Source organism: Peromyscus maniculatus, chromosome 2 (assembly GCF_049852395.1).
Source record: "Peromyscus maniculatus bairdii isolate BWxNUB_F1_BW_parent chromosome 2, HU_Pman_BW_mat_3.1, whole genome shotgun sequence".
Taxonomy (NCBI): Eukaryota; Metazoa; Chordata; class Mammalia; order Rodentia; family Cricetidae; genus Peromyscus; species Peromyscus maniculatus.
Window position 1 is genome coordinate 150,993,505 of NC_134853.1, and position 70,979 is coordinate 151,064,483.

General features: G+C 46.2%; 2 protein-coding genes across 3 annotated transcripts; both read left to right on the forward strand.

Annotated features, from left to right (window-relative positions):
- The first annotated feature begins 383 nt into the window (after positions 1–383).
- Positions 384–19,638, forward strand: Dnajc8 (DnaJ heat shock protein family (Hsp40) member C8). Its single transcript, XM_006975597.4, has 9 exons — positions 384–507; positions 2,646–2,747; positions 5,954–6,010; positions 8,305–8,371; positions 8,917–9,011; positions 11,208–11,279; positions 16,323–16,414; positions 17,350–17,425; positions 18,878–19,638. The coding sequence occupies exons 1-9, from the start codon at positions 430–432 to the stop codon at positions 18,998–19,000; spliced, it is 762 nt and encodes a 253-aa protein (XP_006975659.1). The 5' UTR covers positions 384–429; the 3' UTR covers positions 19,001–19,638.
- Positions 19,639–21,664: 2,026 nt separating this feature from the next.
- Ptafr (platelet activating factor receptor) lies at positions 21,665–50,718 on the forward strand. 2 transcript variants are annotated; one of them, XM_076565320.1, is made up of 3 exons: positions 21,665–21,839; positions 22,950–23,196; positions 47,208–50,718. In XM_076565320.1, exon 3 carries the CDS (start codon positions 47,254–47,256, stop codon positions 48,277–48,279), a length of 1,026 nt encoding a protein of 341 aa, XP_076421435.1. In that variant the 5' UTR covers positions 21,665–21,839; positions 22,950–23,196; positions 47,208–47,253; the 3' UTR covers positions 48,280–50,718. The 2 variants fall into 2 exon arrangements, with proteins under 2 accessions (XP_076421435.1, XP_015849970.1); XM_015994484.3 differs by lacking the exons at positions 21,665–21,839; positions 22,950–23,196 and adding an exon at positions 26,128–26,267.
- The last annotated feature ends 20,261 nt before the right edge of the window (positions 50,719–70,979 follow it).

The window sequence follows — 70,979 nt, forward strand, 5'->3', positions numbered from 1 at the left end:
TATATATAAGAGTTCGAGGCTAGTCTGGTTTACAGAGATAGTTCCAGGGCAGCCAGGGATACAGAGAGAAACCCTGTCTTTTTTTTTTGTTTGTTTGTTTTTTTGTTTTGTTTTTCAAGACAGGGTTTCTCTTGTGTAGCTTTGCGCCTTTCCTGGAACTCACTTGGTAGCCCAGGCTGGCCTCGAACTCACAGAGATCCGTCTGGCTCTGCCTCCGGAGTGCTGGGATTAAAGGCGTGCGCCACCACTGCCCAGCCCGAGAAACCCTGTCTTTAAAAAAAAAAAAAGAAAAGAAAAAAGAAAGGCCAGGCAGGGGCTCGGGCCCTTTAAATGCGGCTTGCCGGCGGAGGCGGTCCGGGAAGGCGGTCTTGGAAGTGTCACGTGAGGCTGCGCCTGCGCAGAACGGTCACGTGCCGGCTGGCCGGGAAAATGGCGGCTTCGGGAGAGAGCGGGGCTTCGGGCGGCGGAGGCAGCACAGAGGAGGCATTTATGACCTTCTACAGTGAGGTGAGCCCGGAGTAAGGATGGTGGCCTCAGGGAGACCGCGCTCCGGCTCCGTCCGCAGCGGCCTGGTGCAGCGGGACGCCTCCCGGGACCGTTGGCCCGTGCCGTCCGGCCTGGGGACTGCGGACCGGCGGTGGGGTGCATGCGCGGCCGCCACTGTGACTCCTGGGATTCCCGGAGCGCGGCCGGGTGGCCGGGCCTGTGGACCCGGACCCGGAGAGGGGCCGGCGAGCTGCTTGTAGTGCTGCAGCAGGCAGGCCGTGGAGTCTACGACTGACCGAGGCCGGGACCTTTCCCGGCGGAGACTGAGCTGCAGCGCACCTACTTTTATTTGTAAACAGGAGGGAGGCCTTTCTCAGTCCTCTGCCGTGAATGTGTGAGTGGCAGTTTTTGCGGTTTACCAGTGATCAGCACTGTTCATCATGACACGAATGCGTTATGTGACCCCCATATTTAACATGACGAACCTTAAGAGGGTGCATACGTACTTGCTTGTGCGACTTAATAGCAGGAAACATCTTGGTGTCAGGTAGGACAGGAGTGACCTGGGTCTGAGCCTTATTTACAGTGGCACCGCCAGCGTCTAGTACACGGTGGAAGTTTAGCATATATTCAGTGAATAAAGGAACGGATAGACTTAATAAAAGCGAGCCATTTGGCGTCAGAGGCCCTCATATTGAATTCTTGCAAGGCAATTAGCCTGACGGCTATTGAAATCTTTGAAGACACCAGTTCCCACATCTGTGAAAGGAGGGAGTTAATATTACAAGTTTTCACGACGATTAAAGAATTTTAAGAAAGCAGTTGGCAAATTATAAAGTAGAAGCAAGGCAGTCGTTTGTTATTGTTTTGTTTGCTTGATTTTTTTTTTTTTTTTTTTCCTGAGACAGGGTTTCTCTGTGTAGCTTTGGAGCCTGTCCTGGAACTCATGCTGTAGCCCAGGCTGGCCTCGAACTCACAGAGATCCGCCTGACTCTGCCTCCCGAGTGCTGGGATTAAAGGCGTGCACCACCACCGCCCGACTGACTTTTTTGAGGCAGTCGTTTTTTAAGTCAGGTGTCTCCTGTTAGCCCAGTTGGGCCCTCCTGCTTCAGCCTCCGAAGTGCTGGGATTAGAGCCACCATTTATGGTGTTAATAATAGAATTGTTATGTAGTACTTTTTTTCCCCTAGTGTTGGTATTTTTGTTTTGCTCTCTGAGGGATTTCAATCCATTTTGGTGGAGAATGTGGGCAAGGCAGTGCACACCTTTTAGGCAGGAAGCAGGGAAAGAATGCCTGTGCTTTGCAGTAGTATTAAAGTTAATGTTGGGAATGAGCACATCCTCTGTAGCCCTGTCTTTTTATCTTTCTATTTGTAAGACAAGTTCTCACCGAAGTTTAGGCTGACTCACTCACTTTGCAGTGCAGACTGCCGAGAACTAGTGGTGATCCTCCTGTCTCAGCCTCTCAAATGCTAGGATTACAGGAAGGAGCCCAACACACCCAGCTTTATTCTTTTGCCAAGTATCAAACCAAGGGTTTTATGCATGCCAAGCAAGCACACTACCAACTGAGCCAATCCCAGGTCCCCCATAATGATGGTGAACGTTGCTCATAGTTCATGGTTCAGTGTACTTGAATTTTTCCTCTCAAAATGAAAAAAGATGGATTAATTGTACCCACATGCAGCTATATTGTCTTTGGTTCAAGCTCTGTGGAAGTGACTGTGTTTTACTTATTTTTCGTTTTGTTTTTTTGAGACAGGGTTTCTCTGTGTAGCCCTGGCTGTCCTGGAACACTCTCTGTAGACCAGGCTGGCCTCAAACTCACAGATCTGCCTGTCTCTGCCTCCCAAATTCTGGGATTAAAGGCGTGTGCCACCAATGCCTGGCATCTGGGAATCTTTTTGATGACTGGGATTGAAACTGTTAGGGTAAATTTCTTGGCCGGGCCGTGGTGGCGCACGCCTTTAATCCCAGCACTCGGGAGGCAGAGGCAGGCGGATCTCTGTGAGTTTGAGGCCAGCCTGGGCTACAGAGTGAGTTCCAGGACAGGCTCCAAAGCTACAGAGACACCCTGTCTCAAAACAAAAAAAAAAAAAAAAAAGAGTAGACATTCAGCTCATTTTTACTAATGGAATTGTTAATATTTTTACTTTTAGGTGAAACAAATAGAGAAGAGAGATTCTGTTCTAACATCCAAAAATCAGATTGAAAGATTGACTCGTCCTGGTTCCTCTTACTTTAATCTGAATCCATTTGAGGTGAGCGGATTGTCACTGTAGCATTCAGTGGAGAGCTTTTCATGTGTGCAAACTGTGTGTGTGTGTGTGTGTGTGTGTGTGTGTGTGTGTGTATGTGTATGTATGTATTATGTTGTCACTGCAACATCTGTGGAGAGCTTTTCATGTGTGCAGACAGTAATGTGAGTGCTTATTATGCTGTTGCTGTAGCATCTGTGGTGGATAGCTTTTCATATATGCAGGCTTATGTATGTACTTTTTTTTTTTTTTGAGACAGTCTCATGTACTCAAGGTTGGTTTGAACTCCAAGTCCTCCTGCCTCGACCTCCCAAATGCAGAGATTGTAGAAATGAACCACCACACTTGGCTATTTTTGAAACAGGATCTTACTGTAACCCACTATGGCCTGGAGCTTTCTTTATATCTCAGGTTGGCCTTAGACTCTTTTTGGTTCTCTGTGGGAGTCCGTTTTCAGGTTCCTCGCGGCTTTACCCAGCAGGTCTGCATAGAGAGGCTGATTGGACCATGGGCAGGTGTCTGAGATGTTCTGCACTTGGCTGTGCTGGGGGGGAGGTCTTTTGCTCCACCTCTTGGTGTTTCTATAAATACCTTAGGGCAGAGATAGTCAGGGCTCGTTGGAATAGGTTCCAGGCCCTCGCAAAGCTATCCTTTATTTTCTATCTGTTTATCTCCACATTCTAAATCTAAATCCTTCTATCTAATATTTCCTGCTGCTCTCACTCAGGAAAACTCTGGGGAACTGTGGGGGTGGTGAGCAAACGCCCCTCAGTTCTCCTGCCTCAGCATCTACGAGCCGGGATTATAGGTGGTGAGCCATCCGTCGTACCTGGCTTGGAGGCAGATGTATGTTACAGCATTCGCCTGAGTTCCGTTGGGAGTGAAGGAGGGGTGAAGTGGAATTTGTATGGTTGTCAGTTGTCCTTGAAGCTGGATGATTTTATTTTGAGTAGAGTTAGCAAGAGAGCTTGTTAAAGAAAAGGAGATAGACTTTGTCCTGTCAAATGTTCTCTAATACTTTTGTAGCCCGAATATACAAGGTCTCATTTTTAATACAGAGACATAGCTGAGCCTGATAAGTTTAGGGTCTGTGATTTAAAAAACCTGCATTGCCAGGTAGCCTGTACTCTTTGCACTTGGTAGACAGAGGCAGGAATATCCCTCCAAATTTGAGGCCAGCCTGGTCTGCATAGCAAGACCTGGGCCAGCCAGGGCTCCAATGAGATCCTATTTAAAATCAAAACAAAACAAAAACAAAAAACAAGCAAACAAAAAATTTGTTAAAACTGTTTTGTTATACAAAAATAAAAGATACCAAATACTCAGTAAAAACAATGAAGACCATGAGATTTTAGATAAGCTAATGCACTTTGTGTTTTTGAACATATCTCCAGTGTAGCTCAGAGTGGTTCAGCCCAGTGCTCTTCTTACCCCACCTTCCTGGGTGCCGGGAGCATAGTGTGTACCACTCACCATGCCCAGCTCTGAACATTTCTTATCATCACTAACCACTGTTCTTTCATGTGTGATAAAAAGTCAGGTCTTGCCGGGTGGTGGTGGTGCACGCCTTTAATCCCAGCACTCGGGAGGCAGAGCCAGGCGGATCTCTGTGAGTTCGAGGCCAGCCTGGTCTACCAAGTGAGTCCCAGGAAAGGCGCAAAGCTACACAGAGACATCCTGTCTCGAAAAACCAAAAAAAAAAAAAAGTCAAGTCTTCCTCAAATCACAGTAAATTGACAGCTTGTTTTCCTTTGTCTTTCTAATAAAGGGAGGCAGAGAGATTCTGGTGCTACCCTCAATGGAGCTGACAGTGTTGGATCTGTTCCTTCAACCCTCCAAATACACTGATTATTTAAAAAAAAAAAATTAAAAATATGTGTGTATGTTTTGCCTACATGTGTATGTGTGCACCATGTGCATGTCTGGTGCCCATGGACTCTAGAAGAGGGCGTCAGAACTGGAGTTCCATATGGTTGCTAGCCACTGAATGGGTGTAGACATTGAACAGTGAGCTGCTTCTCTCCCTTCTTTATTGTGCTGCATACTAGGTCGGCCCACCTCGCCTTGCTCTCCTTTCCCCTCCTTCCCTCCTTCCTTTCTTTGGTTTTTTGAAACAGAGTTTCTCTGTGCAGCCCTGGCTGTCCTGGAACTACTTTGTAGACCAGGCTGGCCTCGAACTCACAGAGATCCACCTGCCTCTACCTTCCAAGTGCTGGGACTAAAGTCATGCACCACCATGTCCAGCTAAGATTTATTTTTATTTATTTGTGTGTGTGTGTGTATATATTTATATTTTATTTTTAAATTATGTGAATGTGTATCTGTGGGTTTGTGTTCATGGGTTCAAATGCACATGGGGACGGAGGTATGAATTCCCTGGAGCTGGAGTTACAGGTGGCTTGAAACTCAACTGCCCCTCTTCTGGAACAGTGCATGCTCTTAACCTCTGAGCTGTCTCTCCAGCCCATTTTTATTTTTTCAGTCAGATCTCTCTTTATTTAGGTCAACTGGTAATTCATGACAGTTCCCCTCAACTTCCTAAATACTGAGGTTATAGATGTGAGCCGCTGTGCCAAACCCATCCCAACATCTTTACCCCACTTAGGTTCTGACATAATATGCTAGGCAGCCAACTCTGGGCTTGCCTTTGTTCTTTCTTGGCACTCCATGTCAGGCTGTTCTGTGTGGACACCCATCTCACCCCACATGGGCTCTAGCACTCTGCCTTCCTACGTGTGGTCACTCTCTTCTTTGTCCCAGGTGAGTTCTGAACTCTGACACTCTGGACTATGGAATTCAGAGTATATCACTTCATCTGGTTTTACTTAATGGATTTAGTTATATTGCTCATGACAGAAGAGGGGAACAGAAAGCTTGTGTGTGTGTGTGGATACACATGTAAATACACACACACACACACACACACACACATTCTCTCCCTCCTTTTTTTTTTTTTTTGAGACCATGTCTCAGGTAGCCCAGACGGGCATTGAATTTGTTACATAGTCAGGGATGACTTGATTCCGTTGCTCCCCTGTGGTAGGAGTCCAGGAGTGCTCCCCCACTGCCCAGTTTTATGGTTTTGTTCTGAGACTGTCGTGCCAAGGCTGACCCCGCATCACCGTCTTTCTGCCTCTGTTTTCCTAGCGTTGAGATGACGGTAAGGGTCACCGTGCCCAGCTTGACACTTTTGATCTTGGTTCTTCCAGGTTCTTCAGATAGATCCTGAAGTGACAGATGAAGAAATAAAAAAGAGGTTTCGGCAGGTACAGTGCTGTTGTTGTCGCTAGTGTGTGAGCTTTCTCTTTGTTTCTTCTAGAGGGGGCTCGTGGAGCTCGGGCTTGCCTAGAATTCCCTGTGTAACCAAGGATGATGGTCTTGAACTTGTGAGCCTCTGCTTTCTGGGGTTGTAGGCATGTGTCACACCTGGTTTATGGGGTGCTGGGCATTGAACTCAGGTTTTCATGTATAGTAAGACAAATATTCTACCAATTGAGCTACTTCTTAAACATGATGATTTTTTTTTTATAATTTATTTAACTTTATGTGCATTGGTGTGAAGGTGTTAGATCCCCTGGAACTGGACTTAGAGACAGTTGTGAGCTGCCATGTGGGTGCTGGGAATTGAACTCAGGACCTCTGGAAGAGCAGCCAGTGCTCTTAACCTCTAAGCCATCTCTCCAGCCCCTCTAGACATGATTTTTAAGGACTAGATACTTTTGGGCCAAAATTTAACCCCTTACCCCTTCCAAATTAAGGCTAGATAACTGTTCTCATGAACTTAGTAACATATATGTATAGTGATAGAAAATGTTAACTAATGTACCCAGAGTATGTTTTTCTGTGAATATAATGATTTTTATATATATCCAAATAGAGTGTCTACAGACTTATTTTTATTGAGGTAGGATCTTATGTTGTCACACTGACCCCACACTCCCTGGTTTATATGACTGTTCTACCTTAGCCTTTAAGTAGCTGGGGTTACAGGCACGTAGCCTAACCCACTCAGTTACTTCATCTCTTACAAATGGCTATAAATATTCAAGAAATACCTCGCTTAGGTTGGTATTTCTTGTGAGATGGCTAAGCAGGTAAAAGTATCTGCTGCCAAGCATGACCACCTGAGTTTGATCCCTGGGACCCACAGAGTACAAGGAGAGAGCTGAGTCCAGCAAATTGTTCTCTGATCTCCACACACATACCGTGGCATGTGTTCATGTTCCCCAACTCAGTAAATGTAAGAAGTTTTTAAAAAAGAAATACCTAACTTAAGGTAACAAGTATTTATTAAAATTTCGTCAGGAAAGTAGCTGGCTGGCCTAATTCTTGCCACTGCCTTTTTTTTTTTTTAACCTTCCTAAGTTCTTCATCTCTTCATGCTGACTGTAATCCTCCGATGCTATACAACAGTCTTATTAATATCCAGTGCTTCCTCCAGTGCAGTAGATTTCTCCACATTGCTGACTCATAGTTACCTCTGATCTCCCAGCAAGCTATATTAAGCTAACATGGTTTTTGTTTTTGCCTGCTCAGTCATTTCCCATTATATAACTTTATAGTTTTATTCTTCCTGAGCTGTGATCTGTGCTTAAACTTAGCGCTTCCCCCTATTTCCAAGGTCTTGTTTTCCAATATAGTCTATTACAGTTGTTCCCAATATAACAAGCATTTCAGTCCTTAGACTTTTCCTGTAGCCAACACACTTGTGTTACGAGTTCTGACTAACTTATTAGATGGCCTCATAGTTATGAGTACATATGACTTGAGTTTTAATTTGTTCTCTTAGGAGCAGTGTGCACTTGAACAAGTGCTTTGGACCTTTCTGTGTCTATTTTGCCTCATTTGGTAAATGTGTCCAAATATTAAAATCAGGTATTACATACAGAAGGTTTTCAGTGATGTCTTGATAATCTGTGTGTACTAACCATTGTCTATGGATGTTTGTGTGCAAATTCATTTACTTCTTTCTGTCTTTTTCTTTGGTCCCTCTCCCTCCCCCTTACCATTTTCTCTTTTCCATTTACTTTTCCCTGTCATTCCTTCCCTCCTCTCTCCTCTGTTTCCCTCTCCCTGTTTTTCTCCTCTCTTCCTAACTATCCCACAGGGTTTCCTTTATAGCCCAGGCCAGCCCTGAACTCATAATTCTCCTCAGTGTTGAGATTTCAAGAATGCTAACTACTTGCATTGTTCATTTTGTCCACACAACAGACGATTTAGATGTAGGTACTTTGTGTCTTTCCGATGATAGAGCAGGAAGCCAAAGTGAAGACGGTGCAGAGTTGCCCAAGGACTCAGCTGGCCTGTGATTAAAGTTAGAATTACAGATAGATAGGACTATGGCTCTGGTGCTTCAGGGTTGACGGGAGATTTTCTTCTCCTGACACAGTTCTTTTGGCTCCAACTAGTTTCTGTCCATCAGTGACTGCAGTCAGGAATCTTATAAATGTCTGAAAGACTCGTCTGGGGAGGTTTTCTTATAAAAAGTTCGTGTTTTGTTTCTTATTTCCCGGTGTGTTCCGTGAACTGCTGATGAGCTTGACTTTTCTCTTCCCTGCAGTTGTCTATATTGGTGCATCCTGACAAGAACCAAGATGACGCTGACCGAGCACAGAAGGCTTTTGAAGGTATTTGTAGATTGACCTGCTTTTGAGTAATTGTTAGTGCTAAGGAGGAATGGTATGGAGAAGCTGTGGCTTTCAGTAAAGCAGCCATTTAAGCAGAATGTTAAAGAAGTATCCCTTGGGGGCTGGGTGTGTATCTCAGTGCTTGCCTAGCATGCTTGAGGCCCTGGGTTCAGTCCCCAGCACTGCAAAGAAAGTGGACTTTAACTTTGTTAGTTAAAACTTACGTGTCTACCAACATACTTTCATTGCATGGAATGTCTTTTTTTCTGAGCGTAAGTAAAGTGGGAAATACTTTATCAGTGTTTTCATGTAGATGTGGTATGTTTAGCCTTGAGTGTGTATTTAATATTTTTTCCTAAGACTTTCAAGGTCATTGCTATGGTTGTATGCTTTTTAAAAAATGAGTTTAACAGTGGTAATAATGTAACAACGTAGGGAATGTTTTTAGACAGTGACAGTACAATTACACTGCCTGAGTATAGCTTTGAGACTCAGACTTTGAGAGGGTATTTGCAGAAACAGTTAACTTCAATGTTTTGCATTAGCTGTGGACAAAGCTTACAAGTTGCTACTGGATCAGGAACAAAAGAAGAGGGCCCTGGATGTAATTCAGGCAGGAAAAGAATACGTGGAACACACTGTAAGTATTTCTAGTGCTGCTGTGTTTACAGGAAGTAATAGCAAGCTATGGGCACCGTGTAGAAGGGAATATGCAACCTAGCCGAGCAGACCACATAGCTAGTGACCATGTTCATTCTCCCTACCACGTACGTGGTGCTCATGAATAGCAACAAAGCTAGCGTGCTTTCCTGAGCGAAGAGCGAGCTCAGGGTGAGGAGTGGCCAGGCCACTTCCAGAGCCACTGGCCCTGCCAGTCCTGTGTTGTACACATTGTCTCTTTGGCCTCCCAACTAAGTTGCCATGCTACCCCCAGTGAGAGTGGAGGAGCAGCGTGGCTGTGGAGGTGTCGACACCCTGGTTTTACTTTAGTGGGTATAAAAGGTTTGGAAATGAGAGAGGCTGTCAAGGAACTCTGAGTGAGTTTGAAGCAAGAGGAGGCCACGTTCCGTCAATAACAGAACTCAGAGACTCATTCGAAACATTAAATTATAGCGTTTGTTTGTTTAAAATGGGGTTGCAATTGCTGGGGGGTACAGCATAGCTTTAAACTTGCAAGATAGCCTGGACTGGCCTTAAATTCTTAATCCTCTTCCTGACCTCCTGAGCTGTGGGATTATGAGTTGTATGCCATTGCATCCAACGAAAGGACCTTTCTTCTTTTTGGTTGGATTATTTTGAAGGAGAGTCTTATGTGGTCCAGGCTGGCCTTGAATTAGCTGTCTACTTGAGGCTGATCTTAAATTCTTTTTAAATCTTTTAGATTTATTTTATGTGTATGAGTGTTTGGTCTGCATGTATGTATGTGCACCATGGGCGTGCCTGGAGCTCAAGGAGGTCAGAAGAAGGTGTCATCATCCTCTGGAACTGTAGTTTTGAATGGTTGTGAGCCTCTGTGTGGGTGCTGGGAACTGAACCTGGATCCTTGCAGGAGCAGCAAGTGCTCTTAACTGCTTAACCATGTCTCCAGCCCCTAGTCTTGTATTCCTTTATATATATATATAATGTATACAGTGTCCTTTTGACTTGAAGAGGGCACCAGATCTCATTACGGATGGTTGTGAGCCACCATGTGGTTGCTGGGCATTGAACTCAGGACCTCTGGAAGAGCAGCCAGTGCTCTTAACCTCTGAGCTATCTCTCCAGCCCCTAGTCTTGCATTCTTGATCCTTCTCCATATCCAGTTGCTAGGATTATAGGCATGCACCATGTGCCCAACTAGAAGGCCCCCCCTTCTTTTTTATTTATTTATTTATTTTTTGCCTCTTGGAGCAAGAATCTCAAGACCATTTACAAGAGTGAGTTCAACGGTGAGTGGGTTAGGAGTCTGTCTTTGTTTTGAAGAGCTTTGGAACTTGAAATGGAACTTTATAAGGCAATAGTAATAAAGACGGACCCATTTTAGATGAAGACAGTGAGGAGAAAAGTAGGAAAAGGAAAGTGTGTAACCACGTCCTGATGGTTGTGTTGCACATGGCACTTGGAGAGTCAGTCCTGTTAGAGATCAGAAAGCCCATGCCAGGGTCTTCAGTTCTGTCTTTGCTTGTAAGGAATCAGCCTTAGAATTCCTGGCCACAAGGTGGCAGTAAAGTGTTTCTGAGCCTGGTAGGCACTTGGCTGGTGATGGATGACTCATAGGTGACTTACAGAGTAGTGACAGTCTCTTGTGAATGATTATTAATTCTTCTTACTTGTAAGCTCAGTAGTGACCAGAATGACGAATGTATCCATTAGTGTGATGTGAAAATTTTGGTTTCTGGGAGTGTCACAGTGGAAATGATCAAGAATGCACTTTTAGAAATCCCTTTCATACTTACAATGCTGTACGTTTTCTAGATCCTTCTAAAGCTTGGCAAATGTGCTTTCTTTGCTATAACTATGTGACCACAAGTTAAGAAAGCTGAATGGCCATGTCTAAGGCTGTTAGCTGTGCTCAGCCTTTGTGAGTTGGGGACAGCATGTCTGGTTGCCTCTCGCTAGTGCTGGCTGGGGCACAGACCTCAGGGTAGGTTAGAGGAAGGACCCAGGTTCCCAGGCTTCTTAGTGCCTTTACAGTGTTTTCTAGTAGAAATGCTTCTTAGGTTTAAATAGAAAGGAGCAGGCTCTTTTGCCTTCATCTTGTTACCCTATGCCTATGGGAAAGTGCACAGATGTACAGCTCAGTGCTGTTCTTAAAGTATGATTGCTCATCTTTTGATGGGGAACAAATTCTTTTTAGGTTAAAGAGCGAAAGAAACAGCTAAAGAAGGAAGGAAAGCCTACAAATGTAGAGGAGGATGATCCGGAACTGGTGAGTTATTGGGAAACACTTGTCCTGTGTGATTGGGGGTGGGGTGGGGGGCTGAAGAGAAAAGCCTCACTTAAAGCATGTCATCCTGTGTGTAGGTGTGATTGGTGTTTGTCTTGTGTCTGTGTTATATGCATGGTGTGTGTATGCATGTGTGTTCATGTGTAGAAGCCGGGGAGGTATCTGTTCTAGCACTTTCCATTTATTCCCTGTAGACAGGCTCTTCACTGAACACCCTGGAGCAGGCTCCACTGCCTATGCCGTCCCTGCCCCCAAGCATTGGGTTACAGGCATGTGTAGCCAGTCAGCTTTTTACAAGATTGCTGGGGATTTGAACTCAGGCCAGCATGCTTGCACAGCAGGCACTTTTACCCACTAGCCCAGCTCCATCAGCCTTCTGCGTGGAGGGCTGCTGCTGGGATTTCTCTGTGTAACAGTCCTGGCTGTCCTGGAACTCACTCTGTAGACCAGGTTAGCCTCGAACTCCCAGAGACCCGCCTGCTTCTGCCTCCCGAATGCTGGGATTAAAGCCAAGCACCACCTGGCATCACCATTTCTTATATGTACACCTGATGGAGTTTGTGGTTGATTATTTTACAAGCCACACATGCAAAGTATTATGTATAATTATGGTTTTTAATTTTTTGAGATACATAGAAACCATAGGTACATGTTTAGGAATCTAGGGCTGCAGAGATGCTTAGCTGCCCGCAGGACTTGCTGTTCTTGCAGAGGACCTGGGTTCAGTTCCTAGCATCCCTGTGGTGTCTCACAACTTCTTGTTAAGTGTAGTTCCAGTGGATCTGATGCCAACTCTTGTCCTCTACTGGCACCTACACACATAGAAAAGCAGGCACACACACATACACGAGGTTAATTAATTAAATAAAGAACTGAGGGAAACCAGGTGTGGTGGTTCACACCTTTTAATCCCAGCACTTGGGAGATAGAGGCAGTTAGATCTCTTGGAGTTTGAGACCAGCCTGGTCTACATAATGAGTTCTAAGGACAGCCAGAGCTACATCAAAGGCAGTCAGGGCAGGAACCTGGAGTCAGGAACTGATGCAGAGGCCATGGAGCGGTGCTGTGTTTTGGCTTGCTCCTCATAGCTTGCTCAGCCTGCTTTCTTATAGAACCCAGAACCACCAGCCCAAGGATGGCCTCACCCACAATGGGTTGGCCCTCTCAAATCAAACCAAATTAAGAAAACGCTCTAAACCAGATGACGCACGCCTTTAATCCCAGCACATGGGAGGCAGAAGCAGGTGGATCTCTGTGAGTTCGAGACCAGCCTGGTCTACAGAGTGAGTCCAGGACAGGCTCCACAGGTACAGAGAAACCCTGTCTTGAAAAACCAAAAAAAAAAAAAAAAAAAGAAAGAAAGAAAGAAAATGCTCTACAGGTGGATCTTTTTTTTTTTTTTTAAAGATTTTATTTATTTATTATGTATACAGCATGTATGACAGCATGCCAGACAGACTTGAAGAGGGCACCAGATCTCATTACAGATGGTTGTGAGCCACCACGTGGTTGCTGGGAATTGAACTCAGAACCTCTGGAAGAGCAGTCAGTGCTCTTAACCGCACTTAGCCAGCATACACCTGTAGACACACACATATGCACACATAAACACATACTCATATACACACATACATATGCACACACATACACATGCATCCATATACACACATACAAAGGAACTTAGATGTTAGGGTATGGAGAGATGGCTTTTATTTATTTTTAATTTTTAAACTTTATGTGTATGGGTGTTTTGCCTGCATGCATGGATGTGTACCACGTTTGCCTGGTATCTTCAGAGGCCAGAAGAGGGCATTGGATCTCCTGGGACTGGAGTTACAGACAGTTGTGAGCTGGGTGCTAGCAATTGAACCTGGGTTCCCTGGAAGAGCAGCCAGTGTGCTATTAATCACCGAGCCATCTCTCCAGCCCACCATTTGGAGCTTTTCCCTTCCTTCCTTCCTTCCTTCCTTCCTTCCTTCCTTCCTTCCTTCCTTCCTTCCTTCCTTCCTTCCTTCCTCCCTCCCTCCCTCCCTCCCTCCCTCCCTTCTTTCTCTCTTTCTCTCTTCCTTTCTCTCTCTCTCTTTCTCTCTTTCTTTCTTCTCAAGACAGTATTTCTCTGTGTAGTCCTGGCTGTCCTGGATCTCACTCTGTAGACCAGGCTGGCCTCGAACTCACAGAGATCCACCTGCCTCTGCCTCCCGAGTGCTGGGAATAAAGGTGTGCAGCACTACCACCTGGCTCTCTTTAGAGCTTTAAAGTCACTAAAATATTTGGAGCTGGGGAATTGACTCGGTGGATCATGCACTTGCTATGCCCTTCTGAGGATCAGGGCTTGGCTCCTCAGATTCCCAACAAAACCTGGGCAAGCGTGGTGGCTGCTGTCATCTAGAGCTCTAGAGGTGTGCTATACCAGCAGGAAGTGGTGAACTTCAGGATCCCTGAAACACTGCCTCACCAAATAGAGAGCAGCTGTGGCAGACACCTGACGTCAGGCCGCCACATGCACAGTATGTGCACCTGCCTACATGTACATTCGTAGGCAAACACACCTTTATTCATGCACCTGCACCATGTACACACAAAGATACTGAAATACTTATTACATGTTCCTTTACCCAATTGACGTTGTCCTTGTTAAAGACTAGAGTTTGTCAGCATTTTTCCTGAGCAGCTCCTAGCAGCTCATAGTATTAAAGAGGTTTTGGACTCCTTCATTTCTCTTTTCCTTCTTGTAGTGTTCTTTGCTCAGTGGCTCTAATCTTAGTGCATGATCCTCTGATATACACATGATGGATTATTTTCTGTACTTGCATGTATAACAAAAGAAACTTTTTATTTGGGAAGAAAACACTCTAAACAAGAACATAACTTTGTTCTGAAAAACTCATGGTTGGTTGAGCCTACAGAGGTGGCTCACTGGTTAAGAGCATGTATTACTCAGGCAGAGGACTTGAGTTTGGTTCCTAGCACCCACACAGTGGCTCAAACTGCCTGTAACTCTAGCTCCAAGGGATGACACCCTCTTCTGGACCTGACGGACACCTGCATGCACATGTGCACCAACCTCCATGCAGCCACACACATACACACGATTATAAATCTTTAAAAAGAAAGCCAGGTGGTGGTGGTGGCACACACCTTTAGTCCCAGCACTTGGGAGGCAGAGGCAGACAGAGGCCTGGTCTATAGAGCGAGTTCCAGGACAGCCAAGGCTACACAGAGAAGCCCTGTCTCGAAAAACCAAAAAAAAAAAAAAAAGAAAAAAAAAAAAAAAGAAAAAGAAAGAAAGGGTGAGATGGCACTTGTTGCTCTTGCAGAGGATGGGGTTCAATATTCCTAATACCCATGTAGTGGCTCATGACCATCGGTAACTCCAATCAGTAATTCCAGGGGCTCCAATGCCGCCTTCTTTTTTATGGGCAGTACACACACACACACACACACACACACACACACACGATTCACACACATACTCCTACAATAAAATGGATACATTTAAAAAAAAAAAGGACATAAAGGAGGTACTTAGTCTCACTGCAACTTGATGTACCATGGCTGGCTGATAGCCATGGGAGGCCCGCCTCTGTCTGAAGAGAAACAGTGGAGAGGAATGGATGAGGGGTTGTTGGGGAGGAGCTGGGAAGAGAGGAGGGAGGGGAAACGTTGGTTGGATGTAAAGACAAAAAAAAGCATCATGAGTGTGGTGTGCTGGCACATGCCTATAATCCCAGCAGTTGGGAGCCTGAGGAAGAGCTTGAGTTTGAGCCCAGCTGGACCACATAGTTAGACTCTGTCTCCAAAAAAAATACCCCACAACTATGTAGTGGGATCCGGGTCACTTATCTTTACTTGTTTTTCTTTAATTCATATAAATTCTAATAATGACTGATGCTGTAATAACAGCTACCATAATTAAAAGGCTCTGGGTGGGTGGGGTTTAACTTGGTGGTAGAGGTCTTGCTTCCAGTGCTCAGGTTTTATTCCCCGTACTGTAAAACCAATAGAGCTTTGTATCTTTTTTCTTTTTTTAAAGATTTATTTATTTTATGTGCATTGGTATTTGGCCTGTATGTATGTTGGTGTGAGGGTGTCAGATCCCCTGAAACTGGAGTTACAGACAGTTGTGAGGGGCCATATGGGTGCTGGGACTTGAACCCAGGTCCCCTGGATGAGTAGCCATTGTTCCTACCTGCTTAGCTATCTCTCTAGCCCCGCCCTTATGTTTTCTATGCAGTGCTGTGTTATCTTTTCCCATTCATGTATCTTAGAGTGTAAGGTGAATTGGTTACAGAGACACAAAGTGCTGGATCAAGGCAGAACATGTTCTGTCCTGGGTAGTAGACCTGGGCGCGGGGTGGCTGCTGGCATGGAAGCTCGGCACCATGTCCTTCAAGGTCTTGGCTCCTCTATGGCTCTAGTAACAAGGATGTGGGCCCAATCTTCCTGGCCTGGGTGTCTCATCATCTCACTCATGTGCCAGACAACAGAATAAAGGGGGAAAAAGGAATATGCCACGCCTTCTAAGAACATCCTGGATGTCATATATGAGTATGTTGACTAAACTCTGAATCACATGGCCAACCCTATCTATAAGGAAGTCTGGGGATTATGGGCTTTTATGTTTAGTGGCTTTGTCCCTTAAGACAGGTTTGCAGTTGTGGGCGGGGACAGCTATGTAGGATTCAGCTTGGGTCTAGCCACTAAATCAAAGTTATAAAGTATTTGTGAAAATTATTTGTAGAAGTCAGTCCTGGGGAATTTTTGCAGAACACCTCCACAATCTCAGTGGCCTAAGTGCTTATATGCCTTCTCCCAGGCACAGGTTCCTAATCTGCTTGGTAGGAGAGGAAAGGCCTCCTAGGCAGGTGGCTTTCTCCCTGAAGGGACAGTGTTGTAATGGCGGCATCTCCCTGCAGACATTTCATTGCCCAGTTGTAATCTTTAGGGCTTTAATGTAATTACTTAATTTCAGCCTTGATGTGAGATGTTTACCTTTATTTTCTTTTGTCCTTAATTTTCTTGCAGTTCAAACAGGCAGTCTACAAACAGACCATGAAACTGTTTGCTGAGCTGGAAATTAAAAGGAAAGAGAGAGAAGCCAAAGAAATGCATGAAAGGTACACATCCCCGTATTCATCTTAACCTCATTTAAATGCACAGATTAGCTAATGCAGGCCTCTGGGGATTTTCCTAATGAGTTTGGTGGCACTTCATTTACGAGAAGCAGCTGGAGAGGCACAGTACAGCTCAGTGCTGGAGCTCCTGCCTAGCGTCCGTGAGACAGGCTGTCTGAGCCAGTCACCGGTAAGACATTGTCTGTAGACTTTTGGGAAATTCTGACTACACCTGTCCATAGGGAGTTCATTTCTATTGAGGAGTTGCAGTGTGTTTTCTTCCTTTCTGGAATGCAGTAGAATGTTTGAGGCCAGGATCTTTTCTGGGCCTGGTAGCTGTGGTGTGTAGGTGGGATTGCAATGGAATAGCTTTAACTTGTTCTCAAGTGTGATTTCCTCTGATTGTCACAAGTGGCGATGTTGCCAATTGTGGTGGTACACACCTCTAATCCCAGCACTTGGGAGGTGGAGGCAGGGGAAAAAAGCAGTTTGAAGACTATTTTTGGCTATATAGCAAGCCTGGGGCCAATTTAAATGACATGAGACCTTGTCTCACAAAAAAAAACAAAAGGAAATATTGAAGTCAATTTGGCTTCTGTATTTTGTGTTGTTGACTGGAGTAATTAGATTTTGCTAGTTGAGTTTGTATGAAATGTCATTTTGGGATTGGGTTTTGTGGCTGCATGTTTTAGGATGAGGTCTCAGCGTTGGCTTGGGCTCTGTGTGCCCCTGTGCAACCGGGCCTTAGCTCGTGTGGGGAACACCCTGTGAGCATTGGGTAGACTGCTCTCTTCTCCTGTGGGGAACACGCTGTGAGCGTTGGGTAGACTGCTCTCTTCTCGTGTGGGGAACACGCTGTGAGCATTGGGTGGACTGCTCTCTTCTCGTGTGGGGAACACACTGTGAGCGTTGGGTAGACTGCTCTCTTTTCCTCCTAGGAAACGACAAAGAGAAGAGGAGATTGAAGCGCAGGAAAAAGCCAAGCGAGAAAGGGAGTGGCAGAAAAACTTCGAGGTAAGTAGCTGAGGAGGTCATTCCAGAATAAGGAAGCTTAATTCCTGGGGGCTCCAGGGCTGCCTGGGGCAGACAGGGAAGCAGGATGTGTCAGTGAGAGTAGGCACTGGGGAAGCGGAGTTGGGGGTCACCTCACCTTCTAACTTTCCCTGACAAGGGCACCAACAGACACAGTTACCAGAGGAGCCCAAGAACAGTGAATTCAGAGGTACATGAAGTAGCACCCTATTTAGCTTGGAGGACAAAAATTTGTGGAAACAGGGACTTGAGGTTGAGACAAATTCTCATATAGTCCAGTCTGGCTTTGAACTCACTGTGTAGCTCATTAATGACCTTGAATTCCTGATCATCCTGCTTCAGCCTCCCAAATATTGGGATTAAGGTGTACACCATCACAGACCACTGGAAACGGTTCTTGTGACCCAGTTCTTTTTACAGAGAGACTTCGGTGTTTTGTTTTTTGGCTTTTTGAGACAGAGTCTCACTTTGTAGCCCAAGTACCTTGGAACTCACTGTGTAGCCTGGGCTGGCCTTGAACTCTTGATGACCCTCTTACCTCAGCCACTCCAGTGCTGGGATTACAGGTATGTGCCACCACACCAGCTCACCTTGTAGCTTTTTTTTTTTTTTTTTTAACTGGATTCATTGCTCTTCAAGTGCCTGATACAGTTTTGGGTTGCATTTGGTCTGTCTTTGATAGGATTTAGAATTCAGGGTAGAACTTATTACTGGTTAACCATAATTTTTGACTTGGTTTCTGTCCAGCTTTGTGAAACGGGAAAATGAGTAGCCCATTTGATAATGAGGTAGAGAGCTTTGTGGCCAGAGATTAGCTAGTTTGGAGACATCTCGTCGAAGTTGTCAGAGGGGCAGCAGGAACATGAAGAAAGAGTAGCTGTCCTCCCAGCTAGCTCCATGGTTGAGGAAACTAGTCATCCTCTCACAGTTGGACGGTCTCTTTACTGCACACTGTAGTACGGGTTAGAAGAAACAGCGAGGGCCTGGGCACGATGGCCTGTCTTTAGTTGTAGCACTCAGGCAAATCTGTGGAAGCTCAAGCCAGCCTGGTCTACGGAGCACTTCTAGAACAGGCTCCAAAGCTACACAGATGAACCCTGTCTCAAAAACCCAACCAAACAACAAGAAGTAACAAGCGAGCTCTGGGAACATAACAGAAGGAATTTGTGGGGGACACCCACCCAGAGGCCCACAGTAAATAGAACTGTGACAGCACCACTTATGGCGTCCTCTTTCGAGCTACATTCCGAGGGTGTTGTGAAATTTTGCTGGGACTCTAGAGGTGGGAGACAGCTCTGATCTGCTCTCCTTTTGGACTGCTCCAGAGGGCTGACCTGGGCTGGGCCGTGGGAGGGCAGCTGGGGCAGAGCAGGTTCAGTCCCCTCTTTGCTAATTAGAGACCTCACCTTGAACTTCCTTTCCGTTTTCTTCCAGGAAAGCCGGGATGGCCGAGTGGACAGTTGGCGAAATTTCCAGGCGAACACAAAGGGGAAGAAGGAGAAAAAGAACCGCACCTTCCTTCGGCCGCCAAAAGTAAAGATGGAGCAGCGAGAGTGACCGGCAGGGCCACAGCCACAGCTGCCCCGGCTGCTCCTTCTGCTTCAAGGACTCATTCTTTCTCCACTTCCACCCCAACATAGAGTAGTGTTGGCTTTTTAGTCTATTTTGTTTTCAATACGATTTAATATCAATCAAAGTAATTTGTACATTGAGAGGAGGGGCTTGATCTAACCTTCCCCGTCCTCACTCACGGAACCACCGGGATCGGAAGGGGCCGCGGACTGCCGCCTGCTCTTCCTACAGCCTGTAACTTAATGTTTTGTATTTCACTGAATTGTGGTGGCTCAAGGTCATGTATAGTTGGTGGACATCCTCCAATTTAACGTCTTGCTTACAGTGCTATTTCTGTGACTCCAGACCAGCCTGGGCCACCACGGGAAGCCCCTTTATTGTTTCTAGGTGTGCCATCCTTGATGCCTAGATCCAGTAGAGGCCTGTGGACTCACAGGGCAGTCACCCTCGTGCCCTGTGGTGGTTGACTGACTAATCACTCAGAGTGGAATGAGGCTCCCAGCCACTTGGACCTGCTCACTTTCCAAAGAGTTTCCATCTTCCAGCCAGCCCTACTGTGTCCTCGCTTGTCTGCATTCATTAGTGCTGATATTCTTTTACGTATAATAAATTTTTATACCCAAGCCTTTGATGTCCTTTTTCTTAGGTGTAACTCCAAGGACAGGCAGGTCCATCATCTTGCATGGCCCATCCCTGAAAGTGCCTTGTGGTTGGACTCACAGACCTCCCTCCACTAATTTGGTGAACCTTAGCTTCTTTACCTACAAAATGGGACTACAGGGCTGGGGATATGCTCTGTGGTAGAGTGCTTGCCTGCATGTGTGAGGTTCTAGGTTCAGCCGTCAGAACAGCAAACCTAAGTACAGGAATATCAAGTACGGCAGGAGGCCAACTGAGATGTAGCTCAGTAGTGGGGTGTGTGTGTGAGGCCCTGGGTTTCGGCCCCAGCACCACCAGAAACTGATTGGTTTTACTGTAGGGGCTTGGGAGTTGGCCACTGCATGTCTAACAGCCGCCAGACTGTCCTGTCTGTAGTGTAAGACACCGCTCACTTGGAGAATGAGGTGAAGCAGTATCTGAGAGCATCTGGCTTACAGTCCATGCCCAGGTGTCCTGCTTGCTATGGGAGACCAGATCACCCGTGGGAGGGCCTTAGGAGGAGTAGAAAGGTGACATATGAGACAGGATGGGAAACCGAGTGACTTGTGCTGTGTAGATGTGTCTGGTGGGATGGCTTAGAAGATGTGGTGCACACACCTTCGGTTGGTTCTTGTGGGTAGGGGGTGGGGCTTGGCTTGACTACCCTTCTGGGTACTTCTGGGCATGTCCAAACCACATGAAATAACAGCAACACCTAACACCAAACCAAGGCAGAGGGAGGAAGTGTTGGGTCACTGCAGGGCTGCTGCATGTCCTGAGGTGACAGGGTTGTCCTGGGCAGGGAACAGCATCTGAAGGTTTCCAGGCAGGCAGAGCGGTACTCCCTCCATTATACGGGCTCACACATACAGAGAGAGCTTGAGTTGATGGTTTATGGTTCAGCCACCTGCAAGGCTACCTTGGTTCTCAGAAGGCCATGCCAGCTATCAGTCATGCTTGCTTCTCCAACAGATAGGCTGATGTGGAAGTGAGACGCTCAGAGACCTCTGCTGGATGCCTCACGGCTGAGGCACATGAGCAGGCGCAGACCGAGGAAGGCACAGGTACTTGCTACTCCAGAGGCCCCTGCCCTTGTCCTTGGCAACCAGGGAAGAGGTCCTGGAGAAAGCGGTGTTCGGTGAGAGCTGGCACACTTGAGGATAAAATAAATGCAGCATTTGTTCCCTACATCTGGGGGCGGGCGGGCGGGTTCAGGTATTCACAGCTCCGGGACAGCAAGGGAGTGGCTGGCACCCGCTCTTCCATCCAGGAGGGCTTGTCATCTCGGTTACAGGAAGCCGTGGCTATACCACATCTTACAACCACTAAGTGAAAGGTCCAGGAAGCGGTGTCCCCAGAGGTGGTTGCCCCACAGATAGGTCTGCTGTGAGAAGACAGCAACGGAGAACAGGCAGATAAGACTTGTTCCTTTGGGTTGGGCGCCTACAGGTCACGAAGAGATTAAGTTTGTCATTAAAAGGAGGAATCTCCTGGAGCAGCTCACAGTGGCAAGCTGGAGAGGACTTGAGGGGAAGATGAGGGGTCAGGAGCAGCAGCCCCAGACGGCTGGTGGTGAGGGTCATACCCAGGAATACTCTGCCTGGAGCATGGGGACCAGGGAGGCAGGATCAGTTCTTCAAGTCACCTTCAGCTCTTTGGGTTTCAGTAAGGACATGGTATTTTCTAGAAGGAACAGTCCATTTCCTCTCTGCCAGTTTGGTCATACACTGGCCTACATGAGCAGCCATGACTCGCACCCTGGCCGTGACTGCCCAGAACAGCTAGAGAGAGGGTGCCTTGAGCACTGAGTTGAGGTCTCACAGCCAAGTCTGGCCTCTAGGGCAGGAGCTCTGTAGCCGCTGGTCCCCCAGAGAGGGAAAGGGAGCTCCAGGCACCAGAGGCTCCTTGGAGGTTTGCTGAAAGGGCTGTGGCACTCCTGTGGCTTGCTGTGATTCACAAAGCCACCACCCCACACCCTCCATGACAGCTAACTGCTGCCAAGGCCTCCCTGGGCAGAGGTACAGTGAACAGCCAGTGAGCTAGGGTGAGGATCTTGGCATTTGAGTCAGTAATGATGTCAACGACGCCTCAGCTTCCTCTGGTGAAGAAGAGATTGCCCCTTGAAAGGCAACATGCAGGCAACTAGTCATGCCTTTGGCAGTCTAGTCAGCTATTTGGTGAAGAGGTAGGAGGAAAGAGGGGGTAAATTTCAGTGCAGAAGTTGGAACTTCAGACAAGTCCTTGGCTCTTGTGGGAGCTGTGGTCTGTTGCTTCCATTAGACTAAGAGCTCTTCAGAAGGCAGGCATGTGTTGTGGAATATTATTTTAAATGTGTTACATTTGTTTATGCTGTGGAATGTTTGTTTAATGATGCAAAGATGTGTTGCTCCCCATCCCCCCCCCCCACACACACACACAGGGTTTCTCTGTTGTAGCTTTGTGCCTTTCCTGGATCTCACTCTGTAGCCCAGGCTGCCCTCAGACTCACAGAGATCTGCCTGGCTCTGCCTCCCGAGTGCTGGAATTAAAGGCGTGCGCTACCGCTGGGCTGTGTTGCATGCTTTTATGTTGCATTTGTTTAACTCTGTGAAGCTGTGCTACTTTGCCTGTCTAAAACACGTGATTGGTCTAATAAAGAGCTGAACAGCCAATAGCTAGGCAGGAGAGGATAGGAGAAAAGGATAGGAGGAGATATAGAACAAAGAAAGGTAAAAGCTCAGAGGCATAAGATAGATAATTTAAGTTAGAAAAGCTAGCTATAAACAAGCCAAGCTAAGGCCAAGCATTCATAAGTAAGAATAAGTCTGTGTATATTTATTTGGGATCCGGGTGGTGGGTCCCCAAGGAATAAGAGTAAAACAAAACAAAAGACTACAGGCATGTCTCCCAACAGGCTAGGCATCCCCAAAGGTAAGATTATCAATCTTCCTTGCTAAGAATGGCTATGGTATCTGTGATCCTTGGTGTGTCCCCTCAGACAAGTGTCTTCTGTAGTCAGCTTTGGGGCTTTTCTATCGTGGGGCTCGCTGGATTTGAGTCCATCTTGTTGAAGTTTGGGCTCCTGAGGACAATGCTGGAACCTTCCATAGGTTGGGCCCTTGTCCTCCGACAAGGAGTAGGATTCTTTAATTTTCTGCTTTCCCAGGCCTGGCTCTTCCTGAGGGGCTCAGCTTTAGGAGGGCCCAGTGTTGGCTGAACTGAGTCTGCTTGGGTGTGAGCATTTCTGGTGACCTTGGGGTTGGGCTCCACCCAAGGAGGTAGCTTCCTGGCCTCAGGTGCCCTGCTTGTTCAACAGAGCCGGCAGGCAAGCTTCCCTGAATTCCCGCTGACGTCCCTGAACACCGGGGATTGGAGGGCAGAACGGAGTGAGTCATACTTCTGGGTCTGGGCCTGACTTTGGCTTACTTCTCCGTCATTCTCTACCCTGCTTCCTGAGCTCTGAGGAATCCTCAAGGAAACATGCTCTCAAGGAAACGGGCTCTCGGCGGCTCCCTGACCCCAGCTCTGTCACCTCTTGGGCCAGCATCCTCACCGCGGCTCAGGTAAGAAGCAGATGGTCTGAATGAGATTCAGGTGTGTCTGTGTGTCTGACCCAAAGAACCACTTGGGCTTTGGATGGGTCTTCAGAGCTAGGTTATGTCTAATTTACCCTCACTAGTCCCCCTGATGGACACACACACACACACACACACACCACATCCCACATCCTCTCAACCCTCAGATCTTTGGCAATGAACACACAACTTTCTCTCATACACATCATACAAAATGCAGCCTCAGCTGTGTGTGGGCCCAAGTCTGAAGTTGATAGAGGCAGGAGGATCAGGAGCTCAAGGTCATGCCCAGCTCTGTAGCAATTGTGAGGTCACTGAGCTACATGAGTATTTAAAAAAAAAAATCAGGGCCGGAGAGATGGGTGGTTCAGTGGTTAGGAGCAAATACTGCTCTTGAAGAGGACCTGAGTTCAGTTCCCAGCACCCATGTCAGATGGCTGGCAGCTCCAGCTCTAGGGGAATCTGATGCTCTCTTCTAGCCTTTGAAGGCGCCTGTGCACACACACAGGTGGATCTCTGAGTTCAAGCCCAGCCTGATCTACAGAGAGAGCTCAGGACAGCCAGGGCTACACAGAGAAACTCTGTATTGAAAAACCAAAAATAAATACAGAAAAAGTAAAAGAAAACGCTGGGCTGGAGAGCTGGCTCAGCCTTAAGAGCACGTGCTGTTCCTGCAGAGGACCTGAGTTCAATTTCTAGCACCCATGTCAGGTGACTCACAAACACTTAGAACTGCAGGGGATCCGATATCCCTACACACACACACACACACACACACACACACACACACACACACACACACACACAGACTATACACACAAAACCATATGATTTAAAATAAATAGAATTTAAAAATAGCCAGGCTGTGATAATGCATGCTTTTAATCTCAGCACTCAGGAGGCAGAGGTGGACTGATCTCTGTGACCTTGAGTCTCTGTGACCTTGAGGCTAGCCTGGTCTAGAGAACTAATTCCAGGACAGACAGGGCTACCTACACAGAGAAACCCTGTCTCGAAACAACAACACACCCCCCGAAAACCAAAAACTTAAAAAAAAACCCATAACATCCCCCTATATCCTCACATACACATACAACACACCCTTGTCATGCACAGATAGATCTCATAACCACTCACTAGATACAACACACAAATTGTCATCAACTGGCACAATATCTCTGCTGATCGTTTGCCAGATCACATCTGAATGATGTAACTTTGTATTAAGATTTGATACCTTAGGGAGAAACTTATCATACCTCCTGGCATGTGCATGTTCATTCTTGAGGAAGTCGTTGGTTATTCTTGGACCTTTGTTTTTTCACTTGGGATTTAAGCAGTCAGCTTGTGAAGTTCCTTGGAAAATTCTCTTGGGATATGAATGTGCATGCACACACACACAGACACACCACTCATGTACATGTGTGTGCTCATGTGCAAACCCATGCACACACATACAGAAGCCAAAGAAGGATGTTAAGTGTCTTCCTCTACTACTCTCCAACTTATTTTATTTTATTTCAAGACAGATTTTCTCCGTGTAGTCCTGGCTGTCCTGAACTCTCTTTGGAGACCAGGCTGGCCTTGAACTCACAGAGATCTGCCTGGCTCTGCCTCCCGAGTGCTGGGATTAAAGTCATACAGCTGGGTAAATAGTTCTGAACTCAGTATGTAGTCAAGAATGACTTTGAACCCTGGATCGTCCTGTCTCCACCTTTCAAGTGCTGGGATTATACACGTGCGCCACATACCCAGGTGTGTTAGTTCTTGGGGCTGAAGCACATGTTAATGATGCTTTGGCCTGTAAGGAGCCATTTTAGCATTGATGAGCAATATCCCTGAGATCTGAACAGCAGCCAGGGGCTAGGCCAGCTACTCTGGAACTGGGGTTGGGCAGTGTGTGGAGAAGCCCTGCCCTCTTGGCTCTGTTTCGCCATGTGTCATTGTAAGACTGACCCTGGTCCTTTCTGGAATTCAGTTTCTCACAGTGTACAGGAAGGTGTTGGGTCCACTGGTCCCTGAGGGGCTTGTGTCCTTAGTGTCTGTCACAGGACCTGGTGCCGACTGCTCAGTGTATGCAGGTTAGCTGGCTGAATTAATGAATGCTCAGCAGAGGGAAACCAAAGCGAGGGGCTCCGGCTTCTCGCTCATTTGTGCGCTTGGAAGCCCTCACCCAACTCTCAGTCTCACACAGACTCACTGGTGTTCGACCCCAGCTGCCCACACCTCTTCACCCTCACTCCCATGACCTCACTTGCAGCTAGCCTCTGGCTCAGGGACTTGAGAAGTTCCCCTTCCTCCAGCCCTGTGGCTCCGTCCATCCGTCCGTGTTCCCACGGGTTTCTTGGACCCAATGCTTCTTGGTCACCGGGGATGCCCTGCCCAGTCTTAATGAGCAGGGCTGTACTTCCAGCTCTCTCCTCATCCTTTTCCTAGTCTAGCGGCCTCTCCCTTTCTCTCTTCTCTACAGAGGTACACACACTCATACGTTCATCCACGCACACTCGGCACACTCTGTCTATAGCTCATCCTTTTCTCCTGTCATCCCTTGGTCTCGTCCCTGTCCCATCTCATTCCTCTCATGCATTTCTGTTTGCATCCGTTATTCTCCCTCCATCTCTCTCTCCTGCCCTCTCCGTTCCTCCTGACTCACTCTCACCCTCCTCCTTGTGCTAACTGGTTATTTTTGTCATCTCTCTCTCTCTCTCTCTCTCTCTCTCTCTCTCTCTCTCTCTCTCCCTCCCCCTCCCTCACCTCCCTCCCCCCTCCCCTCCCCACACACCCTGGCCCAGTGGCTATAGCTTACACCCACTCTGCCCCTTGCTCGCTCTGCAGGAAGTCTCTGCAGTACTCTGGTCTGGCTGGCTCAGCTTGGAGGTTCCTGTGGCATCCGTTGGAGGGGCCCCGGGTCACTCTGTTTCCTCCCGGGGGGTGACTTGGCAGCAACACGCTCTCTGTTTCCTCACTTCTGCATTTGCCGGGCTACAACGGAGACTAGCTCTGGGGCTCAGACCCGGAGGGACTGCGGAGTCTGCGGAGTCTGCGGGTGAACAGTACAGGTGAGGAAGGTCCCAGTCCTGGCCGGGCAAGGGAGAACCCTACACAGACGTCTTCAGGAGGCCAAAGTCACGGGCCATACTAAAGCGGGCGGGTGGCTGGATTTTTAAAGACCCGTCCTGGCATCTTTCTCAGGCCAAGCTTCATGTTTAAAAAGAGCTTTTCTGCTGTGCAACAGGCCAGACCCGGGACCTTACATGCTTGGGCAGGGCTCTACCACGGAGCTCTGTTGTTAGCCCTCTTTTATTGTTATTACCGTTTATTTGCTGATTGTGTGTGTGTGTGTGTGTGTGTGTGTGTGTGTGTGTGTGTGTCACAGCGCACGTGTGTCGGTCAGAGGACAGCTTGTGGCAGTCAGTTCTCTTCTTCCCCCATCTACGTCCTGGAGATTGACTTTAGTTTTCAGGCTCAACAACAGGTGCCTTTACACTGAGTTATCCCATCAACCTCTGCTTTTTACATCACAGTCTTGCAAACTGCAGAGGCTAGCCTTGAACTCACTGTGTAGCACAGGCAGGCAAGTCTTGGGATTTTCTTTTCCCTTTTTAAAGATTTATTTTATGAGTATGAGTGTTTAGCCTGCATGTGTGTATGTTCACCATGTGTGTGCCTGGTGCCTTGGAGTTCAGAAGAAGGGGATCAGATCCCTAGAACTGGAGTTAGAGCTGGTTGTGAGCCACCGTGCAGGTGCTGGGAATAGAACCTGGGTCTTCTCCAAGGGCAGTCAATGCTCTAACCCCTGAGCCATCTCTCCAGTCCCAAGCTTTGGTTTTCAACCCTCTTGCAGTCTTCTGAGCTGTTGGCATGTCTGGCCTGTCGTCAGATCTGACATAGGAAGAGTTTCTTGGGGCGGAACATTCCAGGGACCTTGTCTTTTCTGAGACCAAGCTGGAGCCAGTGTGTCCTTCCTCACCGGGAGGCAATGGCAGGGATGAGAGGCAGCTACTTAGAGCTCCCTGAGCAGAATGCCATTTGTTTCACTCCCTGTGTGACCTGGGCGAAGTTGTTCACCCTCTCTGTGCCATCTCCCCGGCGGACTTTCCAGGGGGAGGGTGAGTGAAAGGGTCTGGGACAAGGTTGAGTACTCGGGGACCTCACTCACCTCTGCATTTCCCCAGAGGATGAGGACGAGAACTGGGTCACTGGTACAAAGAACTAGGCCCGCAAACAGTGGCTATGTTAAGTCTCAGGTGTCGGGGACAGAGCCTAGTGTGGTGCTGGCCATCCCTCACGGGCAGGAAGTGTCGGGGTGAGGTTGACAAGCCAGAGCTGCTGGGTGGGTCTTGTTCACTAATGAGGGATAAAGGACCAGGAGTTCTGCTCTAGATGGTCAAGTCCCAAAGAGTATGCTGGGGGCATTGGGGGAGCGTCTGCGAGAGAAGAGGGAATCCCTTCCTCTGGGTACCCAGAGAAAGAAAGGAGGTGACTGGCCTGGGCCTTCTGTGGCTTAAGTTTTGCTTATACTCTGGGGCCTTGGGCAATTGAGTGGCTTCACTTTTCTCCTTTGTGATTTAAAATTCTGACCTTGTAGGTTTGTGAAGAGGTGGACAAAGGCGTGGGATGTGCTTTGCCGACAATGGGGCAGTGTGAACATGGTGTCACCGGTGTCACCGTCACCGCCAGTGCTGATACCAGAGATATTACCGCGAATGCCCCAAGAGGAACGATGCGTTTGTTCCTGTGTCTTCTCACCCTTAGCAGGGTCTGGCATAACACGTGCTCCGGAAAGCACTGAGCTGGGTGTGGTGAGCACATCTCTGATACCAGCACTTGGGAGGCAGAGGCAGTAGGATCAGGAGTTCAAGGCTAGCCTTAGCTACATAGCAAGTTGAAGGCCAGCCTGGGCTACATGAGACTCCCAACACCTCCCCTCCCCAAATCATATGTACCAAGTAGATGGAAAAACAGTACCATCAAAACTGTGCTTGTTTGGGATGGACAGTGAGCCACAGGCCAGCTGTGCCCTTACATCAGTCACCTTGGGTCACTCCATCTGATCAGGGATGGCTTGGGCAAAGGATTCAGTCTCTGGCAGTGATGACTAAATGTGGCTGGCTCGTGGGTGAATTTCCCCTCCTGATTGTTGAGATGTGACGTGCCCCTGGCATGGCATCTGTTTTATTTTATTTTTTTGAATTAATTTTTACTTATCTTTGACAATTTCCCCTCCCTCTACTCCTCCTAGTTCCTCTCCATCTTTTTATATTTTTATGGGAATTAGAGACCTCCCCTCTCCTGGCCTGCAGACAAGGTCTTGTTGAAGGTCATTAACCCCATCCTTTTCCAAACAGGGCCTCTCAGTGAACGGAGCTTGGGCCCAGGATGGGAAGATGGCTGTGCTAGTCTGGGAGCCCTGCTGGGTGGACTCTGCAGACAGGAGTCTACAGCCAGAATCGAACCAGTTCCTAAGAGCAGGTGTTAGTTCCCCAGCACAATTGCCCTGAGCAACCACTTCTTTGAATGATGAGGGTGGGAGAGGCCTCTAATGACCCCCTTTACGGGGTTGGATGACCCTTTCACAGGGGTCACCTAAGACCATCGGAAAACACAGATATGTACATTTCAATTCATAACAGTAGAAAGATTGCAGTTATGAAGTAGCAATGAAAATAATTTTATGGTTGGGGGGTGGTCACCACAACAGGAGGAACTGTATTACAGGGTCACAGCATTAGGAGGGCTGAGACCACAGTGCTAGTGTGTGTATTTGTGGGTGGGTGTTCAGTGGGGATCTTCCATCAGCTTTGGAGAAGACTTCAGCTGGCTGATCTAGGAAATATGTCAGTAATTTGCGCGAAGCCCTTTCCAGCTCATAAAGCCCGTTTCCGTTTACCAAGCGTGTTAACTGTCTCCCAAACATCTCACCTTCCACCTCCTGTGACCTCACTCCCCCTTTACAGCCCTGCTTTGAGGCTGGCAGGACACCCCAGTTTACAGATAAAAACTCCCGAGACTCCGAATGGGGGAGAGATTCTCTCAGGGTGGGTAGCACCACTGAGCCCAGAGTCCTGCCTCCTTGACTCCAACCACGCCCCCTCTGGTCACCCTGGAGGCTTCTTGGCTGGTGGGGGGTCCTGTGGGGGGCCCTGTGGCTTTGCTGCTTCTTACTAGGGCGGGCCCCGCGAGGACAGTGAGGGGAGCAGCACCTTGACCATTAAAACTACCGACCCCAGTCTGAACCTTGAAAATACCGACTGCGTCTTGCCCAGCCAATCTGACACGGCTTTGCTGGCAAAAAAGCCAAAGCCTGGCGACCACATGCTCCCAGCTGTTGACCATCAGATTACCACAGGCCCTTCAACACTGAAGCAGGGGGCTCCAGACAGCTAGTCTGGACGCCATGTTGGCACTCCAGACAACCTTGGGATCTTTGTGACAATAAAGAAATCCCTACCAATTGCGGTGAAAGAGCGGGGCCATGTCCAAAACAGAGAAGAAGGGACTCCAAGGTTCCTGGAAACCTCCTTCCTGGAAGGTTTTGATGGCTACAGATGCCCACCCACCCAGCAAACACTCAGGCTCCAAGTCTGCTGGGAGAGACAGTCCCTTTAGAGTGTGAATGCCCCTTCTCCACTGGCCATTGCATACAAATTCCTTTCTGCTCCTAGAACAATCTAGTAATTTGTGAATGGTATTGTGTGGAGGGAGTTTGTCAGTTTGGTAACAAGACCCTATAGAAAGATTTTGATTTATTTTATTTTATTTCATTTTATTTATTTATTTATTTATTTTTGGTTTTCCGAGACAGGGTTTCTCTTGTGTAGCTTTGCGCCTTTCCTGGATCTCACTTGGTAGCCCAGGCTGGCCTCGAACTCACAGAGATCCGCCTGCCTCTGCCTCCCGAGTGCTGGGATTAAAGGCGTGCGCCACCACCGCCCGGCTTATTTATTTATTTATTAATTATTTTTGAGACAAGGTCTTGTGCAATCTAGGCTGGCCTCCGACTTGCTATGTAGATCAGGCTGGGACTTGAACTCTTGATCCTCCTGCCTCCATCCCCCAAGTGCTGGGGTTATAGGTGTGCACCACCACCGCCCGGCTCATAGACACGTTTTAATTCACATCATGTGGCATATGAAGAAAAGAAATTTAGCCAGGCATGGTAGGCCACATCTGAAATCCCACCACTTTGGAGGCTGAGGCAGGAGGATTGCTGTGAGTTTGAGACCAGCCTGAGATATAGAGGGAGACCCTGTCACAGTGAATACATAAACAAACAAACAGGAAAAAAAAGAGGAAAGAAAATCGAAAGGGAAGCTGGGGGTGATAGCTCAGCCGAGTCAAAGGTTTATCTTGCACGCATGAGAACCTGAACTTGGTCTTCATGAAGAAAAGCCAGTCACGGGGCACATGCTTATAATCCCAGCTCTGGAGAGAGCCACAACTGTCTTTGGGGCTCACGGGTGAGTTGGCCTAGACTAGTCAGTGAGAGAACCTGTCTCAAAAGACAAGGCAGACTGAACCTGAGGAACAACACTCAGAGCAGCTGACCTCTGACACACACACACATACACACACACACACACACACACACACACACACACACTTTAAAAAAAAAGATTTATTTATTTATTATGTATACAATGTTCTGCCTGTATGTATGCCTGCACGCCAGAAGAGGACACCAGATCTCATTATAGATGGTCGTGAGTCACCATGTGGTTGCTGGGAATTGAACTCAGGACCTCTGGAAGAGCAGCCAGTGCTCTTAACCTCTGAACCATCTCTCCAGCTCCACAGTCCCTACACTTTCATATACACATGCGCAGTCATGAAACAAGGTAGGGTCCCCAGCAAACAGGAGAATTGGCTAATTCTGGCCCTAGCCCTGGGATTTTTGTCCTTAACAAAGATCCTTGGTCAGATTTGACTGAGGAAGACCCCCTGAAATCCTGACTACAGACATGGATAAATAAACCTAAAGTAGCTACACTACAGACATGGATAAATAAACCTAAAGTAACTACAAGACACATGACATATATTTTACCTGCTCAGATATTAAAAAAAAATATCTTTAACCGGCTTGTGTACAATGCACAGTTTATATTTGTATTAATACAGATATGTATGTTACCTTTAAAAATTTGTATATTTTCAGAACAAGGGGACCAGACACCAACAAAAATGGCCCAGATGATCCAACATCAAAAATAGCTTCAAGGCTGCTGGCTGAGATAATCCAGCCTCACAGACTACTCCAGTCAGGACTTGACCATAATCCTAAATTTTCTCAGAGTCCCCCAAAGATTACCAGCACCTCCAATTAGCAGGAAGTAGTCTAGAAATCTAATCCCACATTCCCAAAAATAGATTATGGATGTTTATATTTGTTTAGGGAGTTGGTTACAATTTGTTATTGGTCATAGTCAATCTCTTTCTAAAAGAAGAAAGGGGGATATGATATAGAAATGTATGATAGAGAAATAATAGGTTAAAAGGGTAGATTATTGAATCTACTTTAATCTAAAAAACAACTGTTAATCTTACATTTTTTACATTGGTATGCATTTTGGTTTATTGATACAAATTTAAAGTCAATTTTGTTACACTGTATGTATATTTCTACTTGTATTTAAGATGTTTATGTAACTCATTTAAAAATGTAATGTATAATTAAGGAACACAGATTAATAGTCATCTATAATAGTCAAACTTATAATCATGTTAGTTAGTTTTTCTAGGTATATATAGATATAATTCAGATAGATAGGTAATCTTCAAACACTTCAAAGATCTACAGAATATGGTATTTAAAATGTCTTAATAATTTGAACTGTTCATGACAACGAGACACATCTGTTCCTGGCAGCACCAATTTACTTCATAAAAGGATGATGGGCATCAAAGAAACTCCATAGGAATTTGCTTTCATTATGGCAAGATTAGCCTTTTGGGCAAGAAACTGCTTTTGCCTTAACTGCTTGACTGTATGTTGTATAATCTGGCCATGCAGGACCCACAGGAAAGTGACTGCTGAGCTTTGCCAAAACAAGGTGGGATGGTCCTTCAGGATTCCTGCTTCACAGAAAAGTCTGCCAGAGACTCTAGGCCTGCAGGCTGCAGATGGATGTCCCAATGTTGCAGAGGAACTTTGGGTGACTGTCCAGGCAGCCAGTTGTCTCTGTCATTTCTAGAATTTTAGAAGTTGCTTACAATGCACTTCCTGTTTACTCAGATAATATTATATCCTTCTGAGGTCTTTGATGGAGTTGAAGGCTAGTTAGTTATAATTATAGTTTTCCTTAGTTATGATAAAAGATAAATTATATATGAAACTTTAGACTCACAAAGATAGGATAGATGATAGAGTATTTTCTTTAATTTTGCCAAATACAAATAGACTAAATATTGTAACTATAATTCTTGCTTGATAACTGTTTTCTTATATGTAATTTTACTATGTTAAAGTTAAAAACCTTCCTTATTGATTAGATAGAAAAGGGGAAATGCTGTGGGATGTCTTCCTGTACACTGTGAATTTGTATTGTTTCCATTGGTTAATAAATAAAGCTGCTTTGGCTTATGGCAAGGCAGGATAAGAGCCAGGTGGGAAATCCAATCAGAGATACAGAGAGAAGAAGGATGGAGTCAGGTTGTCATCTAGCCACCCAAGGAGCAAGATGCCAACAGACCGGTAATGCCACAGCCATGTGGCAAAATATAGATTAATAGAAATGGGTTAATTTAAGTTGTAAGAGTTAGTTAGTAATAAGCCTGAGCAATAGGCCAATCATTTATAAGTAATATTAAGCCTCTGAATGATAATTTACAAGTGGCTGTGGGACAGGACAGGACAGGACAGAAAAGCCTTGGCTAGCTCAGTCAGTAGAGCATGAGACTCTTAATCTCAGGGTCGTGGGTTTGTGGCCCATGTTGGGTGCCATTTGTAAATGGTGGCTTTTCTCTGTCCCGCCTGATTCTTAATGGGTATTTGAACACTTCCCAGGCCTTAGGGTAGATCTGTGAGTGTGTGAGGAGTTAGTCAAGGGAGTCAAGGCCCCTCCCAGCAGGGGCCACAGCATAGCTTAGGAGAGTCCCAGCCTGTCATTTCCCAGCTTTGTGAAAATAGACTGATCTGTTTTCTTTCCTAATCTCATATTCTCTCCTGAAATAATAAGCATCTCATCTAGAAAAAAAAATTAGTATAATGAGTATAAACCTATTTTACAAAGCTGATTTGCAGAAGATATATGATTCCAACTAAACACTAATGCCTCAGATATCCCTAGTGAAGGGCGTCTGGTGTCCTGGATTGAGGTGGGCAGACTCAGGGTCTGCTCCAACACTTTCAACCAAGCAAGGGGTAACTGATTCCAAGTGGTGGTGCCTGTATGGAAGGTCTGTGCTTTTCCTCTCTATGCAGTGTCTAGTCCTCGCCCTGTTGGTGAATGCACCTTCAGGCCTGAGCGTCTGCAAGGAGCCGCAAGATTTGTGAGTGAAGTTGCGCGTGTCTGATTCACAGTTTATAAATATTTAGACATTTCTACTCTTGCCCTCAACTGACTTCACAAAACAACGAGCTGGCCTGACAGTGAACTCAGTTTTACAGCCCGGTGTCTATGCTGGGGCATTAACTGGCACATTCTTTCTTCTGGCCAGTTCCTGCCGGTGCCTCCCCTCTCACTGTCCTGGTGGGGAAGGAACCCTTTTCTCAGGTTCCCTGAGGGCTGCCAGTGTTTCCAGTGGGTACCGGGTAAAGATACAAATGGCAAGATTCTTCTGTTTTCAAGAACATTTATGATTTACCCCACCCCCATCTAAGCACTGGGCCTGGGCAGTTACTCAGCTTTGACCCTTCAGGGAACTGTGCCAAGGTTAAACTGAGTGGTTCAAGCCTCCTTCTCCTTCTAAGTATCTGTGCTCTCTCTCCCAGCTTGCATTTTCAAATTAAATTTTAAAAAATTTTAACTGAAAGATTTATTTGCCACACTGCAAGAGGCAGCGGACTGGGCCCTGCCAGGAGCCCTGTCCACAGACTAAGGCTGAGATGACTTCCTGAGCTGTTGAAAGCTGTGCTGGCATGAACTAGAGACTGTCTGAAGCTGGGAAGAGCTGGTATGTGGACCAGAGTCCCCGGGTCTGTGGATACCCGCATTTCTTCCTCTGGCTCCAAACAGATGAGGCATCTGGGAGAGGAAGGACGGCCTGACCAACTGGGCTCAGGCCTGGTTTTAGCCAGTTTGTACTATCCCGTTTGTACTACCATCGGTGGGGCTTGTTAGAAGCATGAGATTTATTTATTTTTGCTGTTTTGAAGCAGGGTCTTTCTCTAAATAGCCCTGGCTGTCCTAGAACTTACTATGTAGAACGGGCTGGCCTCGAACTCACAGAGAACCACCTGCCTCTGCCTCTCTAGTGCTGGGATTAAAGGCGTGTGCACTATTCCCAGTGAGTTTTTTTTTTTTTAAGACAGGTTTCCTAGCCCAGGATGGCCTCTAACTTGCTATGTAGCTAAGGATGACCCTGAGCTTCTCTGATTCTCCTGCCTCTGCCTCCCAAGTGTGGGGATTACAGGTGTGTATCACCATGCCTACGTTGATGTGGTGCTGGAGATCAAATCTAAGGTTTCCCATATCAAATCCGCAGCACCCCACTGACTGAGCTATAGCCTGAGTTCCCACTGTGAGATTTTTTTCACATGAAGGGACAGAGGCTCTGAGAATCACATCACTTGCCTAAAGCCATTTAGCAAGTAAAGAAATGATGAACCGCCAGGCGGTGGCGGCGCACACCTTTAATCCCAGCATGCGGGAGGCAGAGGCAGGCAGATCTATGTGAGTTCGAGGCCAGCCTGGGCTAAAGAGTGAGTTCCAGGAAAGGCACCAAAGCTACACAGAGAAACCCTGTCTTGAAAAATCAAAACAGAAAAAGAAAAAAGAAATGATGAACCAGACGCAAATGGTGTCTTTGTGGTTGGAGAAACCCCCTTCTTCCCATTTCATTTTACCATCAGTTGCCTCCCCAGAAAAACCAGACACTTTTTTCTTTGACATTTACCTTGAAATCGTTGTCAGTGGCTTGGTGGTTCGTTTATTCATTTCCTGGCTGCAGACACTTTGAGTAAAGACATGAAAATGATTCCGTCTCTGCTCTCAGTGAGGAAACAGCATAGAAATCAATATCTGAAGGAGACATGGTGGCGTGCAGCTTTAACTCCAGTCTCGGGAGGTAGAGGCAGGAGGATCTCTGTAGGCCAGCTTGGTCTACAGAGCGAGTAGTTCTAGGACAGCCAGAGCTACATAGAGAAGCCCTGTCTTAAAACAAAACCAAACACGCAATCAATATTTAAAGCATATGGTGAGTGGGGCATGGTATTGTAGGCCTGTGGTCCCAGCAAGTCAGAATCCCAAGTTCAGTGCCTGGACACCTTAGTGGGACCAAAAGAGCTAAAGAGAAGTTGGGGCACAGCTCAGAGGTAGAGTGCTTGGTTAGCACTCGCAAGGTCCTGGATTTCACCCCAACTATGGACAAACAATTGCACTGAAGTATTATTTAGGTCCGTACACAAAGTTTCAGTGCGTCCTTTGGCACATCCAGTGTGTGCCTCACTCACTGAGCCTGAGGCTTTCTCAGTAGACCTGGGCAGGCATGTCACAGGGCAGGGCTCACAAGGTCCTGAGCTAGCCCTCTGACTGGAGACTTTTCTAGAGACAGTCACCATTGTCCCACTTACTGGAGCCCAGACCCAAAAGAACAAAGATACTTCCTGTGTGGGTGGTGGACACGGAACGACTTCTCTACAGATGCAAAATGCCAAGAGCTGCCCAGCTGTGGAGTGCTCCCATTCGCTGCCCTTCCCAGATAAAGCCAGACCAAAGATGCTTCCCACCTCAGGAGCCACACAGTCAGGGGGTCCAGCAGGACAGAGGAAAGGTTCAGACAAAGGGCCATCTTGACCCCAAAGGAGAGGGGCTGAGACTATGAACCAGGGCTATGCACATTTTCTGGTCTCTGGTACGTCTTTATTGATTGGAGAGCAATAGGTTATACCTACCACTGTTTAGTACACGGGCTGGGACACCGCTTATCATTAGAGATCTTTGCCTAGCGTGTCTAAGACCCCAGGTCTGAGCTCCAGTACTGGGTGAAAAAAAATTACAGCTAAGACTTTCTAAAACAACTCAAAAAACCAAACCATACCCAAACTATTCTATCTTAACATAAATAATGCGTTTTTACAGAAAACTGGATTTCCTGAAACAGACAGTGTAGGGGGAAGAGCGGCATTGTTTACAAAGCTCTTTAATGTTGAATTAAATAAGAGACAGCTGGGGTTTCATAACCACTTCCACATTCACGGTGTGGTGACAAGCGGCTTTGCTGGTAGGAAACGGTTGGTACACAGATGCGTGCTGGTAAAAGGAGGTATTTTGTTTTTTTTTTCCTTTCTTGTGCTCGCCATGGAACTCAGGGCCTGGCACACACAGGGTGACTGCTCTACCCCTGAGCTCAGAGGGATCTTTCAGATAACTGAAGATTTTTTTCTTTGACTTTAAAAATATTTTTTATTAAGTCATGTATGTGGTGGTATACACCTTTAATCCCAGCACTCTGGAGGCAGAGGCAGGCAGATAGATCTCTATGAATTTGAGACTAGCCTGGTCTACAGAGCGAGTTCTAGGACAGCCAGGGGTACACAGAGAAACTTTGTCTCAGAAAAAATATTACAGTATTTCGTGCATGTTTTTTAATGCATTTTGACCATATTCACCCCATTACCGTCTTCCTTCCATTAATCTGCTCTCCATCCCAATTAGTCTCCTGAAAGCATGTGTCTGTTTTCTGTTTGTTTTGTTTCTTTGATAAGCCAGTGACTTTCATTAGGGTTGCTCACAGGAACATGCAAGGGTGAAGATTTATTTATTTATAGGAGCATGGGTGACCTTAGCTTGTTTTTTATACTTTGAGCATGCTCCTGTGTATGTGTGTGTGTGTATGTGTGTGTGTGTGTATGTGTGTGTGTGTGTGTGTGTGTGTGTGTGTGTGTGTGTGTGTGTGTGTACATAGTATTGTGCACATGTGTGCGGGTGTACTCACCTGTGTATATTCAGAGCAGAATGTTGGGGTCTTCTATCATTTCTTACAAAACCTGGAGACACTTTTTTTTCCTGTTGTTTTCAGCTCTTCTGGCAACCAGCAAGCCCAGCAATCTCCCTGTCTCCAACCCTCACTGTTGGTATTACAGGCTTGCACAGAAGGACCATACCAAGCCTTTTCATGGGTGCTAGAATCCAAACTTACATTCTCATGCTGCAGCAGTAAGCACTCTTAGCCACTCTTAACAGCTCCTTTGTTTTGCTTTGGGTCAGGGTCCCACTGTGTAGTCCTGGCTGGCCTTGAACTTGGAGCAGGTCTAGGCATGTGCCATTACTCCAACTAGCTCATCCTCGACAATGTATCAAAAATCATAAAAGTAGTTTCTTAATTTTTCTCTTTGAGAAAGGATCACATGTGGCCCAGTCTGGCCTTGAACTTGCTTTGTGGTACCTTAATCTATACCTTGCCACGTGGCTTGTGGCTTACTGGTACTTTACATCCTACTCCTCATTGCAGCGGCTGGCAGAATCTCCCTCCCTCAGCCTTCCACCTCCCAACATTCTCCTCCTCCTTGTCCTGCCTACACTATCCTTCCTGCCTGGCTACTGGCCAATCAGCATTTTATTTATCAATCAATCATAGCAACATACATTTACAGCATACAGGGCATCCCACAGCACTTCCTCTTTTCTGTTTTTTTTTTTAAAGGAAGATTTTAACTTTAACATAGTAAAATTACATATAACAAAAACAATTATCAAGCAAGAATTATAGTTATAATGTCTAGTCTATTTATAATATCTAGTCTATTTGTATTTGGCAGAATTAAAGAAGATATCCTATCTAATACTTGTGAGTCTAAGGTTTTATATCTAACTTATCTCTTATCATAACTAAGGAAATTATAACTATCTAGTCTTCAACTACATCAAAGACCTCAGAAGGATGTAATGTTACCCAAGAAACAGAAGAAGGACACAAGCAACTTTCGGGAGTCTTGCAAGAGTAGAGAGAGGCAGCTGGCAGCCTGGACAGTCATCCAAAGTTCCTCTGTAAAGTTAGGGCATCTGTCTTCAGCCCACAGGGCTAGAGTCTCTCAGGCACTTTTTGTGTATGTGTGTCCTGTAGAATGTTTGACAGTTTTCTCTGTGAAGCAGGAATCTGAAGGACCATTTTGCCAAGCAAAGTTAGTGGTCACCTTCCTATGGGTCCTGCATGTCCAGTCAATCAAGCAGTCCAGGCAAGAACAGTTTCTTGCCCAAATGGCTATTTTTGCCAAGGTGAAGATAAACTCCATATAGAGTGTCTTCAATGACCATCCACCTCTCTGAAGTAAATTGGTGCTGTCAGGTGCAGACATTTCTCACTATCTAGAAAGTCTAAATTTTTAAAACATTTTAAATGCCATATTATGTAGGTCTTTGAAGTGTTTGAAGATTACCTGCCTAATTGAATTATATCTATGTATACCTAGAAAACTTAACATGACTATAAGTTTGACTACCATAGAAGACCAATTATTAATCTGTATTTTTTTAAATTATCCATTTCAATTTAAATGAGTTACATAAGCATAATACTTCAAACAAGAGTAGAAATATATATACAGTATAACAAAATTAAGTTTAAACTTGTATCAATAAACTAAAATCTATAGCAATGTTAAACATTTTAAACAAGTTGCTCTTTAAAAGTAGGTTCATTAATCTACCCTTTCATCCTACCACATCTACACTATCCCCTTTTCATCTTTAGAAAGAGATTGCTTTTATAATCACCCTGCTTTAAATAAAAATATTGGTTTTTCTCTGTTCCACACCAGAGGGCTCTTCTGATATGGGACAGAAGAATCTCTCAACCCTTTCTTTTAGCAATATGCTTGGGTTTAGAGAAGGAGTGAGCCAATTCCATCTCCAAAGAATGAGAATTTGGGCATAGCTTCTCTTACTATTTCCTGCTGGAGGAGGGCACTGTATTCTTATGGGGACATAAAGAAAATTTTAGGATTATGGGGTAGTCTGTGAGGCTGTACTGTTTGATCCAGTTTCCTTGAAACCGTTTTGAATGTTGGATCATCTGGGCCATAGTGTCATCAGAGACCTTTCAGAGGGTCTTGGCTGGTCAAACCTGATGTATCTTAATCTGGAACAAATCCATAGCCTCTTGGGTTCTGTGGAAACAAAAGCGGAGCCTCCTTTTCAAAGCAACATATCTTTAGATCCAAATTTTGAAGTCAAGGTACCTTTAAAATATACATATGGTTTAACACATCTGCCTTTAAAATCAAATGTCTCTCTTCAGTTAAAAATCCCAAAGACAACATAATCCAGATTCTCTGTGTGATATCCATCTTTATGTAGCTTATTTTTTATACTACCTTTACTGTCTTTTTAAAAACTTTATTTTTTAAAATTATTTGTTTATATTACTGTTTATATTCATTCTTCTCTCTTCCAAGCCTACATACATTTTTACACATAATGTAAACCATTTAAAGTCCTATTCCATCTGAATCTGTCTTATTGTGTAACTATTGCTTTAAACTGCAGTGGTTAGTACTGAAGTCTTGGCTGCCCAATTTAGCTTTTCAACTAATTGAGATAAGTGGAGATAATTCACCGTCAGCACTGGGAGCCATAGTGGAGCTATTCTTCTATCCAAACAGTGTGTATCTCAGAAACTTTTTTTTTAATGTATCAGCAAAGGCTAAATCCACCACACAGCAGCAGCATAATGTGTGGCTTGGAGAAACCTCACTACCGCCATACTGCAGGTCAAGGGCTCACGCCACAAACCCACCATATAGTAGCTCAAGCATACAGACTGTGACTAACTTGAGAGAGACAACTAGGAAGCTGTTAGCTCTGTTTTAGAATCTTCTTTCTCCGGTTTTAGGTGAAAACTCTTGCCAACCCATTGGGTGCCATTTGTTGCTGAAGTTATCCTGTTCCTGCCCAGCTCCTGTGGCCCTCAGACCCAAGCAAACACACAGAGATTTATATTATTTATAAACTGTATGGCCTAATGTCTCAGACTTTTTGCTAGCTGTTCTTATATCTTTTTTTTTAAAGATTTATTTATTTATTATGAATACAGAAGAGGGTGCCGAATCTCATTACAGATGGTTGTGAGCCACTATGTGGTTGCTGGGAATTGAACTCAGGACCTCTGGGAGAACAGTCGGTGCTCTTAACCTCTGAGCCATCTCTCCAGCCCACTGTTCTTATATCTTAAAATAACCCATTTCTATAAATTTATACCTTGCCATGTGGCTCGTGGCTTACCGGTACTTTACATCCTGCTCCCCATGGTGGTGGCTGGCAGTATCTCTCTGCCTCAGTCTTCCACCTCCCAGAATTCTCCTCCTCTTTGTCCCACCTATCCTATACTTCCTGCCTAGCTACTGGCCAATCAGTGTTTTACTTATTAATCAATCATAGCAACATATATTTACAGCATACAGGACATCCCACAGCATAAAGGCATGAACCATCATGCCTGGATTGTCAGATATATAGTTGTATATTTCTTTCCTCTGCCAGGGTGATTCAGAGCCAAGCTCAGCTCACAGATCAAATTATTGCATAGATGTTTTTCTCTGGAAGTCCATATTATAGTTCTGTTTTCTGCAGAAGCCTTTTTTTCTGAGACAAGGTTTCTCTGTAGATGTTATCCATTTCATATAAAGAGTAATAACAAGATGTACACTTAATGCTTAAGATTTAGTAAAAATGATAACTTCCAGGTTGACCAGATGGCTCAGTAGGTGTAAGCATGCCTGCTGGCAAGCTAGATGACCTTAGTGTGATTCTTGGGTCCTATGTGGTAGAATGAAAGAACCAACTTACAAAAGTTGTTTTCTGACCTCCTCATGGGCACCGTGGTACTTGTATGCACAGGCACACATACTCTTAATAAATAAATATAAAAACATTTAAAAAGATAACTTTCTTGGGCTGGGAGGTGGTGGCGCACGCCTTTAATCCCAGCACTAGGGAGGCAGAGGCAGGCAGATCTCTGTGAGTTCGAGGCCAGCCTGGGCTACCAAGTGAGCTCCAGGAAAGGCACAAAACTATGCAGAGAAACCCTGTCTTAAAAAACCAAAAAAAAAAAAAAATAATAATAACTTTCTTGATTTATCAAAGACATTTAAGAATTCTATTAAGTATTTATATTTGCATGCATTTTTTTTTAGTATTGTGGTTTTTGTGTATATGTTTGTTTGAAGCAGAGCCCAAGTAGCCTAGATTGGTTTCAAACTCCTGATGCAACTGAGACTGGCCTTGATCCTCTTGCCTCAGCCTTTTTTTTTTCCGAGACAAGGTTTCTCTGTGTAGCCTTGGTTGTCCTAGAGTTGGCTCTGTAGACCAGGCTGGCCTTGAACTCACAGAGATCCTCCTGCCTCTGCCCCCCCCCCCAATGCTGGGGTTAAAGGCATACACCACCAAAATCAGCTGAATATTTGTTTATCTGTTTTTATTCTTCAAGTCCTTGGTTGTGAAGAAGTCAGTGTTTCCCTGTTTAAGTTGATTTCACTGAATCTGTGCTTAGGAGACTGACAGTTGCTCACCATTGCTTTTGCACTGTCAGTGCAGATGGGATATAGTGAAAAAGGAAAATGGTAGCTGGGTATAATGACTCACACATGTAGTCTCATCACCTGAGAGGCTGAGGCATGAAGAGTGTTGTAGGCAGACTTATCTGTCCCACCAGCCGGTTCCAAATAACCATAGAGACTTATTATTAATTATAAATACTTGGCAAATAGCTTAGGCTTGTTACCGGCTAATTCTTACATTTTAAATTAACCCATATTTCTTATATTTGCTCTGCCATGTGGCTTGGTACCTTTTTTCAGTATGGCAAATTCATCTCCTGCTTCCTCTGAATCTCCTCAAGACTCCCGAGACTCCTCCTCTTTTTCAAGATCTCTTTTTGTCTGCCAGTCCAGCTTAACCTGTACCTGTCCAGCTATTGGCCAGTCAGCTCCTTTATTAAATCAATCACAGTGATATATATTCACACAGTATAAATGAATATTCCACAGAGTGTCATGAGTTCAAGGCCAGTCTGACTATTTTTTTTTTTCAAGACAGGGTTTCTCAGTGTAGCTTTAGTTGTCCTGAAACTTACTCTATAGACTATGGTGATATTTCATTTGTACTGAAATGTGATTTTATTTGTATGTTAAGAAATAAAGTTGCCTGGGGGTCAGAGCTAATAGCAAGTCATAGCAGATGTCGAGCAGTGGTGGCACACACCTTTAATCCCAATCACATGACAGACAGATCTCTGTGTGTTCAAGGATACAGCCAGCATGGAGACACATGCCCTTAATCTCAATACCAACCATAGCAGACCTGGAGGTCTGTATAGACAGGCAGTGACGAGGAGGTCATGTGGTTGGGTTTACAACCAATGAGAAGGCAGAACAGAAAGTCAATAAAAAGACAGATACACAGGAAGTAGGTCTCTTGCTGAGGGGAAGGACAGCAGCAGCAGGAAGCGTAAGAAGGTGGTTTTAAGTCTCAGCTCTCAGCTACTGCTCTGACCTCTTGGGCTTTTAACTCTGCATTTGGCTCTGTGTTTCTTATTTAATAAGACTGTTCATCTACAATAGACCAGGCTGGCCTCAAACTCACAGACATCCACCTGCTTTTGCCACCTGAGTGCTGGGGTTAAAGGTGTGCGCCACCATTGCCCAGCCAAGCCAACTTGGGCTATTTAGTGAATTTGAGCCTAGCAAGAGCTATGGTGTGAGACATGTCTCAACACAATAACAACAAGAACAACGAAAAGAAAAGCAGTGTTTTAGTGTTACTATAAAAATCCTGTCTACATGGTCTCATCCTTGACCCCCTATTCCCACAGTCTACCCTTAGTGAATTGCTATGGCGTGACTACTTTTAGGAATGGAAAACACCCCTGGAGAGCAGAAGTTGGCAATTTTGTTTCTGGGGAAGCAGCATAAAATATGTCCTTTGCTAGATAGGATGGCTTGTGTTTACAGTCCCATCTGTTCTGGAAACCGAGGCAAGAGGCTCACTTGATCCTGTTCAAGGCCAGCCTGGGCATGGTGGCACATGCCTTTAATCCCAGGAGTCAGAGGCAGGTGGATCTCTATGAGTTCAAGGCCAGCCTGTTCCATGGATAGCTAAGGCTACACAAAGAAAACCTGTCTTGAAAATCCAAAAAAAAAAAAAAAAAAAAAAAATCAACAAAAATCATATTCTCACATTAGCAGAATAATTTATAGTGTGACTCAGAATAAATTTTTTTAAAATGTTAGAGAATTGTTCTGATTTATCAGGAATTCTGAGACCCACATATTTGACATATAAATTACTATCATGCTAAATAGAGCAAGGACAAAAAATGTTCTCAACAAAATTTCAATGACATCCTATAGTTTCTTTAAATGTATTTAGTCTCTTTCAAGTGTTCCCCTTCGGAAGGCCCATGCGGTAGTTTTTGTTCCTGGGAATAAATGTTGAAGAGACAGCTTTTTCGTTCTCACAGGTGGCTCAGCCTCCATAAAGAACTGAAATTCACATGAGGTCTGAATCGTGAGATGAAACTGGCCAAGTGAAAGGAATGGGGGATGGGGTTGTTCTTGTTTCCTTTTTGATGCTTTGGTAAACATTCCCACCAAGCCAGGCTGTGGTGGTACACGCCTTTTATCCCAGCACTGGGAAGGTAGAGGCAGGAGGATCTCTGAGTTTGAGATCAGCCTGGTCTACAGAGTGAGTTCCAGGACAGTCAGAGCTACACAGAGAAACCCTGTCTGGAAACAAAACAAAACAAAACCAACCAACCAAACAAAAATTCTGACCAAAAACAATGTAGAAGAAGAGTGGATTTCCTTGGCCTACTTAGTCTGTCACTGGAGAAAGTCACATCAGGGAACTGAAGGCAGAGAGCAGTTACCTATTCCCCACAGCGTTACCTCCAACCAAGGAACTCACTTCACAGCCAAAGAAGGGCAGCAGGAACCACAGAGGATGCTGCTTGCTAATTTTTTATAGGGTTCAGGATCGTCTGCCTAGGGGGATGGTATCACTCACAGTGGGCTGGGCCTTTCTACATCAATGAACAATTGAGACAATCTCCCATAGACATACTCCACAGGCCAATCTGATCTAGGTAATTTCTGAATGGAAGATCTCCTCTCAGATAACTCTAGATTGTGTCAAGTTGGGGGCGACTACTAACCAGAATATGTAGCTTCATGGTTCTTGCCTTGGGTTCTGCCAGCATTCAGAAGGAGGGTGGAGAGAGACAGAGACAGAGACAGAGAGACAGAGACAGAGAGACAGACAGAGAGAGAGTTCAAGGCAGGAGGTTGAGTATTTTGGAACTGTGAGGTCTAGATAGGTCTGAAGTCCTTCCAGAGAAGTCACTCTAGCTGGAGACTGGTGGGAACGTGGCCCAGGGTGCAAGCAGAGTGGCCTCTGGAGAGCTGGAAGTCAGGGCAAGGGACAACATGTGGTAGCTTCCTTCAGTCCTGGCTCCGTGCACATCCTCTGCTTGGAATGTTTGTATCACCCTCTTCGTCCTCTAGGCTCTCACAAAGTGCCACCTGTTTCCCCAGATCCCTTCTTGTTCTTCCTAAGCGCTCCATTTGTTCCTTGTGTGGCGGCCGTCTGTCTAATTCCTTTAGCTGTTCTCCCTCAGGAGACCATAAGCTCCTTGAAGGCAAAGCTACTTTGCTGTGCTCTTCAGTATGCCTGATGTGAGTCGGTGCTCAGAGATATTTGTTGATGGATGGATGCATGGATGGATGGATGGATGGGAAAGCAAATGGATTTGAGATCCTGACCACACGTTTTTTCTATAATTATTTAGTGTATGTGTATATGTTTTTCTGCAAATGAGTGCATTACCCTTGGACTGAGTTACAGACACTTGTGGGTCACCCAACATGGGTGTTGGGAACCGAATTCAAGTCATCTGCAGAAGCACCCCGTGACTCCACCTTGTAATAGAGGTGTGACCTCGGCTAAGTCATATCTACTCTGTACTCCTATTTTATTAGATAAAGGGAGAGACAAGGTCTCAAAGGAGAGTGGAGAGTGGGGGAAACTACTGAGTAGAATTTGAGGAATGGTGAATAGTTTTTTTTTTTTTTTTTTCTTTTTGGAGGCAGAATCTTGCTGTGTAGCCCCTGGCTGCCTTCATTTCAGAGATCTGCCTCCCCAGTGCTAAGAGTGAAGGCCTGTGCTACTGTGCTTGGCTGTAGCTTTAGTCTTTAAGGTACCTAGATTTTTATTTTGAAATAACTTCAGGATACTTTTTGGAGGGAGCCATGTTGAGACAGGATCTAATACAGCCCAGGCTGATCTCAGATTCACTAAGTAACTGAGGATAACCTTGAACTCCTGATTCTCCTGCCTCAGCCTCCCAAATGTTAGAATTACATACTATGTCACATACAGCCACCTAGCTAACTCAGGACTTTTCTTTAGTGAAGTTGTAAAATAGTATGAATAGAGTCCATGCTTTCCCCAAGTCTTCCCTAATATAACAGACCTCGAATACAGTTGTCAAAACAGAACCGATTTTCCCCCCCAGTTCTGGAGGTGGAACCGAGTTCTAACATATCAGAGCAAGTGTTCCCTCACAGAGCTCCACTCCCAGCCCCAGGAAGTTCATGTTGAGGCAACATTAGTAACTAAATTATGGGTGTTATTTGAAATTTCCTCTAGTAAACATTTACTCTGTTCCAAGATACAATCCAGGATTCTACATTGCATTTAGTCTCCTCTCTCTCTCTCTCTCTCTCTCTCTCTCTCTCTCTCTCTCTCTCTCTCTCTCTCTCTCTCTTCTCTCCTCCTCTCTCTCTCTCACACACACAGAAAGAGACACAGAAAGAGACAGAGACAGAGACAGAGAGACATCTATTTATGTTTTGAGACAGAGTTTCATGCTGTAGCCCAGGCTAGTCTTCAACTCGCTAAACTCACTATGTAGCCCAGGCTGGCCTGATATTCACTTAATCCTCTTGCCTCAGCCTCCCAAGTGCTGGGATTACATATGTGAGTTACCATGCCTGGCTATATGGATGTTTAGTCTCCTATAATTTCTGACAGCTCCTCAGTCTTTCTTTGTCTTTTGTGACATTAACACTTTGAATAGGCACTGGCCAGTTATTTTGAAGGATGTTTATAGTTTTGGTTTGTTGGGTTTTGAAAGGAGTAGGAGGGTAGGCTGGAGGTCCAACCCTTGGTCACATGCAGGCCAAGCAAGGGACCACTGTGCTATAGCCCTGCATTTGTGTTGAATGCCTAAAAAAAATTTGAGACAGATTCTCATTATAGAGCTTAAGTTGTCCTAAAACTCCTTTCATAGACCAGAATGACTTTAAAACCACAGTAATCTTCCTGCCTCTCCCTGTCAAGTGAATCCATTACAGGTATGTATCACAATGCCTGTCTTAAAAGTTTTTGCAATATGAACTTTTTAAAAATCTCTTTTATTTTATTTATTTTATGCATGTGAGTGCTTGTCTGCATGTCTGTGCACCACGTGTGTGCCTGGCACAGGTCTAAAGAGGGCATCAGGTGCCCTGGAACTGGAGTTACAGCGCAGACATACACCACACATGCACACAGAGGTCAGGTGACTAGTATAACGTAGTTCTCTGCTTCTTCCATGTAGGTCCCGGGCATCCAATCAGGCCACCAGATTTGGCGTCAGGTGCCTGTATCCACTGAATCATCTCCCAGGCTGCTAACCTTATCTATACAGGCTCTGCCTCTCTCTTAATCCCAGGGATTAAATTTCAACATGAATTCTAGAGAGGACTCCAACATTCAAACTGTAGCAAGGAGCCTTGGAATTGACGTGGTAAGGGAGTCCCTCACTGGCTCTTTATTAACCAGAATCTTTGCATGTTCTTCTAGGCACATACAGCACCCTAGGATCAGGTGACCCTTCCAGCTAAGAGCAATGGAGCAAAATGAATCCTCTCGCGTGGATTCTGAGTTTCGATACACCCTCTTTCCGACTGTTTACAGCATCATCTTTATACTGGGGGTGGTTGCCAATAGCTATGTGCTATGGGTCTTTGCCCGCCTGTACCCTTCCAAGAAACTGAATGAGATAAAGATCTTCATGGTGAACCTCACCATCGCGGACCTGCTCTTCTTGATCACCCTCCCACTGTGGATTGTCTACTATTACAACGAGGGCAACTGGATTCTACCCAAATTCCTGTGCAACCTGGCTGGCTGCCTCTTCTTCATCAATACCTATTGTAGTGTGGCCTTCCTGGGTGTCATCACTTACAACCGCTACCAGGCAGTGGCCTATCCCATCAAGACTGCTCAGGCCACTACCCGCAAGCGTGGCATCTCTTTGTCCCTGGTCATCTGGATATCCATCGTGGCTACTGCGTCCTACTTCCTGGCCACAGACTCCACCAACATAGTACGCAAAAAGGATGGCTCAGGCAATGTCACCCGTTGCTTTGAGCATTATGAGCCCCACAGTGTGCCGATCCTTGTTGTTCACGTCTTCATCGCGTTCTGTTTCTTCCTCGTCTTCCTTCTTATCTTCTACTGCAACCTGGTCATCATCCACACGCTGCTCACGCAGCCAGTGCGGCAACAGCGCAAAGCCGAAGTGAAGCGCCGGGCGCTGTGGATGGTCTGCACGGTCTTGGCGGTGTTTATCATCTGCTTTGTGCCCCATCACATGGTCCAGCTGCCCTGGACCCTAGCAGAGTTGGGCTATCAGACCAGCTTCCACCAGGCTATTAATGATGCCCATCAGATCACCCTCTGCCTCCTCAGCACCAACTGTGTCTTAGACCCTGTCATCTATTGCTTTCTTACCAAGAAGTTCCGGAAGCATCTCAGCGAAAAGTTTTACAGCATGCGCGGTAGCAGGAAGTGCTCCAGGGCCACTACCGACACCGGCACTGAGGTGATGGTGCCGGCCGATCAGACTCCTATCACGTTGATGAAAAAGTAATCTCTGTCTTGTTAAAGTCAGACCCAGAGTCTCCTCTTCTGTGGACCTCGCAGACTGAGTTGGGAGAGGTTTGTGTGTGTGGCCAACCCCTCCTGGGACCCTGGTGGACTGTAAAGTGTGGGAGTTACTTTCTCACTGAGACGGGGTGGTGGCACTGGCCGCTTGTTAGAAAACATCGAACTTGAATGTTTCTTTTCACCCATCTCTGGGTTAATACTAGCAACTGTGGCTGCTGGCCACACCCCAGCTAGGGCCAAACCTTGGGGGTAGACTCTGAGCCACCTAGTTCATCCGCCTGGGGCTGCAGCCTTAAGATGTGGGCAGTGACTTCTGGGGGCTGCAGGCAGAGGAAGGGGTTATGGAGACAGGACTCTTCACCGGTCCTATGGAAGATGTTTGCAGGGAACCGTTGGGTTTAGGATGGTACCCTCCCACAGATACAAGGTCTTTGTGACAGTTCTTAGAGGAAGTGGTTTGGTGGAAGCCTCTGACTGACCCAGTAACTTGTCTTAAATGTAACCAGAGGAGATAATGCAAAAGCTGACTGGAAGCTAGGATGGGAGCGTATTTCCTGAGGCAGCTAAGACCTGAGAGACTGGAAGAGATGGTTCCCTCAGGACACCGTAGTTTCAACTTCTGGCAGGCAGCAACTTCTTTTGGTGACCTCTGGACACCTGCTGGTGATTTTTTGACCAGTGTGTTAATCACATTTTACTCACTGTGCCCAGCCTCCTTGTCAGAAACAATTCAAAGAAGGAGAGATTTATTTGGCTCACAGTTTCTGGGAGACTTCTGTCCATCATGGTCACGAAGGCATGGTGGGGCAGCTCGGACTATGGAGGCAGGAACAGGAGGAGGCAGAGGCTGTTCATGTGGCAGTGAGCCCAGAAACAAGACTGCACTTTAAACTGGGGATGGAATACAACCGTCAGAAGCCAGCCCCCAGCCACCTACTTCTATAGCCAGGTCCTACCTCCTAAAGGTTCCACAGTCTCCCAAAGCAACACTGTTAGTGAAAATAAGCATACAGAACACAGCCTTGAGCCAGTGAGATCAGGTAAAGGCATTTGCTGCTAACACGATGATCAGAGTTCGATCCCCGACCCCACGTGGTGGAAAGAGAACAGACTCCTGCAAGTTGTCCTTTGACCTCTTCGTGAATGTTGTGGCACACACATGCCCTGCCTCCCCCCCCCCCATAAATAAATGTACAAAATCAATACAACCAAGCAAAACAAACATGACCCCATGGAGATGCAGGGTATTTTATATTCAAGATACACGAGCTATTACATTCAGTCGAGGTCCAGTCCTGCCCTCTGAGCAGTGGCTAGAAACCTCAGACTCAGAACTCTGGGGAACTTTCCCTGGTTTCCCGAGCCTTGTGCACCTTAAAAAAAAAGAAAATGTTCTTTCTTCCAGCTAGTGTCCCCTTGACGTTAGGCCAGTTGATTCCTGTCTGCCAGACAAGCATCGGCCGGTAACCCGACTGGGTTTGGGGTGATGGCTATGGGCTGTACCTAGCTGACAGTAACTAGGTAACTAAAGCAGCACACTTGAACTTTGGCCTCTTACAAACTCAGGTTCAAGTCTCACCTGTGCTAGGTGTTGTCTAGGAAGTGGGAATTCAGTTTTCTACCTCTTAGTGTTATTAGCTGGGAGGTACAACCTACCTCGCCGGGCTGTTATGAGCAGTGCGTGCTCAGCTGACTCTTGTTTACTCATCCCTGATCCTCCCCGCATTCCTATGATAGGAAAAGAAGGGGTGGAGTTGGACATCTGGATTCGGGGCGCTGTTGGGGGCTTTGCAAGCCACTTACTGAAGTCACTGAAACTCGGGAGCTGTGACCATGTCTGTGTAAAGTGAGTGGATTGGGCAGCCACCTGGGTAGACAAATGGCTTTTTGAAGAAAGCAGATGTGTCAGGCAAAGCAGAGGCCAGAGAGAAACCGCTAGCCCTGGTTCTCAGCCTTCCTAATGCCGCCGCAGCCCTTGAGTAGGAACCTTATGCTGTGGTGACCCTCAACCATAAAGTTACTTTCGTTGCTACTTTATAACTGTAATTTTGCTACTGTTATGCATCATAATGTAATGTAGATATTTTTGGAGAAAGAAGTTTGCCAAAGTGCTCTGGACCCACAGGTTGAGAAGCGCTGCACTAGAGCCCGGAGAGAGGGAATACGCAGCCTCCAGGGCCAGAGGGTATTCCTGCATGCTCGCCCTTGAGTCCTAGGAGGTTTTGAGGGCAGGATTCCTTCTCTCCCTTAAGCTCATTCAGATGGGTGTCTGGTACCTTCAGTCAAACAACCTCCTCTGTGCTTCTGTGCCAATACAGTATATTCTGAATTCCATTCATTTGCATATCCTCCTCATGATTGTTTTGCAATATGCAATGTACCATGTATCCATGTTTACTTAATAAACATTTTTGTTTTTAAATAGGGTCTTTTTTTTTTTTTTTTCTTTCGGTTTTTCAAGACAGGGTTTCTCTGTGTAGCTTTGGAGCCTGGCCTGGAACTCGCTCTGTAGCCCAAGCTGGCCTCGAAAATCTGCCTGCCTCTGCCTCCGGAGCACTGGGATCAAAGGCGTGCGCCACCACTGCAGGAAAAAGGAGGCTCAGAGGAGTTCAGTCACGGTATAAGAGCAGGTAAGTGGCCGAGTCATTAATATTCAAAGCTGGACCTCTCAGTAAGCACAGGCTTCCTCTCATCCCTCCTCCACCATGTCACTGTACCCCAAGTTACCTCTAGGTAACTTGTGGGTGCTGGGGCGGGAGCTGGTACAGGCCTCCCAACCTGATGTTGGAGGTCTTTTGTGCAGTTTATGCAGCCTTAAAACCCCATGGGGACTCTTCCCAGACTTAGGTACCTATAATCAGGCACTTCGGATATTGGAAGATAGACACAGACATATGCTTCTAGGAACCCCTGGAGCCAGAGCGACATTCAATCCCATGCCTTTAATCCTAGCATTTGGGAGGCAGAGGCAGGTGGGTCTCTATGAGTTCGAGGCCAGCCTGGTCTCCAGAGCAAGTTCCGAGGCAAGCTCCAAAGCTACACAGAGAAACCCTGTCTCAAAATGGAAAAAAAGAAAAGAGAGAGAGAGAGAGAGTAGTCATGAGACTGAGTTCACTTGTCAGCTTGAAGAACTTTGGAACCACCTGAAAACACCATAAGAATCTCTCTGGGCTGTATACCCAGAAGCAGCGTTACAGAGTCATCCCGAGCCACACTTTTATCTAGTTTGATGGAGAGCTGCCAACTCGCTTCTGAAGTGGCTGCAACAGTCCTCACACTCACCCATACATAGCTCTATGAAGGATTTTGTTGCTTGTTTTGTTTGGATGCAGGGTCTCACCATGTAGCCTTGGCTGTCCTGGAGGATTTAAGGTGTGCACCACTACACTTCTGCCTAATACTTTCTTATTAGCCTATATTAAACAATAACGTGTTTCACTCTTGACATTTTCTTACACATGTATAATGTACTTGGAACATACTCCCCTGTCGGAGCCTGCTGACCAGTCCACTGGATATCTGTCTGGGTGGAGGCTTGTGGATTATAGGGACAATGAAGACAGAACAGAGTAGAGAGGATTGCCAATCAATGCCGGACAGTCCCGAGTTTATTTCACAGTCACCTTATACAGTCTTGAAGGACAGAGGTAGAACAGTGCACAGCACAGGCATTCAACCACTATCTGTCCTGCCTTGCGTCAAGGAACAGGCAGTTCCATTTTCTATCTCAGTGTACCTCCGGCTGGCATCAGCAGCCTGTGTCTAGCTAGATGATATGTTCCTTCCTGTGGGCTAATCAGGACTTTCTCACAGTCCTGGAGCAAGCAAACTTGAACTCTATTGACTCAGAATAGACTTCTGATTCTAACTGGAAAACTGAGTCAGTTGTGGGCTCCCACATTCCCCCCTCCCCTTTTACCCCCTCTTGCTCTCTCCCAGCCCCTGCTGACCCCTCTCTAGCCTCCTTCCTCTTCTTAACTGGCTCCACTTCCACTTTCGAGTCTCTTTCTGTTGTGTGACCCAGAGTTTCATTAGTGTTGTTTACTGGAGCATAGACGCCTTACCTGTCCTTCACCACTGAAGATGTCTGTTCCTCTCCCATGGACAGTTAACTGCATGCAAATCCTCAGGAAGGACTGGGGTCCCAGGAGGCCACTCCACATTGGGTTCTGTTTCCCCGAAGCCACCCTGTACCAGTATTGTCCAACACTGATGCCACAGAATGTGCAGTCCAATCTTGTTTTTAGTTTGAGTCTCTCAGATGACTAAGGGACTGTTTTCAGGTACTTATTACTCGTTTGTGTTCAGATTCACATCATCCAGACACCAAAGCTTCTACCATGTCACAGAGTGGTCAATAAAGAGGCCACTGGGACCCGTGGCCAGTTCCCCTTTCTGTGCCTTCTAGTCTGTGATTTCAGACACACTATGGAACCTCTCTGGGCCTATTTCTGTTAAGTGGGAATACTGGCCAGGTGTAATTCTAGCACTTGAGAGGCTGAGCTGGGAGAATTGCTACAACTCCAAGACCACTCTGGGCTATGTCAGTATGCATCAGGCCAACTAAGGTTGCATAGTAAAATTTGTCTAATATTTTGAAAGATTTATTTCGATATTTTGAGACAGGGTCTCTCTATGCCTGGTTGTCTTGGAACTAGCTCTGTAGATCAGGCTGGCCCTCGAATTCATAGAGATCTACCTGCCTCTGCCTCCTAAGGGCCGGGATTAAGGGTATGAACTACCACCACCTAGCTCTAAAAATATTTCTTTTAAAGAATACATATAGCCGGGCAGTGGGGGCGCATTCCTTTAATCTCAGCACTTAGGAGGCAGAGGCAGGCTGATCTCTGAGTTCGGGCCCAGCCTGGTCTACAGAGTGAGTTCCAGGACAGCCAGGGCTGTTACACAGAGAAATCCTATCTCAAACAAAACAAAACAAACAAACAAACAAATACATCTGTTGTCGATGTAATCGACTATTTTGTTGTTTAGTGTTGCTTAGGACAGTCCCTGGCACAGAATAAATGTCACAAATGTTGCCCCCATCCTAACAGATCATCTCTACTCCATAGAGCCCCTATTTACAAGATTGCATAACACTAGCTCTCTTCCCCTTGTGATCAGGTTCTCCTTGTGTAACCTGGTATTTTCCTTACAAATGGGAAAATGCAGAGAGGAACTGGGTGTGACCAGCCAGGTTTTCCTTTGCTTTTACTTCTAGGGTATTCTACAGTTCATCGAAGCCATCACACACATGAGTCAGAGGATTTCAGGCTTTGGATGGTCATGAGGAGTTAGTTCCTTTTTTTTTTTTTTTTTTTTTTTTTTTTAAGATGGGGTTTCTCGCCGGGCGGTGGTGGCGCACGCCTTTAATCCCAGCACTCGGGAGGCAGAGCCAGGCGGATCTCTGTGAGTTCGAGGCCAGCCTGGGCTACCAAGTGAGCTCCAGGAAAGGCGCAAAGCTACGCAGAGAAACCCTGTCTCGAAAAACCAAAAAAAAAAAAAAAAAAAAAAAAAAAGATGGGGTTTCTCTGTGTAGCCTTGGCTTTCTTGGAACTAATTCTGTAGCCCAGGCTGGCCTCAAACTCACAGAGATCCATCTGCCTCTGTCTCCTGAGTGCTGGAATTAAAGGTGTGCACCACCACTGTCTAAGTGAGTTAGTTCCTTTAAATGGAGATAGAACATCAGAGAACACCCTCAACAGAGTGAAAAGGCTGTGCTTGAAATGGGGAAAATACTTGCAAATTGTGTGTGTCATAAAGGGTTGACGATATGCAAAAATACCCTAAAACTCAATAACAGGAAACCAAGCTTGACTGAAAAAAACAGACAAATAACTTGAATATAAACTTTTCTGAAGCAAACTGTCCAATAAGGACTTGAAAACATGTTTGGCATCTCTGATCATTAAGGGAAACCAAACTACAATGAGAGATAACTAAAAAATATTAAGCAGTGGTGTGGATGTGGAGAAACCGGACCCTTTTTTTTTTGTTTGTTTTTGTTTTTGTTTTTGTTTTTGTTTTGGTCTGGGTTTCATGAAACTGGGACAGACCTTGAATAATTCACTATGTAGGTGAGGATGACTTTGAACTCCTGCTTCTCTGGCTTTGATTATAGGTGGGCACCAAAAGTTCTGATTTATGCAGTGCCAGAGACCTAAATCTTGGCTTAAGCATGCTAGGTAAGCACTCTACCAACTGAACCACGTTCTTAGCCCGACAAATTGGAATTTTTGTGTCTTCACTCGGGGACATAAAAATTATGCAGCTGCTGTAAAAAATGCCATGACTGTGTCTCTAACAATTGAACATGGCTTCTGGGTCTGGTGACCCCAGATTATAATCCCAAAATTGGGAAACTGAAGCAGGAGGAGTTCGAGGCCAGCCTGGACCATAGAGTGAGATCAGGTCTCAAACAAACAAACAAACAAATAAACAAATAGGCCTGGGATATAGCTCAGTAGTAGAGCACTTGCTGGGTATGTCTGTGAGGCCTTAAACTCAATTCTTAGTACTGTGGGGTACCATAGGGAAACCATCCCATTATCTAGTAATTCCACTCCTAAAGTATGCTGTGTAACCTAAAGTAACTGTGACCAAGGAACCAAGTGGTGTTTGTATACAAACACTCAGAGCAACATTATTCACGACCTCCAAAGATACAAACCACACAACTGTCCACTGAGGGATAGGTGATAAAATGAGGCATAGATATATCTTAAAAATGAAGGGCATTTGACATACGGTGAAATCATGGATGAGTGTACCAGACTTTCTTTTAGACCACTAACCAGTTCCCAAATCATGACACCGAGACCGTATTAGTTGTGAATGCTCAGCCTAGCTAAGGCTCGTTCCTGGCTAGCTCGTTTAACTTAAACTAACTTGTTTCTCTTTATCTACCTTTTGCCTTGGGCTTTGTTTACCTTCTTCCTTCTGTATTTCATACTTCACTGCTTCTTGTGTCTGTCTGTCTGGCAGCTGCCTGGTTTATGGCCCAGGGTGCATCCCTCTTTTTCTCCCTCATTCTTTTCTTTCTTGTTCTTTTTTTGCCTAGATTTCTCCTATTTATTCTCTCTGCCGGACAATACCACCTATCCCTCTCCTGCCTGGCTATTGGCTATTCAACTTTTTATTAGCCCAATCAGGGGCTTTAGGCAGGCAAGGTGAAACAAATGTAATACATCTTTAACTAAGTAAACAAATGCATCAGAAACAAATGTAACACACCTTTACACAGTTAAAGTAATATCTGCAGCATAAACAAATGTAACACATCTTTGCCTAGTTAATGTAATATTCCACAATGGGTGAGCAGGATGGTGGGGGCGCATACCTTTAATCTCAGTACTCAGGAGGCAGAGGCAGCCAGAAGAGGCCAGCCTGGTCTACAAAGTGAGTTCTAGGACAGCCAGGATTACACAGAGAGAAAACCTGTCTCAAAACGAACAAACAAACACCCAAAAACCAACCAAACAAAAACAAGGTTGAATCTTGAATATGTTATGCTAAGTGATAACAGTTAGGCACCAAAGGACAAACGTGTGCTCCCACTTATGTGCCTGGTGCCTCTAGAGGCCAGAAGAGGGTGTTGGGTCCTCTGTAACTGCAGTTACAAATGGTTGTGAACCACCATTTGAGTTCTGGGACTGAACCTGTGTCCTCTGCAAAAAACAGCAAGTATTCTTAAATGCTGAGTCATCATCTTTCCAGCCCCATAAAATGATAAATTTTATGGCACCATAATGTGATGGTGTCAGTTGTTAGCTTGACAGAATCTAGAATCACCTGGAAGATGGGCTTCTGGGTATGCTTTTGAGAGATTATTTTGATTGTGTTAATTGAGGTGGGAATACCTGCCCACTCTGGGTGTCACCATTCCCTGGCTGAGATAACCATTTGTCAAACATAGTGGTTCTCAACCTTCCTAATACTGTGACTTTTTAATACAATTCTTCATGTTGTAGTGATCCCCAACCATAAAGTGTAAATATCTGTGTTTTCTGATTGTCTTAGGCAACCCTGTGAAAGGGTCTGCAGTGGTATTTGCTCTGCCCGTATATACCTTGGGATATAGGGCCCGAAGGAGGTGGTTCTTCCTGCCTTTATAAGTGACCTCTTAAAAGGAAATGGAGAAGGGTCACATGCCCTTTCTCCCTGCTGCCTGCAAGTTGGATTCATTCCTAGTCAGACCAGAGGATGACTTTAGCTGTCTACTCTGTTCTGTATTCGTGAGTGTATTTCCTCAATTTATATCTTAATAAGTACCTATTACACATTAAATAGATTCGTGTGGATTGATCATAATAAGCAGTGCCCAATGTGGGGCATGAACCCACAATCCTGAGATTAAGAGTCTCGTGCTCTACTGACTGAGCTAGCCAGGCCTGGTTGCTCATACTTATAATTCTAGCATTTGGAAGGCTGAGGCAGGAGATTGCTGCCAGTTCAAAGCCTGCCTGGGTTACATACTAAATTCCAGACCAGCATGGGCTAGAGTGAGAGTCGATAGTTTACCTCAAAATAAACAATGCCTGTTTTGGTACTTTGAGTAAAAGGTAGGCATGGGGGTATGTAATACGAATTGCAAAACAGTCTTATTAATAAAAAAAACCCAGGGCTAGATATTGGGGTGAGAGCTGAAAGATCAGAGAAGCAGAGCAAGCCACAGCCACTAGCTTACCTCTACGAAATCCTCAGCCTCAACAAAGGAGAGACTTCCTGTTTACTCATGCCTTATATACCTTTCAGTGCCCTGCTTTCTTTCTTCCTTCCTTCCTTCCTTCCTTCCTTCCTTCCTTCCTTCCTTCCTTCCTTCCTTCCTTCCTTCCTTCCTAGTGCTGGGATTAAAGGTGTGTGCCACCGTGCCTGGCTCTGTTCTTAGTGTGGCCTTGAACTCACAGAGATCTGGATGGATCTCTGCCTCCCAAATGCTAGGATTAAAGGCGTGAACTACCACTGCCTGACGTCTATGTTTAATATAGTGACTGGCTTTGTTCTCTGATCCCCAGGCAAGCTTTATTGGGGTACACAATATATCACCACAGGGGTAAATTAGTGCCCATAGGGGATCATGCTTGGGTTGTAATCATATTTCCTCTAGAGACCATTTTGGTTAATTTGAACAGAACTGGGGATGAGTGTTTACTTTGGACACACTAAGAACCTAAATAGAGGGGAAGCTCATTTCCATGAAGTCAGTCGTCTTCCTGGTTCTACAGTGTGAGTCCCTTCCTCTTCTCTTCCCCGAGATGTCAAATCCACCGCACTCAATAGCTCAGAGCCCAACACCCTCCTCCCTTCCCTTCCTGCATCTCAGAAATGGGTCTCCTCCAGCCCCGTGCTCTTATGTCTGAAGGCACTCTCCAGGAGCAGGACATTTTCAATCTGACTAGTTCTGCCTTGTGTTGTTTTTGCTTTTGTTTTTAAAGACACAAGGACTGCAAAGCGAATCTACAGGATCTGTGGGCGTGGAGAAAGGATGGCAAGGTTCACCGCAGACATGTACTCTCAAACCAATTCCTTAGCCAGTGCCACGCCTCTTCGTTCCTTGGTGTGGGGACAAGACTGACCAGAGCTGGTTCCTGCCTCTTGGATGGTCACCTGCGGAGGACGCCATGTGATTCCACAGACAAGCTCCCACGCTGACACTGTAGAAAACACCAGGCACTCCCGGGGCCACCCTGTCTTCTACCCCAGAACCTGCTGCTGGCCACTTCCGGCCGTCATATGCCATTCGGAACTGATTGTGCTGTTTCTCTGTCTTCATAAAAAATCAGTCCCACTTGTTTCCTGTCGGGAGTTGCAAGTGGGAGAGCAGCATCCTGTCTTCCACCAGCACAGTGTCCACCCCAAACTGGTCAGTGCACTGCTCCACGGGGGCAAGGACACTCAGAAGCCGCTGGTCCACAGTGTCCAAGTGTGGACCGGAGAGCACAGGGGGATGGGGTCATGGGCCATGGCGGATTTTAAGGCAGACTCTAGCACTCCATTTTTTAGGTAGTTCAGTCTATTCCAGGTGGAAACCGGAATGATGCAACACTGATAGAGAGGGGCAAGAATGCTTCTCTCATCCAGCGAGGGGTTCCCAAAGCTTTCGGCATTATCAAGAAGGACACATGCTAGCACCTTCATCATCTTGAACGCTTTCATAGCGATGGTGGTCGGCATTGCCAATCAATTAATCAAAGACAGCAGTGTCACTGGTGTCCAAGAGGCGTGGGCCTGAGTCATAAGGGGACGTTTTCTTCACAGCATCGCAGTAGCTCTCATCATATTCCCCCTGGCCAATTTGCCTTCTCAGTATGTCCTGCCCCAGGGGTGTCAATGTTTCTGCAGAGGCCACACATCTGGAAGGCGAAGTGTGATGGCTCCCTCCATCATGTCTCCATCACCACAGGCTGGCCCTGTTTCTAGGCAGTAATACCACTTCCCCTGGGAACACATATTGTTCTCTACAGTTAGGAAGGTGCTCAGCAGCTGCTCTGAGGACACAGGCTTGATCTCTGTCCTCAGACTAACACATCTGCCAACCACCAAGGGAGCTCGGTGGAAGTCCAGAACCCTTTCCAGATGAAAGGCTGCCACCTCTGGATTGTGTCTGTCATAACCAGCATATGGCTCCCCTCCTACCACTTGGGTTTGAGCCACATTGTGTCCTCTTTTAAGGATCAGTAAAGCTTTTAGCTGTGCCCCTTTATAGGCCACACCAGCTTTAATGATTTTCTTAGTGGCCATGGCATGCATGCTTATCTTCTTCTTGGCACAAAATGGCCTGTTGGGCAAAGAACTGTCCTTGCCTCGACTGCTGACAGTATGAACCTTTCCGGACAAGCAGGACACAAGGAAAAGTAACTACCGAAATTTGTCAAGACAGGGTAAGATGGTCTTTCAAAAGTCCTGCTTCTGAAAATAGTCTGTCAGATATTCTAGGCCTGTAGCCAAATTGGATGCCCCAATGATGCTGAGAAACTTTAGGTGACTGTCCAGGCTGCCAGCTGTCTCTGTCTATTCTCAAAAGAATTTCAGAAATTGCTTGCTTGCATTTTCCGTTTTCTCAGGTGTTAGTATGTTCCTTCTCAGGTCTTTGATGGAGTTGAAGACTAAGTAGTTACAATTACAATCTTCTTGTATCTTAGCTAAAACATATTAGTACTAGAGTTAGAATCTTCAAGATAGGACAGCTATTGGAATGATTTGCCATTTACCTATGTTCTGGACATTTAGCGTGTCTTTCTTGTTTGATGTTATTCTTGTTGGTTGTAGTTCCATTTTTGTTTATGTTATTACCCTTTGTTTTTCCTGGACAATACCTAATGCTTTTTTTTTTTTTTTTTTTTTTTTTTTTTTTTTTTTGGTTTTTCGAGACAGGGTTTCTCTGTGTACTTTTGGTGCCTGTCCTGGATCTTGCTCTGTAGACCAGGCTAGCCTCAAACTCACAGAGATTCGCCTGGCTCTGCCTCCTGAGTGCTGGGATTAAAGGCATGTGCCACTGCTTCCCGGCCTGATAATCATTCTTATTGTATATAGTTTGCATTAAGTTTAGAACCTTCTTATTTAGACAAAAAAAGGGAAACGTAGTTGTGCCCATATTGTGAGACCCCCAAACAAAAACACCACAGAACCAATATCTGATGTAAGTACAAAGGGGTTTATTAAAGCAAGCCGGGCTTGTTCCAAATTTAACACACTGGCTGGCCAGGTGAAGGAGGACGGCCCTGAGCTCTCAGAGTGAAGGATTTTTAAAGGGAAAAACCACAAGCTAGGGCGTACAAGCCTTTGCATTTGAGGGTCCTACTTCAGTTAACAGGAACATTTGGCCAAGAGAAGAATTACAGATGACAAAATACAGTTGGAGTCTCTCCCAGTGCTGTTGGAGACTTTGATGGATTAAGCCTTTGTTTCAGCTTCATAACTATTTCTTGGCCAGCAGCCTACCCACCCTGGAGGCGAGGCTTGCCTTGGAGTCTTAGCTGGGTGTTTATGTCTCTGGAACATGGTTCAGCTTTTATCTTAGCATTGCTAGAAATGAAGTTTTCTTTAAAATGGAGTTTGTCTTGCTCTCTCATAGTGGTATTTGCTCTGCCTAGGACCTTGGTCTATACAGCCTGAAGGAGGCGTGCTTCCTGCTGTTGTAGATCACCTCTTTTTTTTTTTTTTCCCCCGAGACAGGGTTTCTCTGTGTAGCTTTGTGCCTTTCCTTTTCTGTAGCCCAGGCTGGCCTCGAACTCACAGAGATCCGCCTGCCTCTGCCTCCCCAGTGCTGGCATTAAAGCATGCGCCACCACCGCCCAGCTGTAGGTAACCTCTTAAAAGGAGAAGGAGAGGGGTCACATGCCCTTTCTCCCTGCTGCCTGCAAGGTGGATTCGCTCCCGGTCAGATCAGAGGATGACTTCAGCTGTCTACTCTGTTCTGTAGTCATGAGGGTATTTCCTCAATTTATGTCTTAATAAATCCCTATTACCCATCAAATAGACTCACGTGGATTGATCATAATAAGGGTCATTTGACCTCCAAAGGGGTCACGGCCCACAGGTTGAGAACCAGTGTTCTAACAGGAGACAGGGAGCAGCCTGCATTCATTTTCTTCCTGATGGTGCCTCATGCTCCGGCTGCCCTGTCTCCCACACCGTGATGGGTGTACCCTTGACCTGTAAGCCATGATAACCCCTTTCTCCCTGAAGTCGCTTCTGCCAGGGCGACTTCTCATCACAGGAAAAGTAACAAAGACGACCCAGCTGTAAAGAGGGCCAGAGAAGGCTGAGCAGGGAGGAGCAGGCACAGGCAGACTCCCATGGAAGACTTCCTCATAGCAGGTTCTCATGTTCAAGGTGGTGTTTCCTGTCACTTTCCCCCAAAGTCTGAGTCACTGTGTGTGAAAGCGTTTGGTCAGTAAGTCCGGGCCATGTGCTGTGTTGGGCGTGTGGCTGTCGGAGGGACAGTGACGCAGGGAAATGGAAATGATTTGTCTTTTAATTCCACAGGGGCTCAGTGGTCTAGCCACATACTGTAGGGACAAGTTAGAAAGAAGTCCACTGCCATCAAGTGACAATGGCAGAATTGTTGAAAAACAGAACCCAAACACATCAGAGTGTTATATTCAATATTCAGTGCTCACAGTGAGCACTTGTGGGAGTCCATTGGGCATATCTCTCCCCAGCTGTGTGCTCAGATGTCATGTTAGCAGTTTGGAGTCTACCATGTTGAAAGTATTCCCACAACAAGAACAAGCAGGAGCTACAGATGAGGGATGTTGAGTCTGAATCTCACCTGCCACTGACTGGCTGTGCCATCCCGGAAATCACTTCACATCCTAAGCTTCAGTTGACTTGTAGAATTGACATAGTAAGAGCCAATTCCTAGCTGGGCAGTGTTGGCATACACCCTTAATCCCAGGGCTCGGGAGGCAGAGGCAGGCAGAGCTCTGTGAATTCAAGGCCAGCCTGGGCTACAGAATGAGATCCAGGACAGCCAGGGCTACACAGTAAAACCCTGTCTCAAAAAGCCAAAAACCAAAACAAACAAACATAAAGAGTCAATTCCTTTCTCATTCCTCTCCTGGGAGAGGCATAATTTGATATTTGGGATGGGAATGTGGGTTATTTTATTAATTATTGTTTATTTATGCTTTGAGACAGGGTCCCATGTAAATGCAAACTGGTCTTCAACTTACTAAAGCCAAATAATCAGCAATGGCAGGCCGGGGAGGCAGATCCAGAACTATTTTAAATTGACTGGGCTGGCCTTGAACTGCTGGCTCTCCTGCCTCAACCTTGAAAGTGCTGTTATTACAAGCATGCATCACCATGCCTGACTCATTGGTTATTGGAGTGTGTATGTGTGTGTGTGTGTGTGTGTGTGTGTGTGTGTGGGTGTGTGTGTGGTGTGTGTGTGGGTGTGGTGAGTGAGTGTGTGTGTTGGGGGTATTGCTGGAGACTGAAGCTAGTGAGTCTCTCTTTTGGTAACTGTTGGTAGCCCTCCCCCACCCCCCAATGGCACCAATACTGGCCCCAGGCTGAGTGTTGACCCACAAGGGCATCGTCCCAGAAGTTACTTCACATACACTTACAGAAGAGGGGGCAAGCAAGGCTGTGACTGGTGCTCCCCACAGCCCCTGGTTCCAGCGTTTACACTTGATTCTCTGGCCTGGTAATGGCTGCTAACATGAGGACCGTTTACAACAAATGACTTCCAGCTGATAGCAGCAGCTGAAACTTAGAAGGCAGGAGGGGCATGGGAGGGACGTGGGACAAGGAGTTAGTTCTTGATCTGCCTCCCCGGCCTGCCATTGCTGATTATTTGGCTTTAGATCTCCGATGGGATCTCTGACCCTCAGTTCCTCCAATTGTAAAAATGAAGACAAGGATACTGATGGATGGATTAGAAGGCTCCAGGGAGGTATTGGAGAGGAAATGATTTTGCAGTCTGCTAAGGAGCATTACACTCACTTAACATCCAATGTAACTGATTAACTCCAGCAAGGCTAGTTGCTTAATGCCCATTCTCTCCTAGGACTAGATCAAAGAATTCCTGTTTTAGGAAACTAACTAGGGATGAAGATGTGGCCAATGAGATGCCAGCTGATGAGAGCGTAGTGTATGTCACATTGCTAAATTGTCACATGCTGTTTAAGCTCACCTTGCCTAGCGAGGGCAGGTGGCACAGTTAAGTGGGGTGGGAAACAGTGGCATCAGAAACAGTTTTATTTTGCAGGATCAAACTCAGGGCCTTATACGTGCTAGCCAAGCACTCTACCTCTGAGTCCTACTCCCAACCCTCCAGAACCAGCCTTGTTTCCCGTACCCATTGTGCTGGCCATCAAGGGCATGGCCCCCTGAAATAAATCAACATTGCTATTATCCTTGAGAGTCCTATTCTGTCCTGTGGGGGCAGCCACTGTGGACAGAGACAAGGTCTTGTAGTGTCAAGAGGCACCCTAGGAGTCCTGTAAGTCAAGGTGCTACAGTTTGCTCCTTTCTCCATGTTGGCTCCCCAGGGATTCTGCCCATGTCTCTGCTCAGCTCTCCAATTGCATCCAAACACAGCCTCGGGCTTTGCAAGCCCGCCCCCAAGCTGCATCAGTAAACACCTGCCCCAGCCACACCAAGTTCTCTACTCCTCAGATCCTAGCCTGGGACCGTCCGACATCTTGTCCAAGAGGGGCTTCTGCAGCTGGGTCAGCTGTCACTGTGTTCCTGCTTCCGCCAGCCCAACATTCTCCACATCTGAGTGAGCTTCAGCCACTGGGCTCTGAGTCTGTCAAAAGAAGGGAGTGTGGCCTAGAACCAGAGCTTCTGGGCTCGAATTCTGAGGCGGATTGCTTATGTGACTTTGCGCTGACCACTTCCCTTTTCAGAGTGTCTTAACAGACCTGTCTGTGGTACTGAGCCTGCCACCAACTCGAGAAATGGCTTCTCCAAACACCACTGTAGAGAAAAGGAGCAGGTTATCTGCCAGGGACAACTGTCAGTGATGTCAGCTGTCAATCAGGGGCACATCAGCCATGGAGCGTGTAACTCCGGAGTTGACTGCTTGGGTTCAGGTTCTAAGAACTGTCAAACTACCAGCCAAGTATATGATGGTCTGGTCCTCAGTCTCCCACTTTGGTCTATAAAGAGGGAAGCCATGTGTGTGCTTCTAGAATGCGGCCAAGGACTGCACTGAGTTTGAGACCAGGCTTCTGAGACAGAGAGGCACTTAAAACGCCCTGGAGGGATGGAGAGATGTCTCAGTGGTTAAGGCGCTTGCTGCTCTTCCAGAGGAAGGTCCCCAGCACCCCCTCCATGGGTAACAACTGTCTGCTGTGGTGCATAGACACACTTGCAGGCAACACACCTATACACTGAGAGAGAGAGAGAGAGAGAGAGAGAGAGAGAGAGAGAGAGAGAGAGAGAGAGAGAGAGAGAGAGAGAAACAAAATCCCCCACCTCTGTTACATGGATAATTTCCTCTTTTTTTTTTTGACTCAAGGTTTCATGTACCCCAGGCTGGCCTTCAACTCACTACTTAGCTGAGAATGAACTTGAATTTCTGAATTTTCCAAAAGCTGTGATTACAGACATGTCAACCAATCCCAGTTTATGCAGTGCTGGGAAATTGAACCCAAGGCCTTGTACATGCTAGATTAAAAAGGACAGTTAGCCAGAAGCAGAACTACAGAAGTCAAAAGGCAAGGTTAGTACATTTGGGGACTTTCTCAAAACTAAGGATTTGATGGATCAGGTCTTTGTTTTCATTTTGGTGAGTGGTGCTGTATAATGCTGATTTTATGGCTTGAATGGTACATTTCACTCTGTTACATTTAGAGTGTTGAGCCAGGTACGTTATCAGCAAATTGTGTGTGTACCGATCATGTCAAATATTTGTCGGTCCTTACAGTTACACTATTTTGTTTCTTTGCTTTTGTTTTTGTTAGGATCTTGCTATGTAGCCCTGGCTGGCCTGAAATTTGGTGTGTGGATGAGACTGACCTTAAATTAGCAGTTATCCTCTGCCTCTGCCTCCTGAGATCACAGGATTACAGGCAGGCACCACCAAGCTTGGCTTATTTCTTTTTCATAATTATTTTAAAAATTAAATTATTTTTGAAACAGGGCTTTATGATGTAGCCCAGACTGGCCTGCAACTGGCCTGGAAGTCTTGACTCTTCTGTCTCTACTTGTGAGTGCTGGGATTACAGTCACGCAACACATACCCTGCAGAATTGTCTTTTGTTTTTATTGTTTAAAATGCTTCCTAGGTGACTTAATTTTTGTTCCTTTAACAGCAAAGGTGGGTAGGGTGTGGTACCAAGTTCTTCGAGCCAGGGAGGGGTAATTTCTTTGAAGAGGGAACTTAGAAAGAAAAAACATAATCACTTTGTAACTGCTTTGAAAATTGAGGATGTCTCTCTTCCTCTCAACACCAGGACTTCTCTTTTCGAAGACATTTATTTCTAAATGTCTCATTCAGTTCCCCAAGCTTTGCCATTCTGGGAGAATGTGGAAGTGCTCCCAAAGGATGGCAATTTGTCACCTTAGATGAAACCTCAGCTCAATTTCGAAGTCTCTTTGAACATATATCATCACTGTATAAGTCAGAGGAGAAAATTGCATCATTCTAGGAATTTGTTGGTGCCAGGTGTGGTGGCACATGCCTGTAATCACATGCTGTGGAGCAGAGGCAAGAGGATCTTGGAAAAAAAAAGCAAAACAAGAAAATTGGAGACTGAGACAGGAGGATTGTTGTGAGTCAACATCAGTCTGGGCTATGTAGTAAAGTTCCAGACTAGTCTGGGCTACAATGTGAGATCCTGTCTCAAAAATCAAAACAAGATGGCCGGGCAGGGTGGCACACGACTTTAATCCCAGGACTCAGGAGGCAGAGCCAGGTGGATCTCTGAGTTCAAGGCCAGCCTGGTCTACAGAGCAAGTTCCAGGACAGGCACCAAACAACACAGAGAAACCCTGTCTTGGGGGAAAAAAAAATCAAAACAAGGAGCTGTGGAGATGGCTCAGCAGTTAAGAGCACTTGCTGCTCTTGTGGAGGACCCTGGTTCCGTGCCCAGCACCCACACGGTGGTCCACAACCATCCATAGCTCTAATGCCAGGTAACCTGACACCCACTTCTGACTTCTGAGGGCTCCTGCCTGAATGTGGTGCACAGGAACTCACACATACATAAACTCTCTCTCTCTCTGTGTGTCTGTCTGTCTGTCTGTCTCACAAGTTAATAAATAAATCTTAAAAACAAAAACAAAACAAAACTTCCAAGGGGCTGGGAATATATAGCTCAGTGGTAGAGTGCCTGTCTGGCATGTGGAAATACTCGGGACTTCATTTCCAGTATCACAAGGAGGAAAGGAAGGGAGGGAGGGAGGGAAGGAGGGAGGGAGGGAGAAGAAGAGAGGAATGAGGAGTGTGAAGGAAGGCGGAAGATCATTGAAGGTAGGTAAGACTCAGTTTCTCTCTCTGTAAAATGGGGAGAAGAGCAATCAGATGAGGCAGTCTTCTAAAAACCCCTTCATTTGAGCCTGTGAAAACCTGGTGGGATTTTCTTGTCAAATTTCCTTGTCTTGGGAAAAGCCAAGACTGAAGAGAGCTGAGAGGAGAAACACAGAATTTCTTGTGGATGGAGGCAGCAGACCGTGGAAGTAAGACAGGACAGTGTGTACCTTCATCTTCTTAGGTTTAACTCCTTTCTTGGCTACTTCCTGAATGAAAAAAAGAAATAAGGAGGGACGTGACTGCTTCTCAGTATGGTGGAGGAGAAAGTTTATGGTAGATAAAAGGGAGAGCGTAGGTAGAGGCAGGGACATCCGGGACAGTCCAGAGTGGACATGACCAGACTGAGCTGGGCTGTTGTACCCAGAGCCCTCCAAAGACCACCAAGAGACCAAATCCAATGCAAAAGCAAAGAGTCTTTGTATTGTTAGAGTTAACTCGGGATCCTCTGTCTGATGCAGCAGCAGAGGTGGAGAGACCCCCGAGTAGCAATGGGGCAGGGCTTTTAAAGCAAGGGCGGCTTGAGGTCTACAGACTACATAGGAACAGACTCAAGATTGGTTTATGCAAGTGGCAATCATGTAACTTTTTTTATTTTTATTTTTTTTAGTTTTTTGAGACAGGGTTTCTCTGTGTAGCTTTGCGCCTTTCCTGGAACTTGCTTTGTAGACCAGGCTGGTCTCGAACTCACAGAGATCTGCCTGCCTCTGCCTCCCGAGTGCTGGGATTAAAGGTGTGTACCACCACTACCCAACTCAATCATGTAACTTTTAATTGACTAGGATTAGTTGGGGGTTACAGTTATCCATTTTTTTTTGGATATTTTGGATATCCATTACAGGCTTTGTCCTTGAGCTGCCATGGAGGCTGGCTGGCTTAGCACAGACCGACTGTGGGGGCTGACTCAGTGGCCCAGGCTGTCTCCCTGACCCATGCACATAACTCTAAGTTGGTGAGGGGTCCTAGACAGTAAACAATTGGCGGAATCTTGAGCGGTCAGAGTACGTGCAGAAAGGGAGCTACTGCAAGGACTGTATCTTTTGTTCACGGCCCTCCCAGAAACTGCTTGCTCAAGTCTCAGGAAACTGAAATTGGGGCCTGATCTCTGAGAGAAGACTGAGCAGCCTGTTATGGATGGGGTCTGTCTGGTCCTTTCAGGGCCCTGTGGGAAGAAGGGGAGGGGAAAGGAGAGGGGAGAGAGGAGGACCAGGTGCAGCCAAAATGGCTGGATTATATATAGAGACAAGCCTCTAGGGGAAGAGCAGCCCAGCTCCTGGGCTGGAGGGTTCAGGATAGGGGTGGGGTATGCCAGCCATACCCTGTAACAGGTAGGGACTGGAGGATGCTGGGAGAACCTAGAGGCCGGTCTGATTTGATATGTTAAATAGGCACCTCAGCCATTTGTCCAGGGTTTGAGACTTAACACTTCCGTGGTGGAAATGTGAGCAAGAGGACACTTGAGCTCTCAGTCTCCGTGTCCGGTTAATGTGCCATTTGTCACCTCGCATGCTCTTCTGAGGATAGAGTCGCAGTGCATGAGCATCTACCACAGCGTTTTCGTGGAAAAGTGCTCAGGAATGCTTGCTGGCATTTAATGATGGCCCGGGCCTTCTTCTCAGTATTTCTTCGAAACTTCTGAGTCCTCTGATTGTTAACAACCCAAGGTACAGACACACAAACTGGACCTATAAAGAGTGTTAAGTTGTCTGCCCCAGGTTACCTGGCCGGTAAGTGGAAAAGCCTGGATTCTGAACCTCTCATGACAGCTCCAGATCAGAGGTTGTGGGCAGCTGAGAGAGCATTCAGCCGGCCATCAACCCCAGGAGGGATGGATGGGAGGGGTGGGGGAGGGGACCGAGGAGAAAAGCTTGACCATCAGTGGGCGGCTTTGGTGTGTGATTCTCAGTGAACCGCTTGTTTCTCTGTGGGATTTAGTGGATTAGTGGACGACCAGGAATTCAAGAGAAGTAAGTTAGAACAGAACAGGAGTCAGAGGTCACTGTCCTCCACCCCAGCCTGTCCTTAGATGTTGGGAGGGACCCTCTAGGACACGGAGTTCAAGCCAACTTTAACTTCCCAAGAATTACTGACTCTTTTCTTTCTTTTGGTTGACTCTTTTTTTTTTTTTTTTCTCCCAAAACAGGGTTTCTCTGTGTAGCCCTGGCTGTCCTGAAACTCACTCTGGCTGGCTGCTCTGCCTCCCGAGTGCTGGGATTAAAGGTGTCCACTACCTTCGCCTGGCATTGATTGACTCTTTAGAAAAAACAATGTCTCATGCAGTCCAGGCTATTATTATTATTATTATTATTATTATTATTATTATTACTACTACTACTATTATTATTTTTGGTTTTTTGAGACAGGGTTTCTCTGTGTAGTTCTGGTACCTGTCCTGGATCTCACTCTGTAGACCAGGCTGGCTTCAAACTCAAAGAAATCCACCTGGCTCTGCCTCCCAAGTGCTGGGATTAAAGGCGTGAGCCACCACTGCCCAACTCTAAACCAGTCTTAATTTACTATAAAACCAAGGATGACCTTGAACTCCTGATCTTCCCGCCTCTGCCTCCTGAGGTCCAGGATGATAAGCATGTGCCACCTCTAGCCAATGGATCTTATTTTGTTTCCTCGAGGTCAAATCATGCTATGTAGCTCAGGCTAGTCTTGAACTTGCAATCTTCCTGCCTGAGACTACCAAGTGCTGTATTAGATGAATGTGTATTATGTCTGGTTTATACCATTTTACTTTTTTTTAACTTTCTTTTTATTTATGTTTCACATCATGCATCCCCCTCCTATTCATTTCCCCGTCCCTTGGTATTCACCCTCTGTCCTTGCAACCTCCCCCACCCAAAATAAAATAAAATAAAATTTAAGAGAAAAAAAAAGAAGGAAAAAATTAATCTCGTTATGGAAGCTGCAGTGTGACACTGTGAGTCACGCAGTAAATCCTTTTATCCATGTGTCTTTACTTGCAAGTGTTCATTGCAAAGGGTCTGTTCCAGGCCTCTGGTTTCTGATCCACTACTTATGCTGGGCCCTCACTGGGACTCCTCTTGGTTATCCTGCTGTTGCTCTGTGTCCTGGAAATCCTGCAGTTTTGGGTCTACAGGACCTATCCCTGCAGCAGATCACAGATGAGGTGGATGTTGGGGTGGGCCAACTCATAACCCTGGTTCTGGGTCTGTAGTTGCAGGGTTGGTCAGCCTGGCGGCTCTCCTTTGTCCTCACCACCCGGGTGAGCTCTCCTGCATTGCCCTGGCGAGTTCACCCCTTGCAGAAATGAGCCAGGACCAGGGTCAATTCCCCTGCTTTCATCCTCAGGGTCGGATCTCCCACACCTACACCTTCAGGCCAGCTCTACCGTGTAGCCCAGATATGGCATCGGGACCACTCACCCGAGTGCTGCAGTTGATGAGGGCCAAGAACAGCTCTCCAGCTCTTATGACCTCAGGGCCAGCTCTCCCACCTGCCTCAGGTGATGATGGGTGCAGGAGAAGGGGGGGGGTCTTTCCCCCAACCATGCTGCCACATGACAGAGGAGTAATGAGGACAGCGCTCTCATCCTCACAATTTCAGGGCTGGCTCCGTCAGTCAATGGGGCTGGCTCTGTCGTGGTGTCCATGCGAGCTGCAGGGCTCTCCCACCTGGGAGTGGGGGAGGGGGTGATAGCATGGTGATAGGAGTCATGAGCTGTGAATACAAAAAAAGACTGAGCGAAAAGCGAGTCTGGAAGTTAACTGTGGGAAAGTAGAGGAAGGACTAGTGGAAGATATGGTTTCTTTCCTAGGGTTGGTCAGAGCAGATTTATCTTGGCAGCAGCTCCGCATTTCCAGCGGTAAATGTTTCTCGCATCTGTTTCACTTGGGAAATCAGTGCCTTGGCTTTGGGTGGAATATGGGCGGGCAGAAATCCCCTGCTGCAACTCCCATTTCTCAGTCACCTCCTCTCAAGATGATCAGTAGGTTAAAATGCTACATTTGGGGCCGTATACTCCAGGGCCGTATACTCCGCTCTCATTCATTCACTACACATTTGGGGCCGTATACTCCGGGACTGTATACTCCGGGGCCGTATACTCCGAGGCCGTATACTCCGATCTCATTCATTCACTACACTCCTTCGCCTCACCCTGGGCAGTCCAGCAAATGGAAAAAGACAACAGCTCTCCTCAGAGTTGTCTCTTCATAGTAGCCTCTCTCCTTTCCACATCCAGACTCCCAGACTGGGTGTTCATTTCCCTTTGTCCCTTCTACATACCAGGAGGGGTCACATTCACTTTGAAAACAATATGCACACGTTGGTATCTCCCTAGAGACAGAGGCTGGCAAAGATCTCCGGTCCACATCCTGTCACGTGACTGTGATTATTACCTGAAGTTCTGGGTCACTCTTGGTCTTTGAGTCTGTCTTTCTGCTAGTCTGAACGAATTTAGTTTACAAACAAGCAATTGCTGACCAAGGCATACACTGACCTGAACTTGTACAGGGTGTTCCTGCTGAAGTGGGCAGGAGAAAGAGGAACTGTGACTGATGGGTGACAGTCCGAGCCAAAGTCTTCCCCAAGTTCAAAGGCCCCAAATGGGGCAGAGAATAGCAGGGTTAGGGGTCAGGGCTGGGACTCCGCACAGCTGACGTGTCATGGAAGAGAGGAGACTGAGCTAAGTGAGGTGATATTCCAGGCATGGCCCTTCTGCTTTT

Coding starts and splice junctions, on each gene's coding strand:
- Dnajc8 (XM_006975597.4), top strand. CDS start 430: ATGGCGGCTTCGGGAGAGAGCGGGGCTTCGGGCGGCGGAGGCAGCACA. Junction 8,372..8,916: donor AGCACAGAAGGCTTTTGAAG/GTATTTGTAGAT, acceptor GTTTTGCATTAG/CTGTGGACAAAGCTTACAAG. Junction 9,012..11,207: donor AAGAATACGTGGAACACACT/GTAAGTATTTCT, acceptor AATTCTTTTTAG/GTTAAAGAGCGAAAGAAACA.
- Ptafr (XM_076565320.1), top strand. CDS start 47,254: ATGGAGCAAAATGAATCCTCTCGCGTGGATTCTGAGTTTCGATACACC.